Source organism: Electrona antarctica (genome assembly GCF_951216825.1).
Source record: "Electrona antarctica genome assembly, chromosome: 2".
NCBI classification, from domain to species: domain Eukaryota; kingdom Metazoa; phylum Chordata; class Actinopteri; order Myctophiformes; family Myctophidae; genus Electrona; species Electrona antarctica.
In genome coordinates, this window is record NC_136807.1 from 28613576 (window position 1) to 28685664 (window position 72089).

At 43.8% G+C, this 72089-nt stretch overlaps 4 protein-coding genes across 6 annotated transcripts in view; 3 read left to right on the forward strand and 1 right to left on the reverse strand.

Annotated features, from left to right (window-relative positions):
- LOC306936178 (sodium- and chloride-dependent creatine transporter 1-like) overlaps positions 1–5273 on the forward strand; it is a 39052-nt gene extending 33779 nt beyond the window's left edge. The window contains exons 11-15 of one of the 2 annotated variants that reach the window (XM_079519666.1): positions 1327–1429; positions 2033–2133; positions 2741–2911; positions 3687–3759; positions 4275–5273. In XM_079519666.1, the coding sequence (XP_079375792.1) occupies positions 1327–1429; positions 2033–2133; positions 2741–2911; positions 3687–3759; positions 4275–4393 (567 nt within the window). In that variant the 3' untranslated portion in view covers positions 4394–5273. Of the gene's footprint in view, positions 1–1326; positions 1430–2032; positions 2134–2740; positions 2912–3686 lie in introns of both variants that reach the window. The other variant, XM_079519667.1, reaches the window with a different exon arrangement.
- Positions 5274–10808: 5535 nt separating this feature from the next.
- On the reverse strand, positions 10809–43264 carry slc26a6l2 (solute carrier family 26 member 6, like 2; the record flags this gene model as incomplete). The annotated part of the gene is made up of 20 exons (XM_079491376.1): positions 10809–10944; positions 11369–11550; positions 12637–12691; positions 14223–14449; positions 14792–14873; positions 15160–15267; positions 15579–15671; positions 18474–18543; positions 19044–19150; positions 19258–19353; positions 19650–19727; positions 20934–21047; positions 23904–24051; positions 24688–24770; positions 25304–25456; positions 28452–28616; positions 29091–29272; positions 32592–32702; positions 39366–39505; positions 43125–43264. The coding sequence occupies 20 exons, from the start codon at positions 43262–43264 to the stop codon at positions 10918–10920; spliced, it is 2361 nt and encodes a 786-aa protein (XP_079347502.1). The 3' UTR covers positions 10809–10917.
- Positions 43265–53699: 10435 nt separating this feature from the next.
- Positions 53700–66522, forward strand: LOC306914407 (kelch repeat and BTB domain-containing protein 12-like). 2 transcript variants are annotated; one of them, XM_079491406.1, is made up of 10 exons: positions 53700–53840; positions 56174–56378; positions 56979–57160; positions 57800–57932; positions 58875–59108; positions 59477–59841; positions 61388–61658; positions 63351–63498; positions 63932–64129; positions 65981–66522. In XM_079491406.1, exons 2-10 carry the CDS (start codon positions 56208–56210, stop codon positions 66139–66141), a joined length of 1863 nt encoding a protein of 620 aa, XP_079347532.1. In that variant the 5' UTR covers positions 53700–53840; positions 56174–56207; the 3' UTR covers positions 66142–66522. The 2 variants fall into 2 exon arrangements, with proteins under 2 accessions (XP_079347532.1, XP_079347533.1); XM_079491407.1 differs by having other exon boundaries at positions 59477–59835; positions 61388–61664.
- A 137-nt stretch (positions 66523–66659) lies between these two features.
- Positions 66660–72089, forward strand: part of LOC306914370 (NUAK family SNF1-like kinase 1) — a 26481-nt gene continuing 21051 nt past the window's right edge. The window contains exon 1 of the mRNA XM_079491365.1: positions 66660–68342. Coding sequence (XP_079347491.1) covers positions 67857–68342 — 486 coding nt within the window. The 5' untranslated portion in view covers positions 66660–67856. The remainder of the gene's footprint in view (positions 68343–72089) is intronic.

The window sequence follows — 72089 nt, forward strand, 5'->3', positions numbered from 1 at the left end:
TAGATTGAATGTTTAAAAGATGCTAATGGATGGAGATGGAGAATTCTCTTTGATGTGATGGTCAGACTACTTCCAAAACTCATATCATCTGTTGTGCTATTTGACGTTGATGTGCCAGACAAGAATTAATTATCCAGTTGTAACTATAGGGGGCGCTGGCTGCAGGCCTGTTTAGCACAGGCACTTTTCACGACCCGGACTGAAATAACTATTAATACGACGAGGGGTTGAGCAGCTTATAGCACAAAGTCAAAACAGGAAGACCGCAACGGCGTAACCCATCTCTATCAATCTCTTATTTCGCATTCTGATCACTTTTCACATCACTTGAAAACAATGCAGATCGTGCTGACAGAAGCAGGCTTGAGGCCCTCATGGGGCCCGTCCGAGCCAGGCGCTAGCTGAGCGAGTGCCCATTACCCAACGGTGTGATGGCTGCACTGCCCAACTCAGCGCCATTCATTCCGATACGGTGGGAATCCGTTATAATCTACTTCCAAATTGCACATAGTACTTATTATGAGTCGACCCCAACGTCCACGTTATTGAAATGTTTAAATGGAATGTTATTTCTGCTACTGAACATTGTTAACAAAAACATTTAAACTAGCCATTGTAAATGTGAAAGGAATCCATATTGGGCAAGTGCATGGCTTATTTCTCGCCTACAATGTTATCATAAACAAATGTTCTGATAAAGTCAGGGGCAGCAGGGTCGTGAAAACTGCAACGTCTGCAGCCTACCCCTTCTCACTTTGCATATGCATTTTAATACACTGGGCTGTATAGTATGATTATTCAGTATGCAGTTGTGCAATTGTATTTGTATTTATCACCAGCAGGACATGATATATTTGACTTCACATACGACAACATGAACGCAAAATCACAAATAGCAAATCGTCTCTGTCGGTTGGAAACCTCATATGTCCATAACTGTTACTTTTCAGGATTCAAATTGAAAAAAGTCATCAGAAATGTCAGATCGACAAGCTCAAGATGCGCTTCGCGCCACGTTTAGAGCTTGCAGCTCTGCTACTTTTGATGCTTTTGTGTGATGCTGTAATATGATCAAGGAGGGCGTTAATTGACGAAAAAACACAATCTGAATATGGAGATGGTTTCTGCCCGACACCACGTTTTCAGCTTGTTGATCTGATACTTTTGATACATATGTCGTTGAGACATATGTCGTATTTTTGAATTTGAACCCTGAAAAGTAACACTTTTGAACATAATGAGGTCTCCACCCGACAGAGACGTCATGTAAAAGTGGACCTCTGTGACTAACCTGCATCCTCTTTGTTGTGGTCGTGTCATTCCCAGGGAGGGATGTACGTGTTCCATCTATTCGACTACTACTCTGCCAGTGGCATCACTCTGTTGTGGCAGGCCTTCTGGGAGTGTGTGGTGATCGCCTGGGTTTATGGTATGGAGTCAGTCTGAACACTCCCCTCTTCAGACTCCACCTTAGCCCGTAGCACTTGCCCAAGCCTTGACGACCTTGCAGTCTTATGCAAAGGTTTAAAATGTCATTTAGATGGATGCCAGGTTATTTTATTGACCTGGCATCGTATAGTTTATTTACTATACTGTTAGCTTCTTGGTTTACCTATGATTCTAGATTTCTATTTCTATGCATTTGATATTATTATGAAATGCAATCCAGGGCGATTTACAGTAACACGAGGTAATACATTGTATTACCTCGTGTTACTGTAAATCGCCCGGGTTTAAGAGTGTCTGCTAAATGCCTAAATTGTAAATTGTGAGGCACACATACTCGTTGGCCTGGGTTTATGGGGAGACACACACACGCACACGCACACGCACACGCACACGCACACACACACACACACACACACACACACACACACACACACACACACACACACACACACACACACACACACACACTGGTTGGCCTGGGTTTATGGGGAGGCACACACTGGTTGCGGCTCATCCTCCTTCACTGAGAGGGGAGCAGGACCCTCGTGCTGTCATCAAACCACATTTTGTCTCCCTCTGCCAGGCGCTGATCGCTTCATGGATGACGTCGCTCGTATGATTGGCTATCGGCCCTTACCCTACATGAAGTGGTGCTGGTCCTACATCACGCCCCTTGTCTGTGCGGTATGTTTTACGCTGTATGTTTGTGTGTGTGTGTGTGTGTGTGTGTGTGTGTGTGTGTGTGTGTGTGTGTGTGTGTGTGTGTGGTGGACACTGGACAGTAACAAAGTACATTTTACTTGAGTACTGCACTTAAAGGACAACTTCACCCATTTTCAACATATATTCGTATAATTGGTCCTCAGGAATAATATGATAAAGTTTTTGTCTGAGAGGGGGACTGTGGACGGTTCCACTATAATGGAAGCCATCGTTCTCGCGTTAATATAAAATACACAGACAGACAGAGTATGAAAAGAATGGTGCCCTATTATCATCAGCATTAGTGAGGACGACCAATTATATGAACATAGGTTCTTTTGAGTTCTTTGAGTATTTACACTTGAATATTTGTCTTCTTGGAAGCTTTTATTTTTAAAGCATGTACCTTTGAATACTTAAAAGCATGCTACTCCCGTACTTAAGTTCTCCTGAATTCTCCTTCGCTCGTAATTGAGTAATATTTGACCAGGAGTATCTATTGTTTGAAGTGCTGGTGGTTGTCAAGTTCTTTGTGTCCACTGTTGCATGCAAAATAAACTTGACCTTTTGCCGCGGTTGCTTTGCACAGGCAGTGTTCCTGTTCCATGTGATGAACTACAAGCCCCTGACCTACAACACGGTGTACACTTACCCCTGGTGGGGGGAGATGCTGGGCTGGGCTCTGGCCCTGTCCTCCATGCTCTGTATCCCTGTCACCGTCCTCTACAAACTACTGCGCTGCAAAGGCTCTCTGCGGGAGGTCAGTCTGTGTGTGTGTGTGTGTGTGTGTGTGTGTGTGTGTGTGTGTGTGTGTGTGTGTGTGTGTGTGCGTGTGCGTGTGCGTGTGTGTTTCTGTTTTCAGCTGTTGATAGTCAGAAGGAATCCGTCTCCTTGGGTTACGACCCCCAGGACAGTGTAAATTTAACTGGGAGAATGTAAACATTGGAACCCGTACAGACCCACGTTGGGTCCGTTTCAACACCCGTACAGACCCACGTTGGGTCCGTTTCAACCCGTACAGACCCACGTTGGGTCCGTTTCAACACCCGTATAGACCCACGTTGGGTCCGTTTCAACACCCGTACAGACCCACGTTGGGTCCGTTTCAACAGTGAAATATTAATACTGGGGAATTGAGTGCATGTTTTCACATGGTTTTATCATTACTCATTAGAAGAGACTAGAATATGGTGCTGAACTCTCCTTCATTTGTCATTTGGTCTTCAATGGAAGCATGTTTTGCACCGAACATAGACAATCTACAAGCTTGAAAGAAAAAGTGTTTGAAGTTGTCAAACTAGCAATAGAATACATGTTCAGAAGCATCTTCCGTAAAACGGTCTTGTATAATTATTAATAAAAGCAAAGGTTAAAGCCTCAATCTGTGATTTCCTCAACTGGTTGGCTGTATATAGAACAGTATGGACAATATTTAGAACATTAAACAATGTGTGTGTGTGTGTGTGTGTGTGTGTGTGTGTGTGTGTGTGTGTGTGTGTGTGTGTGTGTGTGTGTGTGTGTGTGTGTGTGTCTAGCGGTGGCAGCACCTGACGACCCCGGTGTGGGGCAGACACCACCTGGAGTACCTGGCGCCTGAGTCCGAGGCCAAACTGCTGCCCCCTACAGGAGGCAAGAGCACACTGCTCTTTGAGAGCGTCATCTGAGCGAGCTGAGCTGAGCCGAGCCCCAGAACACAGAGCCAAGGGCCCCCCTTTATCTTACAGTTACACACACACACACACACACACACACACACACACACACACACACACACACACTGGGGATGCATGGTATATGGGTCTGTCTCGGTCATCACATCAGTATTGTACAGTATTACGTGCCAACCACGTTGGTGGGAAAAATTAACACCGCTTTAGATTTGACTTGAATGATGCTGAGCAAAACTCTCCAAAAAGTAAATGGATAGAATAAATGCTAAGAAAAGAATGGCTAGTTCCTATTATACCACTTCCCGGCCTTCCCTTTGAACTCCCAGCTGCAGCACTACTCTTTTTCTTCCACAATATGTTGCTCTGAGCCAATGCCACAATGTCGCTGTCGGGCTGAAACCTCTTATCTCCATATTCAAACATTTTGTGTTTTTTTGGTAAATTAACGCCCTCATACTACAGCGTCACACAAAAGCATCAAAATACCATATCCACAAGCATGGAACGGACATGAGACGACATGTTTTGAGCTTGTAGATCTGCAATTTTTTAATTTGAATCCTGAAACGTAACCGTTTTGGACATATGAGGTTTCTACCCGTCAGCTACAAAATACAGTATTTACTGCACTCTCCAATTTCTCCCACTCCTATTTCATAGTTTTTGACATGCCACTACTACACCAGCCAAATAATATTGTTTATCATTTTTGTTAAATATGACCATGGGCATTATCGCATAAAATGTCAATATCATGCATCCCTAACACACACACACACACACACACACACACACACACACACACACACACACACACACACACACACACACACACACATGAAATACGTATAGCTTTGCACTAGTAGGAGAAGCAAAATATATTTAAAATAATATATATTTAAAAATCCCTGGATGAAATGGACCAAAGATGAGACTCGAAAAGAACTCCCACCAACCACAAACAGTCACAACACACAACTAGGCCTGTGACAAATTTGAGACAATTATGTTTTGCATAATCCTCATACTCCACATAAAAAGTGGAAATAATACCAAGCTATTAAATATGAAAGTATTTATATAATACGCATATCTGCCCTGTGCAACTTTAGCATACGAAGCCTAGAAGCCAAATTTGTATTCATAATACTCCAAATTGTTCGACCACACAAACACAATGAAATCGTTAATCACAAGTATTTGAGCAACTAACTAATCGCGACAGCCCTAAAAACATCACAACAACACATTCCCTCCCTTCGGCTCTGCTTTCTGGACTCTCTACACCCTCCCGCTTCCTGCCTCAGTGCTGTCCTGTCTCTACACCCTCCTGCTTCCTGCCTCAGTGCTGTCCTGTCTCTCTACACCCTCCTGCTTCCTGCCTCAGTGCTGTCCTGTCTCTCTACACCCTCCCGCTTCCTGCCTCAGTGCTGTCCTGTCTCTCTACACTCCGCTTCCTGCCTCAGTGCTGTCCTGTCTCTCTACACCCTCCTGCTTCCTGCCTCAGTGCTGTCCTGTCTCTCTACACTCCGCTTCCTGCCTCAGTGCTGTCCTGTCTCTCTACACCCTCCCGCTTCCTGCCTCAGTGCTGTCCTGTCTCTCTACACTCCGCTTCCTGCCTCAGTGCTGTCCTGTCTCTCTACACCCTCCCGCTTCCTGCCTCAGTGCTGTCCTGTCTCTCTACACCCTCCTGCTTCCTGCCTCAGTGCTGTCCTGTCTCTCTACACCCTCCTGCTTCCTGCCTCAGTGCTGTCCTGTCTCTCTACACCCTCCTGCTTCCTGCCTCAGTGCTGTCCTGTCTCTCTACACCCTCCCGCTTCCTGCCTCAGTGCTGTCCTGTCTCTCTACACCCTCCTGCTTCCTGCCTCAGTGCTGTCCTGTCTCTCTACACCCTCCTGCTTCCTGCCTCAGTGCTGTCCTGTCTCTCTACACCCTCCTGCTTCCTGCCTCAGTGCTGTCCTGTCTCTACACCCTCCTGCTTCCTGCCTCAGTGCTGTCCTGTCTCTCTACACCCTCCTGCTTCCTGCCTCAGTGCTGTCCTGTCTCTCTACACCCTCCTGCTTCCTGCCTCAGTGCTGTCCTGTCTCTACACCCTCCTGCTTCCTGCCTCAGTGCTGTCCTGTCTCTCTACACCCTCCTGCTTCCTGCCTCAGTGCTGTCCTGTCTCTCTACACCCTCCCGCTTCCTGCCTCAGTGCTGTCCTGTCTCTACACCCTCCCGCTTCCTGCCTCAGTGCTGTCCTGTCTCTCTACACCCTCCTGCTTCCTGCCTCAGTGCTGTCCTGTCTCTACACCCTCCTGCTTCCTGCCTCAGTGCTGTCCTGTCTCTCTACACCCTCCTGCTTCCTGCCTCAGTGCTGTCCTGTCTCGTCTTGTCCTGTGAGTGTGATGTGACGTACAGTGTAGCTGCAGTATCCAGTACTTCCCCCCCCCCCCACCACCACTAGAGCCAGACCCATATCCTACATATAATAATCAGCCATTATTTGACTTTTTGGGTCATTGTTATTTCACATGGGTACGGTATGTGCAATTTTGCAGCCGACGTGCCGATTCTCGACCGATAAGAAGGCCGGTTCTACAAATGCCTTCTAAACCAGTATACCGGTAGTTCTTTCAAGATTTTTATTTTATTTTTCTCCACAATATCAGATATACAAGCTGGTAATGCGGGACGAAGTCACGTGCTGGGATCTTGCGTATCTGCTGTTTTTGAAGGCATTTGTAGAATCAGCCTTCTTATTGGTTAAGAATCGGCACAAGTCTGCTAAAATCTAAAATGACAGATGCTTTTCCCAGTTTTATTGGGTTAAAATCTGGTCATTCTAGGCAGGCAATTGTAAAAAAAATAATAATAATCTAAAGAAATGTTGAAAAAAAACGAAACGAAACTTTAATCAAATCGAAGCTTTTTCCCAAAATTGATTAGCATTGATTTTTTTTGCACTTTTCTTTACAAAATATCGTTCAAAAACGTCAACAATCGTTGGTCTATAATTTAGACCTCTCCGGACTCTCCAAAAGCGGGATTGCATTGCGCGAAAAAATGGAGCATCGGTCGGGCTCAACTCTCCCTCCTCCCACTCTGTCTGAGTGTCTTTATCGGCCAGCCTCGTCCATCTCAAACCAACGCCCCGCCCCCACACGTCATTTGGTGCTGAATGAATGTAGAATAAACTGACAGATCTTTTGCAAAGACATCGTTTCTGTTATGAACGTGGGGTTTTTCAGCGCGTGCGTGTGTGTATGTATGAGACTATAGTGTGCGTGAGCGAGTGTACCTGTGTTTACGAGATGGGTTTGCGTTTGTTTGGAGAGCACGGTAGCAAGTGTCTTATACGGTTCATTTCCCATTGACATAACGCAGGGGTGACGGGTCTTCAACAGGGGGTCCGGGACCCCTAGTGCCTAGGGGGGTCCTCAAAGTTTCTACAGGGGGGCCACCAAATCTTTGTGTGAAATTTCTTTTTCTTTTCTTGAACCCTATATAGCATCCTATAGCCCAAAATAGCTGATCTACATAAGCTCACAGAGCGAGGCGTTGTCGTGAGCTTGTAGATCGGTCATTTTCAGCACAGGGTTTTGATGTAGAGGGAAAGGAGTGCATACCAAGTACAGAGTGAATGGTCAAGTTTACGAAGTAGTGTGTATTGTGTGTGTGTGTGGGGGGGGGGGGGGGCTGGCGGACCCTGCTTCATCTCTCTCTCAGCTAATGGGTCCTTGGGCTGAAAAACGTTGAAGACCCCTGACTCATGATGGCCACTGTTTTCTACCAACTGTATACTACCCATTGTATTAACTGTACAAAACTAACTTCCATTTGTAACATGTGCAAACAAGCTAGAAAATACCCACGAACACATCAACAACACTTCCAGGTGTGTGTATTATTATTATCAACTAACTTATGTGTCCAGTGTATCATGTGGGTCTGTGAATCAGTGTCAACACTATTATTGCTGAGGGGATGATAAGCAGTATTTCCACCTTAAAGCAACGTTACACTTTGGTAGAGGTTGTGCGCTTACCTTGCCATGACGTAACTCCTTACCTTGCCATGACGTAACTCCTTACCTTGACATGACGTAACTCCAAATATAAATATCAAAATATCTTGACTTCAATACTTCACCAAATATAGAAGATCGACAACCTTACTCGACAAGCTCACTCCTAGTATTGTAAAAAGATAAATACAAATTAATTAAATGAAAATAAAACGATTCACAGGAGGCAGGCTATTTTCAGTTAAGATTAATGATTACTTGATGTGATCAAATGAGCATTAGAATATATATTCAGAACATGATCTCGGATATTTCATAAAAGCAAAGGTGAAAGCCTCAATCTGCAATTTCTTCGACTTGCTGGCTGTAGAAGAGCAGGAACAAGGTTTAGAAGGATAATACGTAAACATACAGTAGTTATTCTACATATTGTGTTAATTGTTAAGGAAATGGCTCGTTTAATTTCACAGATTAGGACTTGGCCTGACTGGAATGTTTCAATCATGATATTTTATTTTTTTTTCTCCAATACTTGGGAGTTACATCGTCGCAAAGGTAACTACACAACCCAAACCTCCATCAGTGTCATGTTGTTTTACGGAGAGAAGCTTCCTAATGGAAGGTCAATGAGAGGAAGGAGAGAAGAGAGGGATGGGAGGGGAAAGAGACATGATGCCAAGATGTCAAGAAAGACGCAATAAAAGACGATGGAAAACGATGTACTTTTGTTATTATTAAAAACAATGTTGGGGGGTTATACTTTTGACAGATAGAATATACTGCATGTTCATGTATTTGCATTATTTTCTCAATGCAAACATCAATGAAATACATGTAAAAAACAAAAGAATCAAGAATATTTTGGTCAAAGAAATGTAATCAGATTTTTTTATTTTTTTTACAAATATACACTTATACTTGTATACAGATGTTTTGGTTTATTTCAGTAAATGTGCTGCGATAGACAGTACAGTCAAGGAGATGTGCTAGTTCCACACTACAGCGTAGGTACAGTCTCAAAGCAGAGCAGCCAAATCACATGCCAAGTTTAATATCTATTCATGCTTTTATCTTTTACTCAGTGCAATTTAGCAGTGCAAAAAAACACAAACAAAACACAATATTCCAAAGCAACTTCTAGTACAGAAAGTGTTCACAGTTTCAGAGTTAGCTGACAGATAAGTGATGACAACAGATGATTGGACCAGGATCCCTGGCTGAAATAGAAGGCAGGCAGGCAGCCTAGCTAGCAAGACGTCTGAAGCATCAGGTATGTGTGAATAACGCCTATAAATATGCTCATGCTACAGTGAGAGTTTGAAAAATTACCTCCATTACAATATACTGCATATAATCGCTTTCGGAGTGGAAACCTCTCTAATGGCTATTTTTTTGTATTCTTTTTTTTATTTTTATAAAATGTATAAAATTTAAATTTAAATTTATAAAATTTTATAAAATCTACAAGCTTCACTACTTTTGTAGACACTTTGTTAGACACGTATGATGAAGCAGGGCATTCATGCTATTAAACTGGAAGGCTCGACCCCAGCAGTTAAGGTTATTTTTAGTCATGGTTTTACTGAGGTTAAGACTAGGTTTAGGTTCTAGGAATACACGGTAGCGACTGCTCCAGGTCTCCGGATTTGACCCGGTGGCGAGCGTGTTTTGGGCAAGCGATCTTGTATTTGCATTAATCATTAAAAACTATATATATATGGTATATAGAAAAAGTTGAAATATGGAGAGGTTTGTGACAATACTGATATTATACTCGAGTAAATGAGACCAGAGCAGAAAAAATAAGCAGAAAACGTATTAACCACTTACCCCAGTAACCGCAGTAAAAGTAACAGGTTGGCGAACTGCATTCTCTCCAGAACACAACAGAGAGTATAGTTTCATAGACCGACCGTCTTGGCCCATCATCTCAATAACACCTCCTCCCCAATATTAGTCTCAAGGCTGTGTGCGAATTCACTCCCTACTGACTATTATAGTGCACTATAGTGAATATAAATGCACTCCCTACTGACTATTGGTGTCCAAATGTATAGTGTGATCATTATACCCTATGTTATGTTGTAGACTCCATTTATCTCGACAATGCCTCGTGAAAAATAGGCGTCAACAACCGATGGTCACTATTGCAAAAAAGACTACCTACCATGGTGCTTTGTACTGAAAGAAAAATGCAGACATTGTTCAGCACACACTTTAAATGTGCGGCAGCAATGACGACATTATTGGCGACCAGAGTGTTGTCTCTTTAAAAGTGTTGTGTTGTTTCTTTAAAAAAAATCCAATGAGTTCACTATATCATCTTTATCAGCTCAAAACCTCATACCGTATGTCCAAAACTGTTACTTTTCAGGATTACAAAAAAAGGTGGCAGACTGGCAAGCTTCGCGCCACATTTCAAGCTAGCGCATCTGCTACTTTTGATACTTTCACAGTATGTTACGCTGTAGTATGATCAGATAGGGGTGTTAATTTATGGGGGGGGGGAAACAAAACGTTGCAATAAGAGGTTTCTGCCAGACAGCAACGTGATATATCTCTCCTACACAGAACCCCACTGTGTGAGCAGGGAGGGAGAGCAGAGTGAATGAGTGAAGAGATTTCGGACACAGCCTCAAATCTCTCCCCTTACAGTCAACCTCACACTTACTCTCTATTCTGTTCCCACACACTATAAATACAGACTCCTATTATAGTCCGGTGTGACTATAGCCCACCCGCCTGGCTTCATCATTACCCCCACCACCCCACCCTCTCACTCTCTAAAACGGACGGAGGGCTGCAGCAGCAGTGCCTCGCCAGAGTATTTCATTAGGCGATATCATAAAAATAAATAAAAAACCCTGTTGCCAAAGCAACGGCTGCGCTCCCTGCTCCACATGTCTCTATGGCAACCAGTCCGCCGAGGGTGGGGTGGGGGGTGTCGTTCTCCTCGCTCCTTCCTCAGTGACCGGGGGAGGGAGGAGAGGCAATAGCAGGAGCTCTACGGATCAGGCTTGCAGGCAGGAGAGGAGAGGAGGGAGGAGGGAGATGGGCAAGAGGACCGGCAGTCTGACTGACCCCTGTTGGTCAAAGCTTGGTGATGCAGGAGATGTCCTGTGAATGAAGAGAGGATGGGGAACAATATTAGTGGCAGTGGTCCTCCTAGTAGGGTCCTGGGGCACCCCCAAGGGTCCTGGCCTGGGGCGGGGGGGTTCCAGGGGGTCCCCATCAGCAAAATCACAATCACTTTAATTTAATTTATCCATTTATATGTTGGCTATTCAAAAATAGCGGATTTACAAGCTTGTACATCTGCTTATATTTGTGTCATTTATTTTACACAAATCTTCTCTTCTATCAATTTGGGGGTCCTTGACACGAAGAAGTTTGGGAACCACTGAATTAGTGAGTTATTATAATATTGTGACATAAGGACTGAAGAGGCTGTCAACCAACGCCAGAGGGGTTTGGGCATCGGGGTGGAATATATCATTATTATTCATGAGGTGAGAGAGGAGTGATGGGCAACTCGACTCACCACGACGCAGTCACCGCCGTCGCCGGCGTCATGGTGGTGGGCGGTCACGTCATTCGTTAAGCTCCGCCCCCTCCTGCTGCGGACAACGTGAAGCACGGCGTCGTGGATGCTGGCGAAGAGCCTGCTCTTAGAGACGGACTCCGAGAAGAAGGACGCCCGCTCCAGCTGCTCCACCACACAGGCTGCCGTTTCAGTCAGTCAGTCAGTCAGACAGACAGACAGACAGACAGACAGACAGACAGTCAGTCAGTCAGTCAGTCAGTCAGTCAGACAGACAGACAGACAGACAGACAGACAGACAGACAGACAGACAGACAGACAGACAGACAGACAGACAGACAGACAGACAGACAGACAGACAGACAGACAGACAGACAGACAGGCTTACAACTTATGAATGCATGGTTGGGAGACTGAGCTGATTATAGCAACAAATATTAGTGTTTGAGTTATTTTAATGCGAGGCCAGGATCTGCCCTCAGGACCCCGTTATTATCAAAGCTTCAGTTGATACGACTAGACAGCCTTGACTGCATTATCATCACTGATGGCTTCTGGGTACTAACAGTGTTCCATTTCGTTGCTGTCGGGCAGAAATCTCCATAATATACTAACTTTTTGTGGGTTTATTATTTTCTTTTCATAAATTAATTCTCTACTTGATCAGACTACAGCGTCACACAAAAGCATCAAAAGTAGCAGATCCGATCCGCATTTGGAGCTTGTAGATCATCTGCTTATTTTGCTACTTTCATATTTGAATCCTGAAAAGTAACAGTTTTGGACATGAGGTTTCCACCCGACAAAGACGAATGGTGCCCAGTCCCTCTCTGCTTGGCACTCAGCAACAAGGGTTGGACTGGGGTTCATACAATGTCCAGGGTGTGTACTATATATACTTGTAGTCTTGTACATATCATACTAGAGTAATGTCCAGGGGATGTACTGTACTTGAACATCATAGAGTAAAGCCCAGGTATCACGCTGGGAGGAGATAGGCTTTTGACCTACGTATATGATCGGTTGGTTCCCATTGGCTACTTACTTTACATACTCTGCCGTACAACACATACAAATCGTGACAACAGCTGATCTAATAGTGTTAAATATACATCGTTAAATGGTGATATTTTCAAACATAAAATATCAGAGATGGTCTACATTTTCCAAAAGGTAAATGCATTTAATTCAGTCTGACCAGAGGAAGAGATGGGGTGGGGGGGGGGCTACCAGCTACCATGTCTGCAGAGCGTACGTCTGTCACTCACCTTGGCAGGCTGCTAAATAAATGTCCACGTCAATTTCTCCAAAGTCTCTGAATATCTGTGGACAATCCCATGAAAAGAAATAACAATTTAGTGTTTCTGTGTGTGTGTGTGTGTGTGTGTGTGTGTGTGTGTGCGTGCGTGCGTGCGTGCGTGCGTGCGTGCGTGCGTGCGTGTGTGTGATATCCTGTCTTCCACACTCCCTCATTTTGTACAGTATGCCCTCTAACCCTCCCTTCTAAATTACATTTGCGCTGTGAACAGACAGCCATTGTTCGTCCTGCATCACAAGGTCAACTTATTAATAGCACCAACAATCAAATGTTACGTAAATAACATAAAAATAAGCAGGCTGAAAATAATCCATTTATACAAATTTGTGTTTTTTACGTGTGGTGAGCTTTAAAAGGATTGCCATGGGCACACTTCCCAAACATTGCTCCTGCTTTGACGTATAGCAAATGTTGGTTCTCTTACTTTTTAGTTTATTAGCAAATTCCGCTGCTTAGTTTTAATATAGCCTTTATTGGTTGCGTTATTTGACCTTCCTGTTCTGCCTTTGAGTGGGTAGGCCTACTGTATTTATGAGCATGTTTGTCCTGTTATTGTCTTGTATTTATTGTTACTGGCTGTGTCACTTATTTTTCCACTTCTCTTGGCCAGTTCACACTTGTAAAAGAGACTTCAGTCTCAATGTGGTTTTTACTGGTTAAATAAAGGTTAAATAAAATAATAAAATGGTCTCCTCTCCAGTCCTTGGATGCACTCGCTCATTGTTGTTCAGAAGCCGGTCTAAACCGGTCTAAAGTGACAGGAACTGGGTCTGCCACTACAGCTGAAGGCTCCAAAAGCCCAAGCAACCATGATTGCAATTTGATTACCCTTGGCTTTATGATTACGTTCTGACAATCGGAATATTATTACCATGAAGATGCCATGGCACGCCATGCAGGCCTGGCATTTATTGTCTGTGACACAAACTCCCTTTTAATCTGTGTATATATGTCTGTAACCACATTTGTACGCTCTCTAAGAGGGCACTGTTTTGTGCGGTGGTCCTGGGATTATTTATTCATAAGACGCAAAATAGGGCCCTCATAAATGGATAAATTATCCACTTTTTCTGAAAGAAATGAACGTCTCCACTAATCCCTGCCACTGCCACACACATACAGTGTAGACAGATCTACCTGTGGATTATACCGATGTCAGTTACCTTATCTATGTGTATCTGCTGCTATGCTCAAACACCTTTATATCTTACCTCAGGTACTTACTTACCGCACCAGATATATATACGGTACTATGTGTAAATATGGATTATTATTATTTATTTTTTTATCTCTCCCCCCCCCCCCCCCCCCCACACTTGAATTACACCTGTAAATCTGTGATGTGACATTAAAGTTGTATTCTGTACTCAAAATAAATTCAGAAATAAACATCAACAAATAATACAAATCTTATGATATTTAGTCACATTTCAGATGACTAAACTATGACTAAAGTGGAATTATATTCAAAAGACTATTACTACAACAAAATGTAAATTTGCTGCAAAGATTAAGCCTGAGTGCGACAACACGTACATTCTTTAGAGTCTTCACAGTGACTGTGTCCACGAAGCTGGTGGTGGAGAGGTCCAGGATGACGCTGTGTCTGACAGCCCCGTCCCTCTCCCCGTCACCCCCGTCACCTCCGTGGCTGTCCGACTCGGACACGTTTCCGTCGTGATGGAAGGCCAGGTTCACGTGGCCGTTTGCAGGTGTCTCTGTCAGGTCGACGTCACTCATCTGGCTCTGCTCCTCCTTCATGTCTGTGGGAGCGGAACGGTCAAGAATGGAGAGGAGTTGTTTATTGTCACATAGGCTACTCATTCATATACCGTCTCTGTCGGGTGGAAACCTGTATCAACCAGTATCAAAAGTAACAGGTCGATTCGCGCTGCGTTTCCAGCTTGTGGATCTGCTACTTTTGATGCTTTTGTGTCAATTGTGTGACACGTGTACTACTACTGTAGTATGATCAAGTAGGGCATATACAAAACGTTCAAATATGGAGATAAGAGGTTTCTGCCCGATAGCAACGATACATCCATGTACACTGTTTGTACAGTAAAGACAACACTGATGTATCAGTACAATTATCTACATCCCACCATTCACTGGTTCACCATTCTGCTGGTTCCATAACTCCTTTGAAGATAATTTGTCTTTGTTCAGTTCGTCTTTCCCACCACCCTGGAAAAGCAAAATGACCGCTGTGTGAATACGCTAAATGAGTCATAACTACACATTTAGGCATTTGTTAGCCAGACTGTTGCATACCACAATTTTCAGGAGGATAAAGCAGATGTGACGTCGTAATATAAATCAAAATAATCAAAGCCTATTTGCCTATATATTCTGTGGTAGGTATAGTTCCAGCCTCTGTAGGACTACAGTATATAGCATTCTGAGATTGTGGAATAGTTGTCTGGCTACGCGAGACAAGACATGAGTGAACGTGCAGTGGAGGAGATCCTACCTGTTTCTTGGCCTTCTCTTTAGCTTTCTTCTCTTTCTCCTGCTGACGTTTGAGCTTTGTGGCACGCTTCTTCTTCTGCTCCAGCAGCTTCCCGATGTCGATGCCACTCTGCAACACGCAAGCAGCGAGAAGTAACCAGAAAGAGCATGAACGCAAGGGAGTTACAGGCAGAGAAGGCTTGTGTTTATTTTTTTAAAGATTTGTTTGGCATTTTAATGCCTTTATTGATAGTGAACAGTATATAGACAGGAAAGGGAGAAAGAGATGGGGAGTGACACGCGGCAAAGGCCGTCGGGCTCGGGAGTTGAACCCGCGGCACGCCATCCGAATGAAGTCATCACACACACACACACACACACACACACACACACACACACACACACACACACACACACACACACACACACACACACACACACCTTCTCTTGCAGGGTTTCCAGGTACATCTCTGCATTGGTGTAGTAGACAGTAGTGGATGAACGGAAGATGGTGATGCCAGGAATGGGCTTTGCCTGCAGAGACAGTGTTGAGTCACACAGGCCTATTCGGGGGATGTACTGTATGTTAATACACCCCCCACACTCCCCCCTCTCTATTGAAGTGGTTCCCAAACTTTTGCAAAATAAATAATAATGGCCAATCCCAGATGTATCAATAACATAGTTGGCAGCTGCCAAAGTTTGGCTAACTATCCAAGATCCTGTCGGGTGGTCCAAAACTGTTACTTTTCAGGATTCAAATTAAAAACTTGTGACCCATAAAAAATGGGCCCACCACTCAATCGTTGGTCTTGACCCAGTGTTGGGAAACAGTGAGTTTATACTGTAGCAAGTAGCCATCTTGCTGAGTCTCCTCATTGTATGCTGCTGTATATCGATGCTGTCGTTCAGAAACCGCCTATCTCCGTATTCAAAATGTCTTTTCTTCATAAATTAACGCCATACTTGATCATACTACAGTGTCACACAAAAGCATCAAAGGTAGCAGATCCACAAGCTCGAAATGTAGATCTGCTACTTTTGAATTTGAATCTAAATCCTGAAAGCCGTACCGGTCATGTGAGGTTTCCACCCGACAGAGACGATAAGATATAGCAGCAGCGAGGTATTCATGTTTTCTGTCATCATGTCTAACCACTTGAACCCCAGCATCCCTATTCTGGGGGTAGTAAAAAGTCCCGGGGGACTCTCCAGTTCAGGAAATATAACATTTAAGTGGCTAATAAAACAGTGATTTCACGGTTTAAAAACCCCTAACACTTCTGACTCAGGAGAAAGATGGGGCTGCTCTTGCAGTATTGCAGTAGGGGGTCATTTATTTTGGCAAGCTAGAGGACTTCTCCAGGTCCAGTTGTAAATTGCTCTTTTATGGCGGTTTTGAAGGAGGGTAGGGAGACTTTTTGATGGCTGTTTGTAGGGCGTTCCACTAGAATAGTTGGATTACAGCATAGCTGCAGTACATTTGCAGCATTTTGTAAGATAAGCCAGGCACTTCCATAAATGCACCATGGAGCTATCTTGTGTTTCAGGCAATTGTGTAATAATTTAATAAACACTAGAATAGTAAGTCGCATGATGACATTACAAGTGGTAAACTGGGATCCATACAGAGATAGCGGAACTGTGTCTCATGATACCTACATCATAAAATAAGCTGTCGGGTGAGAAATAGCAAAAGTAGCAGATCTACAAGCTCAAAACACATCGATTCACTTCGAGCTTGTAGATCTGTTACTTTTGTGTGGCGCTGTAGTATGATCAAGCGTTTTAATTTACAAAAAAAAAAAAAAAATTATAATATGGAGATAACAGGTTTCTGCACGACAGCGACGATATCGTGCTCACCATTGTGTTTGTATGTGATTCACTGATAGTGAAATGTTTGTATGTGATACACTGATAGTGAAATGTTTGTATGTGATACACTGATAGTGAAATGTTTGTATGTGATACACTGATAGTGAAATGTTTGTATGTGATACACTGATAGTGAAATGTTTGTATGTGATACACTGATAGTGAAATGTTTTATGTTGATGATGCGGCAGCTCAGGAGCATTCGTATAACAACAAATAAACCACGGCTCATGTTTTTGCACTAATAGTATGCCTGAGTCTGTGTTTATTATCTGTGTTGTTTTCTGTAGCTGGATGTATTCTAAATCTAATCTATTAACTGCTGCTTGCAGAGCAGGAAGTTCACAGAGGCATGAACTGAGGGGGCGTGCCCCCTTTGGTTTGGCCTTTTGCCCTTCAAATAATTATATTTATGCATTGAGGTTACAGCCTCTACACACTAGATAATACCGATGACATTTATTGAGATTCAATATCACAACAATAATGCATCCCATTGTGTCTATAATATCGTCCCAGGCCAATGGGGAATTCACTGTTAGGCTAGTGGATAACATGTTGACTTTCCACACGGGAGACCAGGGTTTGAATCCCAGCGTTATAGTGTCACGGATAATTGACCAGCAGGTGTTTCCAATTGTCTAATAATTGTGGTCTCCTCTTAATAATAGAGCTGGATGTGTGCTACGCGTGTGCGCATGCACGCACTCACTCACTATGTGCATGTGAGTGTGATCAATGAAGCACACACAAGCTTTCATTACAAAACAGACTCATCAATTGTGTCTGCAACAACAACAACCACAGTAGGCTATTAGCTATTAGCAGTAGCACTCAGCCTCAGCTTGCAACAGTGACATACAGCAACGTGGCTGTTCTTGTGCATTGTTCTCCTTTGGGGTTGGTCTATTGATCTGAAATTGACTGAAACTGAAGCTTAACTTTTCCCAAATGTATATTGTTTAATTAGCATCTTTGCCACAGGCTAGAAGCTATGGGACCTACAGTACAGTGCCAGTCGCAGACTCAAGTGTGTACATAGTTTGGAACCTTATGGGTCTGTAACTCTGAGAGGTACAAATGGAACCCATTCGTACCCTCGCAGAGTTAACTAAACACTGAGGATGTTACAGCATAGACTGGGATCCGAGGGATAATACATCGTATCAAATTGGGGTCTGTGGCTTGGGGTGGGTCCCCACTCTCCAGCTAAATGTGTTAATATAGCGTCACAATCATTTTAACCACATTTTATACTTTAAAATAGCAGATAGATCTGCTATTTTAGAAAAATCATGATAATTTGTGCAAATCCTATACATCCAGAGGCTGGCTATATATCCTCTGGAGGTCCCTGGTGCTGAGAGTTTGAGAACTACTGGCCTGATGCATTATCAAACTGGTTGTCTGTGAAATGAAAAACGGTTGAGAATCACTGTAAGAGTTCAGTTTTCGCACCTCCTCATATGTGTCTGTGTCCAGGTACAGCTCAGTGCCCGGCACCTGGCCCAGTATAGAGTAATGTGGCCTGGAAAATGGAGAGGGAGAGAGAGAGAGAGAGAGAGAGAGAGAGAGAGAGAGAGAGAGAGAGAGAGAGAGAGACCTCAGTGATTACAGGAAGGAAGTTTTGTTATGTCACTCAAAATTGACATGCCCACTATTTGTTTGCCATCGTGTGTGACGTGCCTTTATTACGTGTCAGTTAATGGTATACTAAAATATATAATCGACTATTAAAAATATAGATTAGTCTATAGCAGATCTACAAACTCACAACAATGTGTCACAATCTGACGCATTGTGAATTTGTGCTTAAGTGGCTAATCAGATTAATTGTTTTAGTCAAATCTAAAGATATACAGGGTCCAATATTTTGTTCAGTGGCCATGGGGCTAAATCGTTCAGAAGCTGTGTTCATGTTCACTCTTCCATCGGAAATAATAGACTTCAACAATTCCAGTCTCCCAAAAAGGCGTCCATGGAGGGAGATGGCATGTCTTTCTTTTTCTCGTCTTGAGCAGTACTTACAGCTGTGTTTTGAAGATAACGGTGAGAATGCTGAAGGCGATGGCCACCGCCAGACCCAAGTCCAAGTTCAACAGGAGGGTAGCTAAGAATGTGACTATCCACACAAGCTGTAGGGGGCAGTGTAAACAACACTGTCAGTACTTAGGCCTTAAAAACTGTATTTGATGTAAAGAATACTAAAAATATAACAATAGGGATTAATATGCAGCCATACCAGATCAACTCTGTTACTCTTCCACAGTGCAGGGATATCCAGGAACTGCCTAAACATGCCTTTCAAATTCACAAACACTATCGTGGCTAGGACAGCCTGGGGGCCACGCACGCACGCACACAGAAACACACAAACACACACACACACACACACACACACACACACACACACACACACACACACACACACACACACACACACACACACACACACACACACACACACACACACACACACACACACACACACACACACACACATTTACATAAACATGATTATGACGAGTAAGAATTTTCTGATGGTGGTCTGTGGCCAAAACATAATAAATTCGTGGGCCCTTAATTGATCTGAAACAAGTTTGAGAAGCAGTGATTTAGACCGAGGAGCGGTACCTTGGGGAGATCTTCAAACAGGGAGCCTATCTTCAGCACGGTGATGAGCACAATGATGGACGACACCACACCTGCCATCTACACACACACACACACACACACACACACACACACACACACACACACACACACACACACACACTATTACCATATACCATTTGTTACGACCCCCTGTCTAGGGTAGGGAGGGGTAACACAAGTAAGACGCGTGAACGCGGGAAGCGAACGCAGCTGTTGTGGCAGTCTGACACACATACACACACAGAGCCTTTTTTTCCTCTTAATTTTATTTTATTTTATTTGTATTTATTATTATTTTTTATTATTTAAAAATAAATGTAATTTTTTTTTGCGTGCGTGCGTGCGTGCGTGCGTGCGTGCGTGCGTGCGTGCGTTCGATGCACGTGCGTGCGATGCACTTGCGTGTGTGTGTGCGTGCATGTGTGTGTGTGTGTTTTTGTGTGGAATGGGAATACATCACATATATAAAAAGCATTTATCATGAAACGTGCGTAAGCTAAGAACGTAACAGTGGAATATCTATATAATGAAACTATACATATAAACTATACATATATACTATACTATGCTACTGTATGTACTATGACGTGCTATGACTACATACAATGCAATTATAGTGCTGTCTACATAACATGCTATAAGTCTGTATCAAATGCTATCTAAGTCTACAAAGATGCTACTGTATCTAAGGGGGTAGGGTAAGTGCTATGGGCCATGATGGAGTCTGAAAAGGTGGGTTTTCAGACTACGGCGGAATATATATATATTATAAAAGTATAGTAGTAGGATATGAGAAATTGACATTGTGTGGAGCATTGTCCTGGTTGTTTTATGGTTTAAGAAATATTTTTAGAGATTTCAATCACAAAAAGATTCAGGTTGGGGTTAGGATTAGGATTAGACAGTTCTAGTTTAGGTTTAGGGATTAGATATAGAGTTATTTTTCATTTACACTTAGACGTACGCTGGTGTCATGCACCGAAACGCAGCCGATCTAATTGAGCACAGAACTGCTATTTTTTAGCTTTAGGCTTATTTGCTTTTGTTATATTTGATTCATATATGCCGTCCTAAAATGTTGACGTCCTCCTCACAAGTACAGTAATACAAACCTGCATGTGTGTGTGTGTGTGTGTGTGTGTGTGTGTGTGTGTGTGTGTGTGTGTGTGTGTGTGTGTGTGTGTGTGTACATGTGTGTGTGTGTGTGTGTGTGTGTGTGTGTGCGCGCTCGTGCATGCATGCGTGCGTGTGTGAGTGCATTACCTGTGTCTTGCCCCCGGTGCTCTCCTGGATGAGGCTGCGTGACAGAGAGGAGGTCACACAGTAACACTGGAAGAACCCTCCGATGGTGTTACTGAGGCCCAGCGCCACCAGCTCCTGAACACAGGAAACACACCATGTGTCACTGTGTGACACACTGTGAAACCCCCCCAAGGACCCCTGGGCGGGTCCCCGGACCCCACTTTGAGAACCACTTATTCAGGACTCTATCCTCAAATGATGTTCCAAAACAGTTACAGTTTCCAGGAAATGGAAAAAAAAGAACTCTGTGTACCAATGGATCCAGTGTAGTTATTATTCACACAAGCTCTTGTTAATACTTTTCATTGGTTAAACATTTATAAAACCACAGAACCACTTAACTACTTTCCACCTCATGCTGTTCCTATTTGAGCATGCCATTTAGGTGAAAGTTTGTTTTCCGTCTTACCAGCACCACAGAGTTTTCAAAATGAGCAAGAATAGCAGCTCACAACACGTTACATTGTGATGAGCGTGAGCTTGAGATTGTAAGTATTACAAGTATTACAATTTATTTGTGGAAAAACATAAAGATATGAAATATGGAAATACTAAAAGGTTTCTGCCCAACAGCGATGATATCCAATTTTAGCCTTTGCTTATCCGATTCAGTTCAATATGGTATATCTAAGCTCAGGGGTTCTCAACATCTTTGGCTGGGATATTCCATCCTTACTAATGGTGATTCTATGGATCGCATGGATCACATTGATGATTGTACATGGGCTTAAGCTCTTGATCTATTCATATGGGGGAGACCACAGTTCTGGCCCAATGCCTCAATGTGTCCATGCAGTGTAATGAGAGAAGCTGCAGCATGAAGGCACACTTCATGCACAATTGTCTGAACATGAAACATTTAGCAGGTCAGCTCTTAACAGCTCTGGATGTTCCTGCACTGTTTCCCTCCATCAGAGCACAACCAGCACAGTCACATGCCTCTGTGTGTGGAACAACTTGTATATTAGTATACTGAATTTGTGAGAGCCAAATATCTAAGTAGAATTGTAAAACTAGACATTGTGATGACAATGTCCTCGGGTTGGGGTTAGTTAGCCTCAGCCTCAGGTTTAGGCATTTAGAGATACGTATAGGTTTAGAGGTTGGGGTTGGAGTTATATGCCTATACTGTGCACAGATGTTGTGCACCATGAATAGCTAGAATAGATGTACAAGCTCAAGAGTCACGACATATATCACACTGCAACGCACTGTGAGGTTGTAGATCTGTGTGTGTGTGTGTGTGTGTGTGTGTGTGTGTGTGTGTGTGTGTGTGTGTGTGTGTGTGTGTGTGTGTGTGTGTGTGTGTGTGTGTTGTGTGTGTGCGTGTGAAACTGTGCGTCTGTCTGTCTGTCTGTCTGTCTATGATGTCATTAGTTTATGGCCTGTCAGACGGTATATTGGCAATTTGGCATACCCATATATGGACATGTTGGTCAGATCGGCAGTTCTGGACCGACTCGGTCAATCCCATATGCACGTGACCACGTATGGGAATAGTGGTCATATCTATGGCTCAAGACAGCTGGATCTCCTTATACAGTATGCCTATATATGGGCGTATGGGGTTTGTTTAAGGTTATGTCTGAGTCATAGTGACATGCCTATATATGGGCATATTGGGTTTGCTTATGGTTAAATCTGAGTTAGAGTGACGTGGCCGTGGTCTGCTCGCCAGCCAGCCGGCCGGCCCTTCCATTAGCAAATTTGAATATAGGACGGTAATGCCAAGAGAACAAATAAAGGAGACAGTCAGTCAGTCAGTGAATAGGCCTTTAGGCTATTTGGAGAGTTGGTGAATGTAGGCCTGTGAATCTATTTGTGTCTATTTCCTGGAATAGAAGCATATTCTTTCCACCAAGGTGACAGCATGACAAGCCCTAATGTGCACAGAGAAGATTACACACTTTCATATTAGGTCAAGGCTTTGGCTGTAGACTGTTTGCCTTGGATCACAGTGAAGGCCTATACCAGTTCTCACGGCCGTTTCTGAATAAACTGCAAGCTGTGTGTAATGTGTCTGCTAATGGCAACCTTATTTATACAGCACCTTTCATACGCCAAGGCAACACAAAGTGCTTTACAGGATAAAAACAAGAGATAGAGAATAAAATAGGTACAATTAGAACTAGAAAAGTCACAATTTTGAAAAATTGCAAAGTGTGGTTGCCGCAGTCGCTTACGTACATAGGCCCCTGCCTAATTTGAAAATTTCTATAACGCTAGTTTGGTCTTCTGCCCCTGCAAGGGAATTTATGTCTTTATAAACGATTGTAAAACATAGATTGGTTACGTAACCAACAACAGCCAATTAGCTACTACAAACGTTATGCAAAGCTCGGCCAATCACAGCGGAAGTTAGGTAGGTTACTCCAGAAAAAGATTAATGAAGTGTGACAATAACTATAGTCTGCAACCACACTAAACTATAAAGCAGCATAATCTATCTATAAATGCACCACATCTGTGTGTGTGTGCAGTGTACGTCTGAAATCCATGTAACTCGAGAACCGTTCGCCCCGCTGACTTCAAATTCCAGAACCGCCACAAAAGGCCTCTGACGATGACTTGACCAGCTCAACAGAATGATAAATTAGCTAATAAATGCAGATCTAGGTCAGTTACAGATCACCTTTGTACAATATGCCCAAAGGTACCTGAGCCTACCGCAACCGGATGTGTGACACACAACACAGCACGAGATGCACGCCTAGCTGCGGAGGGCATGCCTGACAAAGAACTCCATACGTATATGAAAGAGACACATACATAATTAGAAATGCACTGTGTCGAGGTGCCAACTTGCGCCTTGCACACAAGTACTGCTACTAACTAATGTCTATTACAACTGCTGTTCTAAATCCTTTAGACCCGTTATTGACCTTATACCAAGAAGTGCATGTATTTATGTCTGTGTTGACCCAGTCTTACCTGGTTGCTATCCACCTTGTAGCCGTGTTTGAGGGCAAAGGTCTTTCCCAGAGAGATGCTGATGGCGTAGGCCACGATGGCCACCGCGAACGCATCACCTATCACCTCTGAGAACCATGACACATCTGGGACACGCGGGGCCACCAGCCTGAGGAGGGTTGGTAGAGAGACAGAGAGCGATAGCGATAGCGAGAGCAAGAGAGAGCAGGATACACACAGTAAAATCCTGAGTGCTCTTTTGGTTGCTGTCAGGGGAGAAACCTCTTATTTTAACTTTTTGTGGGTTTTTTTTCGTAAAGTATTTAGTGCCCCTACTTGAGCATCAAAAGTAGCCGATCCGCAAGCTCTTTTTGAGTTTGTCGATCTGCTAATTTTGCGGTTTTTGAAAAAGTGTTGGACATATGAGGTTTCCACCCAACAGAGACGATTATTCAATCTAAAGATAATATTACTGTACACTCAGTGTTACAAATGGATATAAATCAACTCTGACGACATTTACTATGTAGATATTTATTGACGATAATAAAATCACATAAAAATAAATATGATTCAACGAGCTCTGAGAACATTTGCTGTGTTGAACTGATTTAGTATCCTAATAATCAAATTAGGCCAATAAAGGTCAAATGACCTAATGACCTAATAATAAATATCAATTGCAGTTAAATCAACAGACCATCATATCTGCAATAATAAACCATCTTTGTCAGAACAGGGGTTCATTGGGTTCTGTACGAGCACGCGTGCGTGCGTGCATGCGTGTGCGTGCGTGAAAACGTACCCGCTGGGGATCGCTCCAACCGCATCGATGTCATAATTGCCAGGAAGGTCAGCAAAGTAGGAGATCATTGTTGCTCCTATGATCTGTCAGAAAGACATAAGGAACGTTGGTGTGTGTGTGGTGGTGTGAGATATATTGTTACTCTAATGATCCCATTGTTGGGAACACCCAAACTGTAAATAAACCATTGTGACTGTCACTTTCACTTTGAGATGTTGAGATTAATCATCATCAATAATTGAGTCCTTTCCTGTCCAGCAGAGTGCAGTGATCAAGCGCCCTCTGCTGGTATATTGAGTCAATGCATATATCATCTCACATACAGTATGTCCAAAGCTGTAACTTTTTGGGATTCAAATTCAAAAATAGCTAAAGTAGCAGATGCACAAGCCCAAAGCGTGTCGCCTTCGCTTCGAGCTTGCGGATCTGCTATTAAAATTATGCTTTTGTGTGGCGCCATAGTATGATGCAAGTACCTAGGCCAGGGCATTAATTTACGAAGAAACACAAGTTCAAATATGGATGACATACAGTGTATGAGAGAAAGGTGATGTGGAACAAGCAGGTGAAGCTATGAATGAAAGGAACTAACGACATAAGCACACCAAGGACTTACAACTATGAGTTCTATAGGGATGGGAAGAGGCAGCTTCTTGCTATAGTAGGCGTTGAGCTCTTTGACCACAATGAGAACAGCCAGAGACACCAGGCTGACCGTCAATTCTGCCACTTTAGTCCCCCCCAGCAGCGAAAAGATTTCCCACAGGGTCTATGGTGAGAGGAATGGAGTAACAGAGGTAGAATAAACATTAAAAAACAAAAAAAAAAGCATCATTCAAAACAGAAGTGTCACTGGGGCCTTTAAGTCATGGGTTCTGTTCTCTGTGTGAGGCATTCCTTCTTAACCAATCTTATTGCAGTTCTGGATTGGAGGGCGGAGCCAGAGGCAATCAGCGGAAGGGGAGACGCCAATGTCCTGGCCAAATACTATAGAAGACCTGCTGTGTTAATGTTCTTTCTCTCCATTCCCCCTCAGGCTCAGGCTCAGCAGTAGCCTGAGCTAATGTGTTAGGTTTCTGGTCTAGAGGGGCGGGTCGCGGCAGAGATTTGCGCACGCCCTGATTGGATCTCACCGATCTGTCCGTCAGCCCCGGCCCCTCCTCTCCCCCCTAGTGCAGCCAAGGGGCCAGTGAGGCTATTCAACGTTGAAGCTCTCCTCCCTAGTGGTAGGAGGAGGGACTACAGGCGGACCCGTGGATTCATGACCGGGAAACCCCGTGCAGCTGGGCTTTAACATTGAGCGCTCGGTTGCACTTCCGCATTTGACCACCAAAATTTGGTGGTCAAATGCGGAAGTAGACGTTCTGAGACGGTACTTCCGGCAGTCTTCCGGGTGCTTCAAAACGCCACTGAGCAACTTCCACTGACATGAATAGCTGGGGGGGCGGAGCTTCGCGCCAGTTCAGTCTCTATCCTTTTATATACTCTATGAGTGCAGCGCTACGTCACATAATTTGGAGCGACGCCCACCCGGAATGGTTGACTCCCACTTTTAGACCAGAGCGGCCAATGCGTTCCTCCAGGCTTTCATTTTTTGCACCGACGAAAATGAAAGCCTGGTACCGAGGCTACCACAGCAGAGCACCTTTGTTTTTGGTTTCCTTTTGTTAGTGGACTTGCGCAGCATGTTCCCTGCCAGTTTGAGTTGGGACTTAAAATGCATTCATTGTCTCCACCAGGCCGAAGGCATGGGGAGAGAGTATGTTTTGCACTCCGTCCGTCCGTCCGTGTGTCCGTCCATCCGTCCGTCCGTCCGTGTGTCCGTGTGTCCGTCCGTGTGTCCGTCTGTGAACAGCTAATCTCTGGCACCGTTGGCTTGATCGCAGCCATACTCTGCACACACACTCCCTGAATGCCAGAGCTGAACCTCTGCCCCAAAGTTTTCACATTGGCCTGTTATAGCGCCACCAGGAGGCCGCTTTGTGCAAAACAAATGTTTTGACAGTACACCTACAGATTTTGTCCAAACATTACGCAAATTGGTACACAGTCTCTCTAGAGCCATTCAACGAAACCGGTCTTTCAGATTTTTCACACTCCATCCTGATTGGCTAAAATTGGCTTCCAAAGTTCGCAGGAGTACTCCGTTTCAAACAAAATGCTGCAAATCATGAACACATGGTGTGATTTCCGTGAAATTGTGCACGCACATTCCCACTAGGTCGAGGAAGAAATGCCACTTGAATATTTTCAACTCAGCCTCATGGTGGCGCTATAACTGGTCGATTTGTGTTTTACCTATAACTGCACCGATCTGTGTAAAACCATGTATGCACACTCCCTAGAGGCCAAGGAAAAACCTTTGCCTGGAATTTTTCACATCTGCTCTTTATAGCGCCACCAGGAGGCCGACATATGTAAAACACATTTTCTAATATTACTCCTTCACATTTTATCCAAATTTCACGCAAATCGGTACACATGCTCTCCATAGTTATGTGATCATGTGATTTGTTTGATTTCTCATAATTATCCATCCTGATTGGCTACGATTGGCTTCTAAAGTTTTCAGGAGTAGCCCGTTTGCTACAAATCGCCACAACTCCTCAATGCAGCGTCCGATTGCGGTGAAACTGTGCATGCCTATTCCCACTACTAGACACTACTAGGTTGAGGAAGAAATGCCACTTGACAGTTTTCAAATCAGCCTCATGGTGGCGCTACAACAGGCCGCGTCTCTCACACACACACACACACACACACACACACACACACACACACACACACACACACACACACACACACTTTATATTACTCCTAAACATTTTGCCAAACATCACACACAATCCTATCCTCCTGGTGGAGACCTGTGCCCAGAAGGGCACTTTTTCTAGTTAATTCTATTACCTTTCATTATTTGTTAATAAAATTTCATTTTCGAGTTAACTCCGGTCTGGTCTCCCCTTTTTAGTGGCGGCCTTAGAGCCAGGCCATAACAGGTTACTTATATTTAAAGCGGCACTATTTAACTTAGTTTTTTTGGTTGTATTCTGTCTCCCTGCTCTTCTATTGAATCATTTAGATTGTGTCAAATGTCATGTCTCACCTATAGATCTGACACACATTTTGACCTGATGGTCAAGATTAAATGGAGGGTATGTACGTGACATCATCATACCTGGAAGTTATGCGGGAATGCTTACTGAGCGGCAAAAAACTACTTTCTGTCCTTGACAGCCCGTACATCCAAACAGAAACGTCGTATCTGATTGTGTTAAATGACGTTAAACTCACTTTGCCACTTGATTTGCCATTCACTTTATGCATGCGCATACCCTCTATTTATCCCCCTGAGCAAGCAGACTATTAGCTCAATGGTAAAAATGTCAGCACTTGCAGCATTTGGGTTCAAATCCTGGGTAGAAGGGGAAAGTTGCATAGTGCAGCTTTAATTAGGCACAAACAGCATATGAGCGCGTTTCGGCAGAGCATTCCTCAGAACAGTGGCCTAATGAAATAAAAGCTACCTATAAAGGACCTTTTTTGTGAGTGTTGGTGATTCTTCTGTTTTTAATGAACTCTACTGAACGGAGCACTGTAGAGAAATTACTTGTTGAAACCTGAGTCTTGCTCGCGTCTTCTAAAAAAAATAAAAAAAGGGGACATGTGTACAAATACTGACACGCTGATACTGTATGTTCATCGTTCTATTAACGTGCGACACAGCATTGCGTTGGGTCGTTGCATTGATATTATACACTCACATAAACTTGAGAGAGGGGTCCGGAAAAGCGTTGGGGCTTGATTCCGAACAGATACTTGACTTGGGAGATGGTCACGTGGCACGCCGCTCCTGTAGTGTAGCCTCGGATCAGAGGCTCGGACAGGTACGTGACCACGAACCCGAACCGTACCAGACCCAACAGGATCTGACAGGATCACACACACACACACACACACACACACACACACACACACACACACACACACACACACATAGTCAATTTGATACAGTAGTAGGCTACAGTGGTTCTCAACCTTTTCAGTCCGTGACCCCGTAAAGTTACCATTACCTTTACTACCGTATTACCCCACCCACCCACATGGACTTCACTTGTGGGAGTTGAGGCATTACATTTAGTTTGACTCGGCTCCACAGATAAATATTGTGAAAATAGCCGATCTACAATTTATATGTACATTGTAGAACATTGCTAGGTTGACTACTTGAAATGCCTTAATCTTAAAATAATAACCAAAAATAGCCGACACATGGAGAGCTTGTAGATAGGCTATTGTCCCTGCGCAACATGCTGCCATAGAAGTCATGGTGGCTTCTATGGAATTCAAATGAGTGAAATCAGTCGTGGCGACTGAGAAGTTGAATCCATGGGGTCACTAACCTGAAACAGTCCTGTCAGTACAGTTAAGGCCACTGCAATCTGTACTCTTCGGGCGTCTCTGTTCTCAATGTCCGGACCCACCGTCCCATTGATATTGGTTCCATTCAGGCTCGGAAAGTCGCTGTCCGGTGCAAGCTTCTCTGTCACACTGCCAATCATGATGCTGATCACAGCAAATGTACCTGGATGCACACATGCACGAAAGACGAGTGCACGCGCGCACGCACGCGCACACACGCACACACACACACACACACACACACACACACACACACACACACACACACACACACACACGCGCAAGAGAGAAGAAGGATGAGTGATTTCATACAGAATCCCATCCTACACTGTAGTATTTCCCCTGATTCCCTCTGTTAGGTGCAGTGGTGGTGGACAAAGCAGTCAACCGCCCCAGTACTACTTAGTCTAACTAGAAAAAGTGCCCTTCTGGGCACAGGTCTCCACCAGGAGGATAGGACTGTGTGAGATGTTTGGCAAAATGTTTAGGAGTAATATAAACATGTTTTTTTGTTTGTTATTTTTTTGCAACAATTTTCTTCATTGTGTTGAGGAAATGCAGAGCCAGATCACTCATAGCATGAGGATAGAATTCTGGATGAGCAGGACATGTGCAGCATTTCGTACAAAACGGGCCACTCCTGAAAACTTTGGAAGGCAATGTTAGCCAATCAGTGTAGAATCTGAGAAATCCAACAGACTCGTCTTGATCACATGACTACAGAGATCATGTGTACCGATTTGCGTGACATTTGGATGAAATCTGTGCGACTAACATAAGCAATGTGTTTTGCAGAAATCGGCCTCATGGTGGCGCTATAACCGGCAGATGTGGAGGGATGCAGGGACAATGTTTTTCCATGGCCTCTAGGGAGTGCGCATACATAAGTTGTATACAGATCGATGCAGTTATAGCTAAAAACAGGAATTGGCCTGTTATAGCGCCACCTTGAGGCTGATTTGGGGAAGAAATGAGTGGCATGTCATCCTCGGCCTAGTGGAAATGTGCGTGTATAATTTCACGGAAATTGCACACTGTGTTTGTGATTTGTGGCATTTTGTTCGAAACGGACCAATCATGTGAGCTTTGGAAGGCAATCTTAGCCAATCAGGATGGAAGATGGGAAATGGTGCAGATCCGTGTTGATCACATGATACACTAGATAGTGTATACCGAATTGTGTGATGTATGGATAAAATGTGTACGAGTAATCTACAGAAATGTGTTTTGCCTAAATGGGCCTCATGGTGGCGCTATAACAGGCCGTTGAGGAATATTTGGGGCAGAGGTTCGTCGTTGGCATCCAGGGAGTGTGTGTGCAAAGTTTGGCATGGATCGGGCCAACGGTGGCAGAGATTAGCTGGTAACAGACGGACGGAAGGAAGGACGGACGCACACACACACACACACACGGACGGAGTGCAAAACATACTCTCTCCCCATGCCTTCGGCCTGGTGGAGACAACTCCTGGTCAAATAAGACTCAACTACTGAGTGAAAGTGAAAGATAGCTGCCCTGAGCGAGACCTGAGTCGTGGGACGAGGAAGTCGGAGGAGGAGGCTACACCTTTTATTGAAGATGACACAAGACACTCTGGAGTTCGTAACAAACAAGACAACTTGACAGCCTACGTTGAGGCATCAGTGACCGTCTCATGGCGTTTCTCGGATAGGAAAAGACCAAAGACCAATATTATGCATCCATTACGACCAATCCTGAGGATGCCAAAGAAGCTTCTATGTAGACCTCGCCAACGTGAGACAAGGTTAGAAAGAAAATATCACACCTGTGTGAAGTGAGGGGCGCTTCGTACATCATCATGATGTAAAATAGACACTATGCCTATTAAAATTATAAATTATAAAATTCTTTATTCATTGTCAATGGGAATTTAATGTTTGTATAAGACAAAAATCACACCTGTGTGAAGTGAGGGGCGCTCTTATCATAATACATCATCATGACGTAACATGTTGATTTGCTCAGACACATCAATTCATTGTCAATGGGAATTTAACAAAAATACAGATTTGTTCAGACACATATGAAGTAAATTATCCATTCATTGTCAATGGGAATTTCATCTTTGTGTAGGACGAAAATAGCCAATTAGCTTGTCTAGATATGACGTAAATTCTCCATTCATTGTCAATGGCATTTAATGTTTGTGTTAGGACAAAAATCTACACTAATAGCTGAATATAGGAGGGGCTAGCGCCCAGACTGGATTTCCAGCCAAGGTGCCTGGACCACTGAGCCATAGCCCAGGCCTGTACATAAATTTTTTGAGTGGTGTAAACCACTCCTACGACTGGCTTTGTTAGTCTGTCTGTCTGTCTGTCTGTGCTCAAAAAATGAGCACGGTTGCTATGGTCACCCAGTTCACACGGGTGTGATTTCATTACGTCAGACCACAGCTGATCAGTCTATATACGACCTTACACCACTCAGTTCACACGGGTGTGATTTTTTTTAATATTAATGTTAAATTGTTATAAAATGGTGGTGGACAGAGGTGACATCACATCACAGGCAGAATGCTGGTCAGACCATCATCTATTCAGGAGAAAGATAAACACCCGACTTGCACAGAAGAGGAAGAGGAACTTTGTAAGGCCCGTGTTGGAACGCTTTATAACGGGACAACAATGCACTAGAAGGAAAAGATCCAGGAAGCACTGCTTTAATCCAAAGAATGGAGAAATGGAAGAGCAGTGGATGATCGTCAAGCTAAGTGTCCATACAGCTGCTGCTGCTGATACGCTTGGCTTCGTATAAAGGAAGACACACAGAGACAGGTATGAGGAGAATGATGCTGATACGCTTGGCTTCGTATAAAGGAAGACACACAGAGACAGGTATGAGGAGAATGATGCTGATACGCTTGGCTTCGTATAAAGGAAGACACACAGAAACAGGTATGAGGAGAATGATGCCTTCGTATAAAGGAAGACACACAGAGACAGGTATGAGGAGACACACAGAGACAGGTATGAGGAGACACACAGAGACAGGTATGAGGAGACACACAGAGACAGGTATGAGGAGACACACAGAGACACACAGAGACTATGGGGCTTAATTAGTTAATTCACAAGGGGAGGTCCCTTCCTGGAAATGCAGTGGGGTAAGTATTTTTACTTTATTGGAGTATTTCCAGTTTTCAATAGTTTCACTTCTACTCCACTACATCTCAGAGGCAAATATTGTACAGATACTGACATTTTACAAAGTAGTACAGGGGGAGGGGGGGTCCCCTGATGACAGTAAAGTGACAGTTTAAGGACTCAAAAGTAATCAACAAACTACACAATACAAACTGGTGAAATATTGGCCAAATTGTCAAATAATATAAGAAACAGGCTAAAATTGTTAAAATAGACTATCTACAGTACAAGCTCACGATTCCTAACGTTGCGAGGCATTGTGAGCTTCGGTCTGAAAAGGTTGAGAACCAGTGAGATAAGGTGTTCTCTCTCACCCACAGAGATGTGTCTGGAGGTTCCGAAGATGCAGTAGACCAGCACAGGGTAGAAGGAGGTGTACAGGCCAAACACTGGTGGCAGGGATGCCAGGAGGGCATACGCCATACCTGGAAGCACAGAACATAAAGGAAACCTTTATAACCCCACAATCTCTGCATTTATGGCCTGATAATATTTGTTGCTGTTGGGCAGAAACTATATTATTGCTGTCGGGCAGAAACCTCCTATCTCTTTTCTCTCTCTTTTTTCATAAATTAATTCCCTATACCTACTTGATCACACTACTCAGTTTTGGACATTTTTTGGACGTTTCCACCCGACAGAGACAATATTTCATTATGGCCTATAAAGGTTACAGGCTTTAATTCCAACACTATTATTGGTCCGACATTAGACCGACAACCTACCTCAAACCCTAACCTAAAGTAACCATAACCGCAACAAGCAGCGCATGTTCGAGCGCTAGTCCGACCGTTGTTCCCGAATGTCGGACTAATGCTCCGTCGGAATTACCATCGGATCCCCCTATGAAAAGCCAATTGGATTTGGTTATGGGAACGTTATGAGAACAAAGGATGTTAAGCAAACTAACTGTGCCTATTATTAACCGTAGTCATAATCAATCAATTGTCAACTTTATTTATAGACATACAAAAGAACATACAGCAATTAATAAGACATGCAGAACACAATAAAACTATGGCCATAAAACATACAGCAATTGTGTCCTCACTGTCCTGTACACAAAGTGTCCAACCCTCATGGGTTTGTAAGACACCATTTTACACACTATAAAATGGACTATAAATCATACTTAGCCTACAATGCCTAAACGTAACTCAAATCTGTGAATTAAACCCCCACACCATTGCCTAAACTTAACCTCTAATGCCTAAACACCATCATTTTAACCTTATATGATGTAAAAACTTGTGTATAGCAAAGGATCCCCTTGTGGGAAACAGACATTGAATAGGCACTCCACAGTAATTGCCCTGTAATGTAGTTGTAACGAAGACTCTGACTAGGACGTTGGGCTATATGATATATGACATGTTTAGTATGACAATCCCTATATTTGGGCCCGAGCCGACCTAGTGCTGATATCGATAGATATGGTAGAACCATATATGGATAGAACCATATATGGATAGATCTAACTGGCTTAGTCATCGTGACAAGCCTGGTCGGAGAATATATAGAGGGTCGGCTTCAGGGAGAAGGCAGAAGTCAAAGCATCCTGGTTTAAGTTCTAACCGGACACCACTGCGGGGGTCCTAACCTAAGTAATCAGCAATACAGCCTTGAGCTATTTTATATGGTCCTTCTTGAGTACGGATTAGGGCTTATCGCAGTAACGGGATGCTGAAGTCTTCCAGACACATACGAACCAAGGTATCTGGCTTTACAACCCACATACCTTGAGTAGCAACCCCTGACTCAGTGGCAAGATTCTAACCAGATGGTAACCCAGTTGCTGCCAGAGTCTGAACACTCTGGCAGTCCTGGCTGCTCCGCAGGTGAGCAGCAGTATCTCGAAGTTGTGAGATACACCCCTGCTGTCAGAGCACGAACGCTCTGACAGTCCTGGCTGACCCTCAGGTGGGCAGCAGCATCTCAAAGTTGTGAGATGCACTCTGTTGCCGCCAGAGCATGAACGCTCTGGCGGTCCTGGCTGCTCCTTAGGTGAGCAGCAGGGTCTCGAAGCTGTGAGACCCACCCTGTTGCCGCCAGAGCATGAACGCTCTGGCGGTCCTGGCTGCTCCCTAGGTGAGCAGCAGCATCTCAAAGTTGTGAGATGCACTCTGTTGCCGCCAGAGCATGAACGCTCTGGCGGTCCTGGCTGCTCCTTAGGTGAGCAGCAGGGTCTCGAAGCTGTGAGACCCACTCTGTTGCCGCCAGAGCATGAACGCTCTGGCGGTCCTGGCTGCTCCTTAGGTGAGCAGCAGGGTCTCGAAGCTGTGAGACCCACCCTGTTGCCGCCAGAGCATGAACGCTCTGGCGGTCCTGGCTGCTCCCTAGGTGAGCAGCAGCGTCTCGAAGCTGTGAGACCCACCCTGTTGCCAGAATCTGGATGCCGCCCTTAGAGTCAGAGAGCACTGGTGATGTGCAGGAAAGAGAGAGCACTGGTGATGTGCAGAGCACTGGTGATGTGCAGGAGAGAGAGCACTGGTGATGTGCAGGAGAGAGAGCACTGGTGATGTGCAGGAGAGAGAGCACTGGTGATGTGCAGAGCACTGGTGATGTGTAGGAGAGAGAGAGCACTGGTGATGTGCAGGAGAGAGAGCACTGGTGATGTGCAGAGCACTGGTGATGTGCAGGAGAGAGAGAGAGAGAGCACTGGACATGATCACCTCCCTGAAAGTGGCCGGGGTTGAAGTGATGGCGTCGTGTTGTAGACGCCAGGGTCGAAGTGGTGGCGTGGTGTTGTAGACGCCAGGGTCGAAGTGGTGGCGTGGTCTTGTAGACGCCAGGGTTGAACTGATGGCGTCGTGTTGTAGACGCCAGGGTCGAAGTGATGGCGTCGTGTTGTAGACGCCAGGGTTGAAGTGATGGCGTCGTGTTGTAGACGCCAGGGTCGAAGTGATGGCGTCGTGTCGTAGACGCCAGGGTTGAAGTGATGGCGTGGTGTTGTAGAAGCCTGGGTCCGAAGCTGTGGACCACCTTTGATACGGTCAAGAGGGCGTTACTTCAAACTGGAATTGCACGGATTGGCTGACTCTGACCCATTGACAGGGAACGCCCTTAATGGGTGGCATGTGATTTGATCTTGAGGTTTTTTATGACCCACCGTAACATCAAAGAAAGAAAGCGGGACGCCTGGACGCCCTCAATGGGGTGGTCTGAATGGCTGACGCTTGATGTTCAAGCCTCCGTATGCTTGTATTGGGGTGGCCTGAGGGGTCTACTGTTCAAGCCTTCTAGATATGGTACAGATTTCCATGGGAAATCTGGGGGTGGCAGAGTGTAACGAAGGCTTTCACCTAGAGCTTAACGAAGGCTTTCACCTAGAGCTTCATGTGTCATCGTGTAACGAAGGCTTTCACCTAGAGCTTTAGATGTCATTAGGGCCAGAAGGCTCTGGTGGATATCATGAGAGCATTGTCTGGACAGCATGATGATGCAAGGGCATCGGAGCTATATCAACCCTCCCATAGATGTTGGAGCAGTCGGAGGACGGCAGAGGCTTCGTTCACCGATAGGATATCGAGATGAAAGTGCAAGCTGACAGACCAGAAGTCCAGGTTCATAGGGACCGAAGTAGTCCAGCAAGGAGGCTGGACGGTCACTCTCGCAGAAATGACCATGAGCATAACCGGAGACGAACAGTCATCATGCATGGTACGGTAGTATGCGGCAGGTTCAAACGACGAAACGAGATTTGATATGACAGATGAAGCTGTGTTATCAGCAATGGACGTCGTCATCAGGCAACAAACTGTTAACTACAGACTAGGAGTGAACTGTGGTGGAAGGCACCCTCTGGCCCTTCACAGTACTAATAGGAGCCGGACCCGGCTGAACCGGAGAGCAGATTAACATTTGCGGAACCCTAGGACACCCAAGATTGAGACGGGACAGGATTTACAAGAGGAATTACCGCAGCCAGCTTTTACAATCTTGACTATAGCAGGAGAGTCCTTGCATGTGGGCTATCCACCGCCCAAAGGGAGAAATGTCATGTTAAAGGTGTGCAAAGTTCTAATTTGCAATTATGGCAAAGTAATGGAAGTATATGCAGTTCTGGATGATGGTTCAGGGCGAACCATTTTGTTACACACAGTTGCCAAGTCTGATTGAGGGGTCAACCTGAAGAGTTGCGTATCAGAATCATGAGAGATCTTCAAGTTTTGCACGGGGTGGCTGTATCTTCCGAGGTATCTCCTGCCGTACAGCCAAACCAAGTCAATAATATTGAGGGAGCATTGATCGCCAAATAGCTTGGATTGTGAGCATACACAGATCATCAGCAGACTAATGGAGAGAGATTAACATCTTCGAGAGCTTCCCTTGCTGGATAACTACCAGGCCTGGCCTGTTAGAACCTAGCCGAAAGAAAGGACAATTGTCTGAGTCTTCTGGATGCGGTATAGATTTCAACGTGAAATCTGGGGTGGCTGTAACGAAGACTCTGACTAGGACGTTGGGCTATATGATATATGACATGTTTAGTATGACAATCCCTATATTTGGGCCCGAGCCGACCTAGTGCTGATATCGATAGATATGGTAGAACCATATATGGATAGAACCATATATGGATAGATCTAACTGGCTTAGTCATCGTGACAAGCCTGGTCGGAGAATATATAGAGGGTCGGCTTCAGGGAGAAGGCAGAAGTCAAAGCATCCTGGTTTAAGTTCTAACCGGACACCACTGCGGGGGTCCTAAGCTAAGTAATCAGCAATACAGCCTTGAGCTATTTTATAGTAGTTCTGCCACCAACACTACACCGCAAAGTCTAATGAACACAGTTTTTCTTCTGACCATACAGGCTTATCTAAACTGAACCATCTGTAACCTGCACTTAGCAACATTTGTTGGCAAGACACCTGATCGAGATGGACAGTGTTGAGTGTTCTTCTGTGAAATGATCTCTACCAGAGAAAGCCCTGATGATACCTCCAGCCAAGTCCTTTTCTTTAAACATTTTTGAGAGAAATGAACCTGAAGTAGGTAAAGAATAGCACAAGCAATATAGAAACAAGGGTTATAATGTACGTTAACCCTTGTGAAACAAAATTAAGGTGTCAGTGGCTGTCCTTAAAAAGAAGAAATGATGGCATTTCAATTACAGTATGTAGCCATATACCAGTCAAAACATCTTAACTGAATGGTACCAGCTGATTAATCAGATTTGAAATTGCATTTATCTCTGCATCAACATCATTCTAAATAGTGCCATATACTGAAATAAATTAGGCTGGTCTAGGTCTAGGAGTGCTGAAGTCCTGACGTCACTCGCTAATCCCCTGGTTCGCGTAAGTAATTTCTCTATGAGAATAACATCTGGTCATCTTAAAATCTTCTCATATAAGAATTGTGGTCCAAAAATATACACTGTCTCAGCGATATTGTCGGGAGGTGTTTGCCGACGCTGTAAGTTGCAGCCGCACACGAGCTTCATTTCCATCCACCAGCTGTTTAAAAACCCGGAAGAGACGCCTGCTCTAAGCTGCAGCTTGCATCTTTGTGAAGCTACTGTCTGGGAGTACGGTACCCTTGGTGATACTAGCAGGTTGATTATCAATTATGGTCATAATCACAAACTATCATGAACAATTTCCCGCCTGACTATGGTGTTGCAGAGTGCCAACATGCATAATACCAGCACCCTGACCGAATGGAACAGAGTCTTTGTGCAGCAAGCAAGGAAGAGGCCCAATTGCTTTCTAATACGGCTGCTCTGCATAGAGCCTATTCCACTGATGTCATCTAGTCACTGGAATGTCGTCTAGTCACAGGTGTTTTGTATTGGCTATCAAGTGATGGCACTGCTCAAACGCTATATTATGTACTGCTGCATTCACTTGTCCTTGTTTGCATGAAGAAGGTCACACAACCCAAAGCTTGCATGAAGATATCTGTGTGCGGCTGCTAATTTGTTCTGTTTCAAGCTGTTTTTAATTCAGCTCCAGCACCTCATCCAAGTTTTTAGTAAATGGATGAGCAGCGGTGGTTGTTTTGTTTAGCAGGTGCTGAGCAAAAATACATAAACTATACATAAAAAATGGATGTCCTCCGGCTCTGCACACTGTTATTAGAAGCTCCCATGCAGGCTATACTTTATTCAGGACGTACTATGACAACGTTTGACAACGGTTGAAATGTTCTCATAGTAAGTACTGAAGAAAGTATAACCTGGGAGCTTCTAATAACAGTGTGCTCTGACATCCCTTAAACACAATTCAAAATACCAATTTGCCACTTAAACCCTATACTTATTACTTGGTCGTTGTTGTTCTCAGGCCCCCCTAGATCTCTTTGCTGAAAATAGCTGATCTACAAGCTCACAACTCAGCAGGGGTTGTGAGCTTGTAGGCTGTAGCAGTTTTTTATGTTTTGCCAACTAGAGATGCTGGGGTTCAAGTTGTTAATAAGAGGTGTCTTAACACTGTGTTCGTCAGTATGTAAATGGTCCCAAACTGGCAAATGATTGTGGGGTCCCAGATGAGTAGCTTAATGTGCAACATTGTTTTCTCAATCAACAGCAAACAAACCAACATACAGTATAATTATATACAGGGTATCTGCATTTTTCTAAGGTGACACTTAAGGACTTTTACAACCTTTTTAAAACCTCTAAAATTAAAAGAAAGAAAATCACTAGTAACCAACAAACGGGCACAAATTGTGAAAATAGGCGATCTACAAGCTCACATGTCAACGGCTCACATTGCGAGGCGTTGTGAGCTTGTAGTTCAGCTATTTTAACATTATTGGAACAGATAGTCAAACTAAATGTAATGCCTCAACGCCTACAAGTGCTTAAGAAAAGGCGCCGATCCAAGCACTCAAAAAAGTTTAAAAAAAAAAGAAAAAAAGAGATGGTGGATATAAAATCAAAGTATTAATAAAGTTAAATCGCCAACATGTTTCGACTCATAAAGGAGTCTTCATCAGGACAAGTATGAAGCATACAAGTGCTTGTCAGGGTGGGGTCCCCAGTTCAAATATGAGTCTTTTGAGGGGTCACGGTCTGGAAAGTTTGGGAACCTGTACAGTTTATTGAAAAATGTTGCTAGTATATGACTATACCTATACGCACCCTGTGGCAGATGCATGATGCCCACGCTGATGCCAGCAATGAGGTCTCCCACGCTGTTCTCTCTGATGGAGTAGTGGGGCAGCCAGGAGAGGACAGGCACACATCCCAGTACCATCTGCTTCAGCCTGGGACCTGAGCATCTATGGCCGAGGAGGAGGGACAGAGACATGGGTGAGAGGAATGTCTCATCAGACGATCAGCAATGGTGGACAAAGTTAGCCTGGAAACCAGACGAATCTGCCACAGCTAAAAAGGAATTGTCCATCTGGCTGTGCCAGGCTAGGACAAAGTACTCAACCCAGTGCTTAAGTCAAAGTACAGATACTCCTGGTCTATAGTATTCTAAAGTACAAATTGCAAAGTAGCTAGGGCTGTCACAACTATACATTTAAGTTGATTAATGATTTCATTGTGATTTTGGCATTGAACATCAGAACATAATATGAATAAAACGTAGTTTCTGTTTGCCCTTTAGGCAGAGCCGGACTTACCGTTGGGCTAGGGTGGGCTGAAGCCCGGGGGCCCCCGGGCTTTACAATTATAAAATTGTAAAGTGAAATCCAATTCAAGTGAAATGTGTGTATTGTTATTGTATTTAGTTGTATTATGGTTAAACCATTGAGAGCTTCTGCCTGCCTGCCTCTCTTTTTAGGGGCCTGGGTACCCCAAAATGAAAACAAAATAGCCCAAAAAAAATTCGGCCTCGCGGCTGCGCCGCTCGGCCAAATCGCAGGACGCGCGGCTCTGCCGCGCGCCCCAAGGGGGGCCCTCAAATTTGCTCCAGCCCGGGGGCCCTCAGCAAGGTAAATCCGGCTCTGCCTTTAGGCTTTGTTCGTAATAAAAACATGCACTTGTAGATCTGCTATTTCTGCTTTTTATTGCAATATTTGAAAATGTATGAAGATGTTTAAATATGGAAATGATTATGCAAATGAATTGCGATAATCTCAAATAATTGTGATTAGACGATTTCCATATGTATGTGACAGGCCTAAAGGAGCCAGTGTGCTGCGGGCTCGACTCCCGATCCCGGCGGTTCGGGACAAACATGTTTAAAGGGTTCACGTGATTGTTCAATGACCTTGATTGGCTTTTATTTGTCTGTGGCTTTTAGTTGCAGGTCTGACGATGTGCGTGGTTTTCTGGGGGATGGTGGTACAGTATAGTCTCTGTAGTTGGAGCGTCGGGAGTCGGGACAGCTGCAGTACGCTGATAAACACATTTATCAGCTGGCCTTGTAGAAGGGTGACGCACTGGCTGCTCCATCAGGCTAACACAAGATAACCTAGTGCCTCTTCTCACGTGCTAGGACAGAATTGTAATACTGCTATGCAGTTTGTGCCATGTCACATGCATATCACAATGTAACAAAGTTAAGGACAAAACAAAAAATAAAAGATGTAAAACACTCTCGGCCTCCAATCCCAGCACTGGTTCTTCCGGGCCAATTGCCTAAGATAGTTGGTGAAGAGGATTCGGCTTGTGATTGGCTGAGAAGGGCATGGGGGTCGCTTCAAGCGACACAATGGTGTTCTGTCAGTCTTTTTGGCAAGATCATGCGTGTGCACATCCGTGCATGATGTGCACGCACATGCACGATTGACCGCTTTCCCCTCGATTCATAAGCCAAGTACCCAACAGGTTTACAGGTGAGTAACCTCGCGTCACCAGGCTTTCCACCTCTGAGGAAAGCCTGGACTGTGTTTCTAAGGCGATGTGTGATCCGGTCTAGACCGGATGGTATTTTTCTTTTTTTAAGTTTGTGGTTTCCGGCTTTTTCGGCGTCGCTTTGTTTTGGTCCACCCTGTTTGTTTTTAGTAATGCCAGTCGCTACCAGTTGGAATAAAATGGATATATCAAACAAACTGTTCCAAGACATACTTGAAGAAGCGTGTCGAATTCATATGCCGCATCAAGGCTTTCATTGGGTAGGCGCTAAAATTATGATGCCATTGATCACGGGGAATTTTGGGTACTTCTGATTCCAGTTTGTGGTTTCCTGCCTGATGACTACAAATCAGTGACTACAACATGACGTAAGTTACCATCCGCTCCCGACCGGATCATAAACCCGAAAAGGAACGCTGGCCAGGCTAACAGGTGAGTGAGTGTGCAAATGCATCCTGACTCCTCAAATTTGACTGGTTTATTTGATTGATTGCTGCCAAGCCAATCAATCGAAGCTATGGGAAAAAAAATCGGACCAGGAAACCTGAGACTACAGTTATATACACAGAGCCGATTATTGTCAACAACTACATTGGGGGGGACGCAAAATAATCAAATAAAACAAAGTTAATGTATAGCTATTGCAATCTTGGGCTTTGTTCTTTGCTTATCTGCATGCATTCCACCTACTAATTGAAGTGGTGACCGACAACTGTCTGCTCTTCAAACTGTGTCCTGACTCCTGAATCATTCTCATCATGAGTTAATGTTTTGTAAAAGATGTCGTACAAATAATACATCGCAAGGTGTTATGACTCAGGGCTCCGACCCTAAGAGCCCTCACTGTGTGACCTTTGCCCGTGTCCCTGCCTGGCTTCTGAGCTTGCTCATGTGAAACAAACAGTCCATCACTCAGCACTTTGTAACCTGCAGCCTGCTGCCTTTGGATGCTGCAGTTGTATAATGGACGGTCTCTCCTTAGAGCCAAATATAAGCATACAAACACCACTCATTAATCGAGCAGTTGAGACGAAAGTCCATACTAATTATCCATAGTCATATATATAAATGGTCAGGACAGATTAGGGCTTTTCGGGGAGGGGTCAGAATATTCGTCTCAAAATGTCAATTAGTGACTGACACACACACACACACACACACACACACACACACACACACACTCATACACACACACACTCACACTATAGGCCCCTACATGTTTTTATGTAGCGCATAGACAGGCCTATGCATTTTGTAAAAAAATAAAATAAAATAAAAAAAATTAGGCCTAATCAACCTACATTTTAATCAAACAATCAATCAGCAACTCACTGTCAGATATAGTTTCAGTGAACAGATATAGTTTCAGTGAGCCTAAATTAGATTCATTTTAAAAGCATACCGTAGGCCTATAGCCATGCACATGCAACACATCACTTTGTTTAGATATATTTGATGAATTCATGTATTCACTGTTCACAAGCACCTTTCAGAATGCAGTCAATCAATCACCATCTTCATCATCTTCCATCCAAAGTAACAACCTGTTAAAAGTGTTAACCCATTCAGTCTAGTCCTCGCTCTGCAGTCTGCAGTGTGCACACAGGGAGAGACGCCAGCAGTGAGCAGCACTCGACTGTAAGTTTTTCTTTGTTCCAACATGATTCTACGTGACGTCCAAATTCATACATGACCCATATAGCCTCTAGGCTATGTTTTGTAACTTTTGTTAGATTGTAAACAGACTTAAATGAGCTAGTAGCCAGCCTACAAGTATAGACTGCAGTAGCCTACAGACCACTTTCTGTTTTTGTTTTAGTTTGGTTGTACTTGCGCACAGTGTGCATGTGGCACACTCTTTGATGATCCTTTGGCACGTGCTCATTACGCACCAAACACTGTGCGGCGTGTGCGCTGGGAGTAATCGAAGTTACCAGAGCACACTATGCCTATTAGGCTATTTTATCATTGTACATTCTGCTCCATTCGTATTTCGTAGACTCAAACGGACCAACAGACGTGCGGCAGCAGGGACCCTCTATCATGTCATAGGGGCACTTGTCATTCTGCCCTCGTTTATTATCTGCTCACCTGAGATAATCTTTGACCCGTTCAGCCACGGACGGTTTGGTGGAGTGGGTCTTTTTGCGGCCCAGTTTGTCCAAGTCCAACTCATCCAGAACATCCCTCTGCACAAAGAACTCTCCCACCGAGCGCTCCCTCAACTCCATGGTTATTTGCGTGAACAAGGACTTAAGCTAATTAAGCATTTCTCTTAAAAGTTGTTTTTCTGCTTGAATGGGTCCACGTTCCTTGCAAAACTGCCCTATAGCCTACTTAAAAATAAATAAACTAAACACAATATAAATGTATATATAAATTTCACAAAGAGTAAAATATAGAGTGAAAGTTGTTTGCCATGAAGACTGGCTGAGCTGTTAATAGGCCTTACCTTTTGGACTGAGGGGAGTGATGTCACTGTCCTGCTCTTAAGAACAACGGCCACACCCCCCACCCTGCCATGTCCCCATATGCATCCATTCACACACCTGGGGAAACCTGTGTGTGACTGTGTGACTGTGTGTGTGTGTGTGTGTGTGTGTGTGTGTGTGTGTGTGTGACTGTGTGTGTGTGTGTGTGTGTGTGTGTGTGTGTGTGTGTGTGTGTGTGTGTGTGTGTGCGTGTGCGTGTGCTTGTGCGTGTGTGTGTGTGTGTGTGTTATGAATGGGAAAACTACAGCTGCTGAGCTGCTACCACATGCGAGTTAAAACAAAAATATAAACTTATGCTTCTTATTAACACAAAATAATACAATGTCCACACACCACATTTTGTAGATATGTATTGAGTGAATAATGTTTCAAGCACTCAGAATGTTTTCCGGCCTCCTTCAGAAGTTTTGAAATGTTATCACTAAATAAATATCTGCAAACGGGAGTTATGTGGCGTGTGGATTTGATTTACATTTTTCTTACATGACGAACCTTTGTTTTTGACCAAGTAGGTATTTTTCTCAACTTAAAACAAAACCTGACACGCCAGTTCTGGGAAGGGTCTCGTGATTAGAGCTTATCTTTGTGGCACGTCTTGTCAGGGTTGCAGTATTGGGGGTTGGAGAGGAGTGTACCCAATCACAGAACACACATGAGGAAGGTTGAGGTGCAGGAAGAACAAGATTTAAGTCAGGGTAGAGGCCTGATTTATGAATGAATTAATGAAAACAAATGAAATGCTGTATTGCTGTAGTAAGTCACAAAACAACAACAAAAAACTATATTTTGATAAACCCAACCCAACTCTACTTATTTTCACTCTCAAGTCATCTATTATTACATTTGGGAGAATGATAGACAGTAGACAGTGACACCTACATATTTGTGCCCATGGATCGCAAGGCATTTGCTGAGTATGCGGAAGACAGAAGTGCTTTGTCACCATGATACGTCACTGTCTTCACCTCTGCGTAATTAATAGTTATCACCATGGGCGGCTGTGGCTCAGGAGGTACAGCAGGTCGTCCAATGATCCCTGGTTCGGCGGTTCGAATCCTGGCTCCTCCTGTCCACATGTCGAAGTGTCCTTGGGCAATACACTGAACCCTACATTGGTGTGTGAATGTGGGAAGTGAGGACGCTGGTGTCGACTGTTTGCCGCTTCACCTCCCAATGTATGAATGAATGAACCATTGTAAAGCACTTTGAGCACTTGGAAAAGCGCTATAAAAATGCAATTCATTATTATGAAACTTCCTCAGTTGACTACTTACACAAAGACAATGATTTATTGTATTACACATTTCTTGAAATTGTACATTTAAATATGCAAATTAAGCATTATGTAGGAAAATATGCAAGAAATGAAAAAACTACTGTGGAAGAGTTATCATATATTAATTTACTTACATTGACAATTTAATATACCGTAGGTATGGTTTTGCCCACTCAATTCATATTTAATGTTCCAATTTTGGAGGTCTGGCTCATGGACTAAAAACTGGTTCTGAACTGAACCGGCCAACTGGTGGAAAAGGGGTCTCTCTCTCGCACGCACACACACTCACTTGAGGACAAGGGGACACTGGGGACATCTGGAGGACAAGTAGGGATGTGCAGAAGGAGACTGGAGGCACCACCACAAGTTAAGAGGCACAGGCTGCTGTGACATGAGTCACATTCCTATAGCAGTACACCTCTTATTGACATTGTTCTGATTAAAACTGCAATGTCTTTGTTGTAGGAACTTATTTTTAATCATAATTAATTAATTTATTCCAGCATTCTGACCATTATGTCCACATGCCTAAATCTTTAAAAGGACTACAGTGTTGTCTTTCAATTTTGACTTTCACAAAATGAAAAAGATCCCTTTCTCTTATTATAGATGAAGCTCAAGCTGAGAAATGAAATGAAATGAAATGAAATCTATATTTACCCAGGGTATCTGGGCTAAGCTCAAGAACTTGTTTCCAGCCAGGCCCTGCTCATAGAACACATTTCATCGTAGTGGTTGGTGCCTTGTTCAAGGGCATTTCAGCGGTGGTAATTTTAACGTGTCGGACGGCTGGTTCGAACTGGGAACCTTCCGGTATCTAGACCGCGCCGCTATCCGTTCGGCCACCGCTGCCACTGAGCTAGAAACCTGAGCTCCTGTGTGTGTGTGCGTGCGTGCGTGCGTGCGTGCGTGCGTGCGTGCGTGCGTGCGTGCGTGCGTGCGTATGAGAGAGACACTGAGGGATTGTACTTCCCCTTTCTCCTTCTTTTGTTAAGATATTTTGTGGGGTTTTCTGTCTTTATTGATAGTACACAGTGGAGAGAGACAGGAAGCAGGATGTGAGAGATGGGGAGTGACACTGGCTCAGGAATCGAACCTGTGACTCACTGTCAGGTTGTATAGAGCACCTTAACCACTATAGATAGCGGCACCCCCCCTTTCACCTTGTGACTCCTTGTCAAGCCATAAATGCCAAATGGAGAGGATAATCTGGATTCCTACTTGATAAAGTTGGCAGCTCCATCCATCATTGAACAATTAATGTTATGTTTGCCTTGCCTTCGGTAGTTTTCCCTGGGCCCGGAAAATGAGGAAACTATAGTCATGGCGCTTCTTGGGAAAGTTAATCTTTATCCTACTTGATCAAATGATTGGCCAGTACTGTTCTTGAGGTCCCTTGTAATGGGAAGCAATGGAAAGAATATTGTGTTATTGAGCCAAAAGGACTACAAGTATATTCTGCCTGTATGTGCATCCATCCATCCATCTGTCTGTCCTCCATCCGTCTCTATTGCCTATACATTGTTCAAGCAGTGATAACAGAAATCTAAGATCCACAGTGTTTCCGCTCCACATTCCTGGAACTGGCACCACAAATTTGGACTCTCCCCCCTCTCTGAATCAGTTTAAGGCCAAGACCAGAGCTTCTCTTTTTTTCCCAAACACTTTCTTTATTTTCTCCACAGAACTCTTCCTCTTGACCTGTTCTGAGTCTAAACCCCTCTCTCCTGCTGATGTTTTTCAAATGGAGAGGTTTTACGCCCCCTTTTTTTAATAGTCGGGTCAAAGTGATGATGGTGCTATATTAACAAATTTAGTTGGGGGGGACCCCAGCTAAACCCCACCTCTGCACAAATGCAGAGGTGATCTGTGGCACTTGTTTTCTTTTGGGGGGAGGGTCCAGCACTACATACATACACGTGCTCATGCTGGTGTGCTGATGTTTTCTCTTTAACTTTAATAGATCACCAGTGGGTGTGACAGGAAGTGTCATCTCTACTGGCACACATTAACTTCAGTTGCTCACTTGGGAATGTGATAACCAATGTTACCATGTCTGTTTATTATAAGCAACGTTTTTCAGTGAAGTCACTTTGTAAATATTGGTTGTGTTTTTTTTGGGCTTGTTTCTTTTTTTTTAATTGTTTATTTTATTTGGAAAGAGCAGTACAGACCAGTATAATATACACATTTCTTAAACAGAAAAATCTTTGTTTTTCCCCCTTTCCCTCCCTCCCCCGTCCCATATGTCATCCTCTCTCCAAGAATACTCCAAGTGACTCCATCTCCCACTTTCTTCAGATGCGTGTTAAGACAACACATAACAGGGGCATCCTCACTCATTACTTCAAAATGAACACTTGAAAGGAGAGAGAAAAAGAAAAAAAAGGCAAAAAGAAAATGAGAGCAAAAATTAGCAAAAAAACTAAAGTATTTCCATTATTGCTGAGGGTAACAAAAACAAGACAGTTTTGGACTGTGATCAAAGGAGGAGGAATGTTGTCTTAAACAATTATTACAAATATCATAAAGCTGGCATTAGGACCATGCAGTAAGATCACACAAAGTCTGCTCTCAGGATAAGCCAGACTGATTCGGTCTGGCTTATTAGCCAGGCTAGCAATATGTACAATCCAGTTGTTCTAGTTCTTCCCAGCAAGCCAAATTACATCATGATAACGTTATGATGACGTCCTCCAGTGACTCCGGTGACGTTCAGGACTATAGGCCAGATCACAGCCCATATGGGGATGATCTTTACGTGATTTCCAGGACGTCTTCACCAGTTTAAATAATATAGCTTATTCTGGGCCAGATCTGACTAGTCTTGGTTTGACTTGATCTGGCCCCAATCGAGACGTCACTGATTCGTCCAGGTCCTGACCGTGCTTGCTGGGTTAGGATGTATGTTAATTTGTCCATTTTGAAAATATCCAGGACTATACCATGCCAGTCGTCCATTGTGGGTGGGATTGGGTTTAGCCATCTTCTAGTAATTTTGCTTGCTGCCAGGAGTACCTGCAGTAGCTTTGTGTCACTCCTCGTCTGGTTCAGACATTCAATGTGACCCAGGTACAAGGTTGTGAAATTTTTGTTTTTGTGCTTGTTTCTAATGTGAAGTTGCTTACTTGGTCTTGCTTCCTAATGTTGTTTTTTCATGTCAAGGAACCCCATGCAGTTTATGTATTTGTCCACGTCAAACCCATCTGAAAAAGTTTTGTGCCAGGGATCCCCATACAAAATGATTATTATGTTAAATGTTTCAAAAATATTGAAAATATGTCACTTTTCCCCCCAATATTCTGGCCGCTTGTTTCTCTTGCAAAATCTGTCAACACTGCCAATAACCTCAGGAAGACTCACACTAGGGCCCAATCCCAATTGCCTCCCTCAAGCCCTGAGCCCTGAACCCTCATTGACTTTAGTGACATCAGCTGTGCTTGAGGGTGAGAGGCTGCAAGGGCTCCAAATTGTTGTGAAAGGAAAAGGAATGGGACAGCACTTTGAAGATGAGTCCGCCATTCATGACACTTTGCATCACTTTATAAAACTGTCCTTATTCACAGCCAGTGCCTACATGCTTGGCCTATTTATACATGTCTATCATGTCTATTTTAGTATTTAAGCTGATCATTTTATTATTAGTTTTATAAATACACTTTCCTGTGTGATAGGGGTTGTATTTTTCATATATAATAATATTCATTATAAATTGCATTTACATATTATTTTAGTTTGCTCATTAGTCATTTCTCATCATGTTTCCATTATTATTATTATTATTATTATTATTATTATTATTGTTATTAAATATATAGCCTATCCTTCCATTCCGTCTCCCTTTGAGAACAGTGAGAAGCACTATTGTGTTTCTAACCGCGATACTAACTAATTTGCATACTTAAATGATTGACGTTCGGAGGATCCCCCTCATTCCCCTGGTAACGCTATGAACTGTGGGTAATTTCTTTGCCAAAGTCAGCCAAAGTCAGCATCGATGCTGACTTTGGCAAAAGGCACATAAAGGGGCGGGGCTGTGCCCTCACTGATTTACCGATTTCAAATGGAACATCCCTCAAGCCCTCGCAGACTTCACATGAACGCGCAGCTAATTCAGTGAGGGCTCATTGAGTCAGCAAGGGAGTGGATTGGGATTGGACCATAGCTGTATTGGAAAGCTTTTTGCTAGGTGCTTGAAAAGCGCCTGGACTACATTCGCACGCACCACTACTGATGACCGTAAAGACGACTGTAATGGACACATTTTCATGACTAGAGCGGTGCCCATTGGGCGCTGGCCTACTTGGAATGATGCAAGACGGAAATTAATGCCCCACCCAGTTTTATGCCAATATATGGAGTTCTTTGTCAAGCATGCCCAAATCTATGCAGATGTCAGAACAACATTGTAATGTCAGAACAGGCCAGCTCCATATATGGAGATATAGCGGTGATCAGGTGTGATCAATTGGCTAATTTGAGCCCAGTCCAGAGCCTGGGCAGGGGCCCTGTCCAGAGCCTGGTTCTGGACAACCGGCTATCCGACGGACTCGACACCTGGCACTGCACTCCCGGCGGTGGTGTGGTGGTGGTATGTCAAATTTGAAGTCGGTGGGGCGAACAGTTCTCGAGTTACATGGATTACAGATGTACACACGTACACACAGAGACGTGGTGAATTTATAGATAGGCTGCCTCTAAGCCAACTGGAGACTTAATAAAACCCATAGTCTGAACGGCATAAAAGCCCATACTCTGCAACGCTATGTAGCTAGAGGAAGGCCATAACAAAACGCGTGTCTTAAGTACCAGGTCTTATTACTTAACTTAAGACCTGGAGGCGTGGTCAATGCTGTTTGGCCACTCAGAATAGCCAAATGGCATTGATCACGCCTCCAGGTCTTAAGTTAAGTAATAAGACCTGGTACTTAAGACACGCATAATACTGCCCTATGAGTGAACAAACTAAAGAACGTAGGAAACGAACAAAAACAGGCACTACAAAGACTTGTTGCACCTTGTTGCACCCTGCAGCTTCAGCTGCAGGGTGCATTGAGTCCTATACCTTTCACCAATAGCTGACTGTTGATGTAGTCATTGGTCCTGAGAGAATATTAATATCAAAAATATAAATTAATTAAGTCTAGGAATTAGTAAACATGGAGGCATATTTTGATTCGTTTTTTTGGTTCAATAACATTGAACCAAAAAAGAACAGCCATTTGAATGATATTTTGTTCTTCCTCAAAAGTGGTCTTAAAAATACCTAAAATGTATATTAGATTTCCCACTTGCTTGCAGCAGGTAGTACAAATGTCAAATACAAATGCTTTGTACTTACACACTCATAGCCATTCAGGCAGAGATCAAAGAGATATAATTTAAGTGATGGTTTGAAATCTTGCACAATGGATGTAATCTACATTTATAAACACAAGATGGATGGCACAAGAAAACAGATAAAGAGAGATAAAAAGGTAATTCATCACATATTCTTATTGCTGTCTGGTGTTCTGTTCGCTACAGTATGTTGCTGTCATAATAAAACAAAATATTGAACCTATAGACCCCGGGGTCTATAGGTTCGCTCCTTTTTATCCCTCGTCTAAACCAAATCTCTTCACCAAAAATATCTAACCTACAAGCTCACAACACGGATTGTGGTACTAACTAGTATTTGGTCACGGTGCCTTTTTGTCGGGGGCGGTAACTTGGACATATAGCAAGCATGAACCTCTTCGCTATATTGACACACTGCATGCTTCAATATATTTTTTGTAGACTGAAATAATCTAGGAAATAAAAGGTTCCTGGTTCGATCCCTGGCTCCCCTAGTTTGGGTCGACGAAGTGTCTTTAAACTATGTTATGGCTTCAATTTTGTTATAGTATGTAATGTTTTATTATGGATACTGTTGACGATGATAGCGGTAGGCCTAACCGAATTAAGTGTCCTTGAGCAAGACACGGAGCGCCTAGCTGTTTGCATGGTTTTCTCTGTCATAATTTGTTAATGTATGTGAATGGGTGAATGTAATGCACATTGTAAAGCGCTTTGGATAAAGATGCTACATGAACGTACCATTTACCATTGACCAAAAAAGCCTCTGTTAGAAAGCAGGACTGACACAGCACTTTACAAACATTTGCGTCACAACCAATGAACATCCCAAAGGACAAGACGCGCCTCCATCCCCTCAGCCTGTAAATGAGCAGCCATGGTCACCAGAGAGTGTGTGTGCGTGCGTGCGTGCGTGCGTGCGTGCGTGCGTGCGTGCGTGCGTGCGTGCGCACGAACGTGCGTGCGCACGAACGTGCGTGTGCACACGCGCACGCACGAGCGAGCTTGTGTGACTTATGTACTTCTGGTGTGTCTTGGCCTAAGTGTCCTGAACAAAGGATTGCCCAATATCAAAGGTGACAATAAAGTTGTTATTGCCACAGCACAGGTTTGTTTTCAGTTGCCCTTGAGTAGACCTGATTGCTGATGTCCACAAAGGTTTACTGTGCAAAAAGCACTTTCCAACAAACTCCAGTAAACTCCCGAATTGTACCATCGCACCTGTATATTACCGTATATTACTGTATATGCCTGCTAAACTTGAGGTTTACGGGCAAATCTAGTGCCCATAATTGCCCGTTAACTCCTCTTTTCACGCAACAAAGCAGGTGAGCTATGATGATGCACTGAAAATAATTATGGAACAATCAAGTGTGACATGTTGAGTGTGACATGTAAATGTTGGTGTGGTATGTTTAATCAGCATCAGAGGCACTTCTAGAACTTGCATAATACTGTTAATAGTAGTATTTATTGTCCCATCAGGGATAATAATCTTCACAGTCTGTTCCAACAGAAAAACACATAATATAGAACACAACATAACACAAAGACAAATACAAATACTGTACATGAAGTCCCCAGTATACATGAACCATCATCAGTGAGGCAGTTTGTTTAGTGCAGCTATGGCTGAAGGGACAAAACTCTTACTAAAACAAACTTTTAGCCATTTTTCTGTATCCTCTTCCAGGTGGCATGAGTCTGAAGTGACGATGTAGGGGATGATCGGTGTCATTTGCTATTTTGAGTACCTAAGGTGTGATGGCTTTATCATTATCTGAAAGTGTGTGTGTGGGCAGTCTGATAATCTAGAGGCAATATACAGGTAGGTAATACTGAAAGGTTTTTGTTTTTGTTAGACATGTAGTGACAATGTACATGTTTCTTCACTACATAAATGTAGTGAAGAAACATGGGGTCTCACGCACAGCTGAGTGCTGGAAGTGCAAGGATCCATCATCGGTGGGCACCCTGGCTCATGCTCTGTGGGACTGTCCTTAGTTATTGGAAACAAATTCATAATTGTATCTTAGAAATGACAACGGTTGATTTTCCCTTCTGCCCTATGCTTTATATACTGGGTGACCCAAAGCAGGTTGCTCACTGTGATTATGTAGATTTCATCCTCACGGCTATCATGATTGGTAGACAGGTGCTGATGAGGGGTTGGAAAGCGTCGGGAGTCCCTCGTTTCATGACTGGTTTGTGGAGATAGGCAAGGTTGCAGCATATGAAGAAATGGCATATAGGAGGTCCGACAGACTGGATAAATATATCCGGAAACGGGGAGGATACATAATGCATATTGCTGTCAGAGATCCCATTGAAACGGGGAGGATACATAATGCATATTGCTGTCAGAGATCCCATTGAAACGGGGAGGATACATAATGCATATTGCTGTCAGAGATCCCATTGAAACGGGGAGGATACATAATGCATATTGCTGTCAGAGATCCCATTGAAACGGGGAGGATACATAATGCATATTGCTGTCAGAGATCCCATTGTGGGGAGGATACATAATGCATATTGCTGTCAGAGATCCCATTGAAACGGGGAGGATACATAATGCATATTGCTGTCAGAGATCCCATTGTGGTGTGAGCGCAACATCCCTTTTTTCTCTCTTTTCTTTTTCCTTGGATACAGTGTAAATTAATATTACCCAGGTTCAATGGCATTGTCTTAATTTATTTTTCCTTTATTTTTTATTTTTTACAATATTTATTTTATTTGGAAAAAGCAGTACAGTATAGACAGCATTTATATTTATACATAGGACACAAGTGCAATTCCCAGGATTTTTTTCACCCCTCCTCCCTCCCTCCCCCCTCATGCCCCCTCCAAGTGACTCCATCTCCAATGTCTCTGTATAATCCTCGCTTTCTTCAGATGGACTACATATGGCATCAAGTCAACACTTAACAGGGGCAACAGGGCAATATCACTTCAGAGTGTACATTTCAGGAGAAAAGGAAGAAAGAGTGGGCAGAAAAAGCAAAATACACACACAATAATAATACCATAAATGGTCAAAAAACATTGTAAACCTGAGTTCCAGCAGTGGAACCCTTCCACTGCCCAACCTCCTAACTAAGGGATAACCTCTATTCACCTGCTTGTGCTAGAGGGCCCTCAACCCTGATGACAGCTATGAAAGAAAGGTCTTGCATAGTAGTATGTCTCGATCGTATCAAAACAAATGCAGCATTGTTGCGTCTAGTAGAATTATTTTTCCTTTTTATTTTGTATTGTATTGTATTGTATTGTATTGTATTGTATTGTATTGTATTGTATTGTATTGTATTGTATTGTATTGTATTGTATTGTATGATTATTTTATGTACATTCTCTCAGTTATTCCTTTGTGCCTAAACTGAAAAAGCAATACAATTTTGAATCATTTTGAGGAAGCACAGTTGTATATAAATATTTGAACGTTTGCTGCATGTGCATGCATGGACAGTGGACACCTCCACAAATGTGGACTGCTGGTCTATTTAAAACCTCTTTACTAGTGAGCATGTGTCACGACGAGTCACAGGCAGAAAATAGCATGGCACACTTAACTACTAACCATAACGCACAGCAGTCCGTGCAATGTTGTTTGAAATACAGAAGGAGGCATAATTGAGATCATCCTGCAAGCCACTGTGAGGTGGCCAAGTCCTGGACAACCTCTCAAAACGGGTATGTCAGTGCTCTGAGTGCACACAAAAAATCCATCCATTCATAATGCTGGGAACTGCTTTGTCTGCCGGGTGTAAGGGTACCTGTACGCAGTAGTAGCCTATATTTAGCACGCTGAGAGTGCCCTTACCTTCTCCATAATTGTATTGTTTTTATGGGGGCAACCACTCAGCTAGTGAGAGTGGTGCACAACGTAACTTCAACAGTCGCTGGCTGCCCTGCTACCATTTCTCTCTAGTACCAGTGTCATTATACTGCAGGCCTATAATAGCCTTGCCGCATTGATGACCTGAACATTTTAGTGACTACTTGTCCCAGGGCTATTTTAAATGTTTTTGGTTTTGTTTTGTTTTTGATGAAAAGAAATACGTTTTATTTTACCACTTAAACACTAGTCTACTTCAGGGGTCTATTGCCCCTGTAAATTTTTCCCCTCCACACACCAATCTCTGCCCCAGTTTAGGCCATCTTTATCTCTTGCATAAAAAGGTCCTTGTTTAAATGTAACCCTGACAGTGTACAAATTGAACCAAATGCACCCATAAAGTATTTGTACACTGTTATAGGTGTTATAGGTCCATTTGTGGTCCCAACCTTGAGAACCAGTGCCCCCTAATCAGTAAATACTGTTCAGATCTGGGAAAGGTAATGTTTGGATAACAGCAAATCTAAAAGTAACTAGTAGTTTTAAAATAATTGTTGTGGAGTAAAAAGTACAATAGGCCTATTTGCCTTTGAGATGTAGTGGATTAGAAGTATTTTATTTATTTATTTGAAAATTGGAAGCACTCCAGTAAAGTAAAAGTACCTCAAAATCGCAGACATCTTCAATCCACCCACTGCTCGACTTCCATCTAGATGACCAATTTGGAAGAACCCCCCACCAGCTGACTTCACCATCCAATCAGCTTGGTAAAGGGAATGGGAGTCCAAGGAGGTCCCAAACAAACATCAGACCCCAACCCCAACAGGTCCCTGGCACCACCCTCCCAAGGAGACAGTGGTCTGGCCCCGCTTGGCCAGCCTTCACAAATGGGGCAGTAGCCCAAGCCCACTGTGTGTGCGCGTGGTGAGGAACAAACTATGGAGCACATAATTGAAGTTTGTCCTCTCCAAATACTGAAAGGGAGATTAGTCCCCTTCCATACAGCAGACCAGGAGGCAACCGTTTGGCCTAAGGACTTTGCATTCGCTAAATTAAAACCTCAAAGTTGTACTTAAAGGAGAATTCTATTTGTAGTTGTAACGTCCCCACCAAAGAGGTCCAGGTGTTATTTTGTGCAAAAGTTAATTATTGGCTATTTCCCCATATATGAGCCGACTGTGGCTCAAGAGGTAGAGCAGGTCGTCCAATGATCCATGGGTCGGCGGTTCGAATCCCGGGTCCTCCTGTCTACATGTCGAAGTGTCCTTGGGCAAGACACTGAACCCCAAAATGCTCCCAATGTGCTGGTTGGTACCTTGCATGGCTTCCGCCGCAATCGGTGTATGAATGTATGTGTGAATGGGTGAATGTAATGCACAATCTATGTAAAGCGCCTTGGATAAAGGCGCTATATAAATGCACCATTTACCATTTACCATTTATGGTAGGGGAAATAGCCAATAATGCGCTTTTGCACAAAATAACACCTGGACCTCTTTGGTGGGTACCTATCCACTTTGTGCCTTGTGGCACATAAGGCCTTCACAGAGCGCTTCCACCCATCACGGTCAGCTGCTGCCATCCTCACTTCAGACCATGACCTCCATCCTGCCTCTTGTCTTTCTTTCTCAACAGTGCGCCTCCAGGTGGTCTTTGGTCTTCCTTTCCTTCGTTTCCCTTCTGGTGCCCATGTCAATGCTATGTTGCAGTCATTGTTGTGGTCCTGTCGTAGTATGTGTCCAATCATCTTCCATCTACGCATCTTCACTTCCTCACTCAGCGGCTTCATCTCAGCGTGGGGACGTAACAACTACAAATAAAGTTAAGGAAGCCTTCTAGCAGTGGACTTGGTGAGACGTAGGAGGGGCCCGGACAGGAGTCAACCCACAGAGCCTAGTCCTTCCATGCGCCAGACCTCCCAGTCCCGGCAGAGTAGTTCCGGAGTGGCGGACTGTGTGATCCTGTCTTTCCCTAATGGGACTGATCGTGGGTAGCTACTGGGACTTAAGTCGGGACTTGATCACCCCAGCTGGGTCACCTGGGTGAGGGGTATGCAATGTTTTTTAGTTCTTCTGAATACATGTAGGCCTAGTTAATTTCCACCACTGCTATATTATACTGTAGTCCTATGCTATATTCTTTCTAAATTGAACAACTAATTGAGAAATGTTGTTCTACTGGCTGACAGTGACAGAGGTGGTGCAGCAGAAGGCTAATAATCAATGGATGCTCCAGTGCTGGAGAGTTCTCAGACTGAGCATGGCCAGACTCTCCTGAGGCAGCTAGACAGAATGAGATCAACTGAAGAGCTCACTGACGTGGTTCTCCTGGCAGAGGGCGTTGCCTTTCCTTGCCACAGGGTGGTGCTGTCTGCCTTCAGTCCTTACTTCCAGGTAATGTTTGACATTGCCATGACAGGACACAGTAAGAGAAGTCTTTCCACTTTCTCTACTTGTCTTAGATATGTCTATGCTTGGAGCTGCTGTACTCTGCATGGTTCAATTTCAAGAAGTAAACAGACGTATCAGGGAGTTATGGTTTTTGAAATATTCATTAGTTATAGTTTTTCAGTTTGGTGTGTGATTTCAGTTTTTAGGCTATGCTATGCTATGTCCTATGTGCATAAGTTGTTTTAGGAATTGACACATTTTAGTTAGTTTTTATTTATTCTGAATTGTGGGTTTTTAGGTATTATGGAGTAATGTTTGATTTGTTGAAACTGAAAAAGGTAGGATCTAGAATGAAAGAATGCATGGTGGGAAAACTAGAACAACGATGATCATTCATATCATGTTTTAGTTAGTTTTGCAATGTTATTTTTGTCTTTTTCTTTTTAGTCTTTAGTTTTTGTTAACCCTGACATTGGTACATGCAATTAGGCCTGCATCTCGGAACTAAACATTAGGCCTAATGTCTATAAATCCATATAAGCCTTTGTTGTGCTATTGTCATAGTGTCTGTTTCTGTGCGTTCTATTGTCTACTGTCTCTCAGGCCATGTTTACATGTGGTCTGAGGGAGACCCGGGGTGGAGAGGTGGCCCTCAGGGACACTCCTGCCCACAGCCTGGAGCTCCTGCTGGACTACATGTACCGCGGAGAGCTGCCCATCTCCAACGACAACATTCAGGGAGCGGCTGCAGCCGCCTTCCTGCTCCACGTAGAGGGAGCCTTCAGGTGAGTGCCGTGGTCAGGTTATATTCAGAATTGACTTTATTGTCACAGCACAGGTTTATCAAAGGTGAAATGTTTGTTATTTCCATGAGATAAAGGGGAGAAGAAGAAGGAGAGGGGGGCAAGGGGGAAGAGAGAGAGATGAATAAAAACAAACAAATTGTCTAAATATTTGGACATATACCGTAGGCCTATAGCTTTCTATCCGGTAACTGAGGTAAGACTTAAAGGTGTGCGAGCATAGCAGCAGATAGATACTGTACAATGTACATAATATGCTGGACGTTATGAGATAAAATAAAAAAATAAAAAATCATGCTGTACATGAGATTAAGTGGCCGTGTGTCGACCACTTGTTATATTAACAAGTAGTTAGTGTTTTGGAACAATTACAAACCTGCTACATTCCAGGGAAGGCCTTCATCAGAGCAAGACTTTACCAAGTGAAATTTCACTTTGGCCAGGCCAACACATATTGGTTTTTAATGGTTCCAAATTCTGAAATTACTTTCAATTTAAACTATCCTAGTTATTGCTATGGGAATGGATTAATAAATCCATCACATATTAACGACAATTACATTGAGCCAAGTGTCACAAAGTAGAGATATCGTCTTCATGTCATCATTCTCACCACTTCAGGTTGTGTCAACGATACATGGAGGCCAGTATGGATGCATCCAACTGCGTAGGCCTGTACCACTGGGCAAAGGACCTGGGCACCACGGATCTGGCTGATTGTGCCCTGAAATACCTGTGCCAGCATTTCACTCAGGTTCTTCAATTTGCTTCGGATCTTCAAAGTTGAATTATGCAAAGTATGAAGTGATCGTATGAACTACAGTAAATATTTGTGGGCCTCGGCCAACAAAAGATGCTCCTGCTCCTTTTGGAACTCTGCCCTACAACTCTCTTTCTCTTAGAACAATTTGGTCTTCGATTAATTGAATACTTTATTAATAGTTTGCAAAAAAAGTAGAGAGGTACAGTTTTACAATAATGCTTAAAGGATAACACAAAATTCCAGAGGGCTTGTTTCCATTCGTCCCATGTGTTCAATTGATCAAGACATATATAAACACATACATACTAGCAAGAAATCATCAATACTAGGAGCAGTAAAAGTATCTATAGAAAGTATCTACTGAAACAAACAAAGTATTTACAGAAAAACAGTGGGGGTCATTTATTTTGGAAAGCTAGGTGACCTGTCCAGTTGCAAATTGTGCTCTTTTATGGCGGTTTTGAAGGAGGGTAGGACTGGGGAGTCACTCCTTTTTATGGCTGGTGGTAGGGCATTCCAGTCCACATTTTGGTGGCATAATAGTAGAATTCATCCCCATGTTTGTACCAAATCTCTGTCTCCTTTTGTACTTTCTCATGACTCATTCAGCATCAAATATGATCAGACTTTGCTGTGATTTAGGGCTCTCTCATCTGCTCTCTCTTAAATGTTTTCTCCTCCATCCAAAAAACACCTACAAATTACATACTGTACATTATGCCATTCTTCCTTCTACTTTTATGTTAAGACCCCCTGTCTAGGGTATATTTATTATATACAACATAATAAAGGAACCTTTAGTTTTTATTATAGCTCTTTTTTTCCAGTAGCAGAGACAATCTTAATTCTTTGTTCTTTTGGTTTCAAAAAGAGAGTATTGGCTTCAGGGTGTACATCTACATCTTCTTCTCCCCTGCTCCTTGTTTCTTGCAGGTGTGTGAGGAGGAGGAGCTTCTCGAGCTGGATTCCCACAGTCTTGGCGCTCTGCTGAGCTCAGACGACCTCAACATCTCCCAGGAGGAGAGAGTGCTGGAGCTGGTGCTGCGCTGGGTGGAGAGGCGCAGGGGGGACTCCCAGAGCGAATCCCAGGCCGTGGAGCTCCTCAGGCGGGTGCGGTTGGAGCTCGTGGAGCCTGGATTCCTCCGCAAAGCCAGGAGGAGAAACCCGGTGAGGAAGGGAGAGTGAGAAAGGGAGTTCAAATTCCGTACACACTCATCTGCAATTTAGAACTGAACACCCTAGACTTCTAGCTTGCCAAATAAATCACGCCCCAATGTTTTTCTATAAATATGCTTATACTTATACTGCCCCTAATACTGATGATCTCTTGTATAGTATTGTACTGTATGTCTTTATATCTTGATGAATTGAATACACAGGACCACAATGGAAACAAGCCCTCAGGGCGTTTTGTGTTATCCTTTTAGCATTATTGTATAACCGTTACCTCTGTACCTTTTGCAAACTGATAATAAGCTATTCAATCAATCAATTAATCAATACCATCATGCATTCACAATCCATGCTGCTCCCAGGTTTTGCTGCGTGATGCTGAGTGCTTTGGCATGATCGATGCCGCTCTGCAGACCTCAGGCCTGTCCAAGATGGCGGCTCCCCCGCGGCCGGCCCTTCGCTATGGCATGGAGACTGCCGGCCTACTGCTCTGCTTGGGAGGGGTGGACGAGTCTGGGGTACCCGCCCGCCGTGGGGGCCGCGCCGACCTCAGCTTTTGCTTTGTGCCCCGAGACAGGCGCACATACTACATACCTTCTCCACTGAGGGGCTCCGGGGGCAAGGGTCAGGTCACGGCGGGAGTGGTGACGCGAGATAACAGCATAGTGGTGGCTGCAGAGGCCGAGGACGAGCACAGGATAAAGAGGCTGGACATTTACAGGTTTGTGTGCTTAGGTGGGGGAGGGGGAGGGAGTTCTGTCTGTTGCACACAGGAACTAACAAGAACAAATGGCATGAATGTTAATTATGACTGTGTTAACAATGTCTGAAAACAGGGCAGTCCCTCGACCTACTCGGGAGGCGGTTTTTGGCACCCAGGCCGGGCCAGGGTTTGACGGGCCGGCCCCCGTCCCGGTACAACCCACCGTTCGGACCATATCGGCGTTTTAAGATCCTGTATCCTCTCTGAGGAGTGGACCACCCCTCCATGCCATTATGATTGTTTTCGCGAAGAAATGCCCTTTTTACATTGGCTAAATATTTTATATTAGTATTTGATCTCAAATATAGTTATTTTCTCCATATTTTCTCCACCAATTGTTTTTTGCTGAGTGAGTGCAATTCAATTCATGCCATCCATCCGCCACCATGAGACACATGTGACAACCATACATTCATTAGCTACTTTCAACCTTGCATCGCTATTTAGGCATTTAATTATGCAAACATTTTCTAAATTTCTGTTTTTGAAATAGGGCTTAAGTTGTCACTTTCTTCTGATGCTACACGATGTGTGGGTGCTCTGTTTATCCTGAGGTCCGGGGGCATAATACACACAGAGATTACCCACTACCCAAAGCTTTGATCTTCTAAATCATTCCACCGTACAATGAAAGGCAGAACTCAGTGTTACCGATTAGCCGTATATTTATTGATTACACGGGGGCATTCCCCTGAAATGAATAAGAACAGCATTTGAATATGAGTAACATATATACGACCTGTTATTTCGCGAATCATATTCGCTCCATATCAGCTCGTCAGTCGGGGCCCCTGGAAGCAGGACAGAAGGCTTGTTCTGTCATGGAGAATTCTGACTTGTCTTCCCTTTCTCAGACACTATATAGAAATCTCTCTGTCCCTCTGTGACCTTGCTTGAGCACAGCAAGGGTGTACACTCTCTTTATTAATGGTTACTGCTTAAAGGTCTACTTTATCCCAACACTTCACACCATCTATTTTTTTTGGTCCCCAAATGATCTCTAAGTTGAAAGAACGAAAATACATCGCATGGATGCACCTGGGACTTATCCTCAGTGATGTATCCCAAGGTCATTGGGGTTTCGTGTCTCGCGAACATCATACCCCTCACTCGGGTGACCCAGCCGGGGTGATCAAGTCCCGACTTACGTCCCAGTAGCTACCCTCGATCAGTCCCACTAGGGAAAGACCAGGGCCACACAATCCGTTGGGACCACTCCGGAAATACTCTGCCGGGGCTGGGAGGTACAATTCTGGCAAGTGGAGGGACTAGGCTCTGTGGGTTGACTCCAGTCCGGGCCCCTCCTACATCTCACCAGGTCCACTCCTGCTCTCACCAGGAGTGCAGCTAGCACCAGACACTTCATTCAGGAGTAGTGGATTCTTGAGCCGCAATGGTTCCGCAGGCTCCACCTGGGCAACAGTGGTACTGCAGGATCCGCTTGCGGCTCGAATGGAATATAATGCAAGGCCCTCCCTTGCATAATAATGGCCCCCATCTGTGTCTCCAGATACGAGCAGGAGGACAGCAGCTGGGTGCAGCTGCTTTCGGCGGGATACAGAGACATGTACGCCCTGGGGTCGCTGGGTGACTCCATCTATGTGGTCGGCGGCCAGATGAAAGTGCGCCACCAGTATGTCATCACGGACAGCGTGGAGAGATGGTCGCTGAAGAGAGGAGGCAGCTGGCTCAGCTTCGCCCCTCTGCCGCTCCCCCTGGCCTGTCACTGTGTGGTCAGCCTGAGGGACCACCTCTACGCGCTCGGGGGCTGGACGCCACAGGTTGAGGTACGGTACGCACTGGCCGGTCAATCAAATAAATAGTCCAAAAAATATTATTAATATTATTATTTAACCACTTAAAACAGTGGTTATTATTTTCGGTCCCCCAAATTGATATATATTTGTCCGCGGACCCCCATCTGAAAATGTTTTGTGCCAGGGAATAAGGACCCTCCAGAAGAGAGGATTTGTTATTAAAACTGCTTTTAATATTTAATATCATGTTGTCTATGTCCCTCAAAGTTATGTCTAATGGTTTGAGCCTCAATCACCACTCTGATATAACCAGGCCTTGTCATTTCTTTCTGGACTTTGAAAGCAGTTTTAGCTGCAGTACTGCCAGTACCACAATGTCCTGAGGTGGTGGGGGTGCTGATATGCAGATTATTTAATATTTGAGTCATTATAATACTGATACTAGATAAAACCAGGCTTGTTTCCATTCCATGCCAGCTTGGAAAATCAACAATGGTGGACATTGTAAACAAAGTGGAAATGCAAAGACTGAAGAAGAGGAGGAATTATACAAAGTAGGGTGACATTGATGACATCATGATGAGGACCAAATCAGTTGAGCTGTTCCTGAGAGCAATTTCCATTAAAGCACCCATATGATATGAAAGCCTGATTGTTCAAAATTGGTTATTTGTGGGGATAGAAAACACATATGGGAGCCCCAAAAACACAAAAGAAATTTAAATTTTTGAATTGTATGTTATAGGTCCTTTAACATAAATCACACTTTCAAGATTTGTTTGTTCAAAAATGTTCCAAAGAAATAGCAGATGTAGAAGCTCACTGTGAGATTGTAGATCTGCTATTTTTAAATAGCCAACGATATAAATGGATAAAGTGGTTAAAATGATTGTGATGCTCTATTTTCCCCCTGGAACCCTGTCAAGGACCTGTGGGGGTCCCCGAACCCCACTTCACACATAAATGTGTTTTTGACAACTTCTCTAAACACCAGAGTAGCTAGGGACTTGTGCACAGACAAAGAAACAGACAGGCAGACCCTCTTCTGGACGTTTTTTGTACTGAACTTAATTTCCTTCTGGGTTCATCACAGTTCACCCTATATTGCATTTGCAGACAGGATGCAGTGTTTCCCGCGCTCTCAGTGCATGCCATTCCTCCCTCCCTCCCTGTGTCTCTCATGGTGTCCCATAGGATGAACCGTTTTAGTATAAATAAATACTACTGTATAACTACTAATGCTAGTACTGTTACTATTGTTGCTATATTATAAGGTTCTCTGCTATAGCGTAAGCATGTTTTTCTACAGCTACACCTACTGTATACCTTATTGTACATTGATATGCCTTTAAGCCTCATTGCTCATTTATATGGTATTACATGTTTAGCTTTTTTTCTCCCTACCCTTATTATGCTATGCTGATTGTGGATACTGCTGAAGACTTATACACAGAATTCTTACAGTTTTTTTTAGTAGCACAGTAGGTACTTTGTGGACTGCACAACATTTGATTTTGCTTCTTGTACTCACTAGTGCATTGATATATAAGATTGTGATTCCTCTCTCCCTCCCTGCATGTCTCATCGTGGTGTCTCATAGGATGAGGTGGAAAGACATTCTCTAGATAGACTGCTGCTGCTGTGTTTGTTTATAATAAACCAGTTCATAAGAAACGAATCAAGTGAGTGCGGATGATTCCTTTCTCTGTCTCATAGGATGAGCCAGATGAGGATCCAGACAGGCTGAGTAACCGTGTGTTCCAGTTTGACCCGGGCACAGACTCATGGACACAGTGTGCCTCCATGAAGCACTGCAGGTATCGCTGTGGCTCGGCTGTCCTCAACGGGGAGATATACGTCCTAGGTCAGACATCATCAATTTCAATGGGGAGTTGCATTCCACAGTTTGGGAGCAAGAAGGGAAACGATTCTTAAAAGTCATTAAATTGTATGATGGTTTATTAACTGTTGAGCGAGAAAACAATGTTGCACATTAAGCTAATCAACTGGGGACACCCACAAAATTATTTGGGGGCCCCCAGTTTGGGACCCACTGGCCTAGACTACGAATTACATTTTTAAAGTCTAAAGAGGTGAGTGCTGGGACGCAAGGTGGAGTCTGAAGAGATGAGTGCTAAGGTGGGAGCTTGTAGATCAGCTATTATTTGCTATTTTTGCGCGATACTGTACTTGTAGCATGACAAAGTAGGGTATTTTATTCATGAAAAAAAAAAACATAATAAGTCAAAATATGTAGGCTACAGTAGATACAAAGGTTTCTGTGTGTTGCTGTTCAGGTGGTATAGGTTGTGAGGGGGAGGACCGTGGCCAGTCTCGTCGCTGCCTGAGCTCGGTGGAGATCTACAACCCGGAGGCAGACGTGTGGCGAGCGGGGCCGTCGCTGCCCATGTCCTTCCTGTCCCTCCGAACCAACGCCTCCAACGTAGGCGTGGTGGACAGCAAGCTCTACCTGTGTGGATACTTCAAGTCTGCAGGTCGGTGCTCGTCAATTAGAAAGTTCTCAGTCAGACTAGATTCCATAGAGGCCTGGCATGGCTTTCTCTTCGCCTAACTCTTAGCTTTCTCTAAAGCAGTGGTTCTCAAACTTTTTCGGGTCCCAAATGTACAGTATATGTATATTTGGCCGCAGACCGCCATCTGAAATGGCTTTGTGCCAGAGAAGAGAGGATTTATGTGTAAAGAAATTCTAAATTATTATAAAGTTTTCGATGGAGATGGTGGAGAAGTTCACATCACCCAAAAAAGTACCTTTTGTGTCATCAACTTACTGGCTTAGGAATGCGACAAAAAATTAGTATATGACTTGGTCAAACTAGCAATAGAATATAAAGATAAAGATATTGATATTGTGCTAATTGATTAGGAAACAGAGAGCTAGTGTGGAGGACATGCACTTTCACACTCAGGCTTGGCCTTCAATGAGTTCAGTCAGACAACTCACGGAATAGATTTAACCAATATTTATTATAGAATGAGAATATAAGTGTGCATATGATATTTATTTTGGCGTTTGGCTCTGCTGCATTTACTCCCTGCTCGGCACGATTAACCTCATAAACATTAAGAGCAGGGAGATAGATATACAATGAACCCCCCATGGGGAACATAAATAACAGAGCCCACCGGTGGTGCTGGGGTGGTGGTGGGAGCAAACATCACATAACAACCGGGAACCATAGCAGAAGGAAGGCAGGAAGAGCATGCAAACTGGTGAGCTTAAGTAGCCTGCCCAATTGGTCAGCTGACTGCCACATCAGCGAATGACGTGTGGGACTTGCACACACTTGTAAGGTGCTGCCACACTATCTAAAGAGCCGCGCACGTTCTCGGCTGCGCGCAGCTTCTTTTTCCGGGTTTTTAGACAGCTGGTGGATGGAAATTAAGCTCCACCTCCGCGGACGACTTGCGCGACGGCCAGATTCCCGGAAACGCTCTCCTCCGCGCAAGACGTCCGCGGAGGTGGAGCTTAATTTCCATCCACCAGCTGTCTAAAAACTCGGAAAATAAGCTGCGGACAGCGTAAGACGTGCGCGGCTGTCGGCCGTTTTGCACTTAGGTGTGGAAACACTGATACACCCACATAGAAATTCAGCATGTTAACCCCTTGAGTATAGAATGCGCCTTTGAGCACGGCACGAACTCCCTCGAGTGTGACTGACTGAACTAACTCTGCAAGCTACGTGTCATTTGTCAACTTGGTGGAGTGTGTGTGTGTGTGTTTGTACTGTATGTGTACAGTGTACTGCTTTATGAATTTAAGTTCCACGCGCTAAAGAGGTGGCATATGTCACACACACATCACAAATGTGGGTCTAAAAACAGATGCTGAATGAAATTAAACACATCCTGTTGTTGTGACAACGCAACAACACGCCCTGGGAAACTGAGTCAGTGAATGAATGGCTGCCAGGGAAATGGTTATGCAGCAGCGTATTGGAAATTAGATTTTGTGGGGCGGTGAATACTTACATTATGTCCTTGTTGCGTGACAAGCACTGGTGTAAAGTAACTAAGTACATGTACTCAAGTACTGTACTTAAGTGCACTTTTGATGTACTTTATATTTACTGGAGTATTTCGAATTTTCTATACTTTTACTAAATATTGTACTTTTTACTCCACTACAATTTTTTGAGCTTGAACTTGAAATGTGACATTCTGCACAATGTACTTTAAGCATACTTCGATGCCAATACTTTTGTGCTCTTTCTTACTCAGGTATATGTTTTGAACACCATACTTTTACGAGTATTTCGTACATTTGCAGTATTATAGATACTTTTACTTGAGTACTTTTTCCCTCTCTGCATTGGTGACAACAACAGACCGTCATGAGATCATTACCAAGGAGATTCTGGAGCTGGACCTGGCGGATGGCGTCTGGACGGTGGTGGAGAGACGAGCGGCCATGCACGACAGCTATGACGTGTGTCTGGTGGCGAGCCTCAACCCGCGGAACCTCATCGCGCCAGTTGAATTGAGTTGAATGTTTCCAGTGGTGGAAAGTAACTACGTACATGTACTTATGTACTGTACACTTAAGTAACATTTTGAGGTATTTATTTTGTACTTTGCTTGCCAATACGTTTGTACATTTACTCAAGTACATTTAGAATTCCAGACTTGTACTTGTATTTCTATATTGCTATTGCAGTAGGATACTTAAGTAAAACAATTGAGTACCTTTTCCAATACATTTGTCTATTGACATTAACAGTAGTCCAGGGGGTCCTCTGGTCCCCAGCAACATGAGGAACAGTTTAACCACTTAAGCCCTATTTCCATTTCTTTTTTTCAGTCCACCAAAACTTCAGACATATGATTTAATATCCAAGCTTTCACTTAGCTGTCGATTTTTTTTGTTTTTGTTTACCAAACTTCAGACATGATTTAACAACTTTCACTGTGTGTTCTACCCAAATTAATACCATAAGGCTTCAGCCTCAAGATACTGCCTTTTGAAGGCTGAAATGAAGGATAATATTCAGCAGCAGTAAGTTATAGCAAAATCTGAAATCTTCAGATTTTACTCGCTTTATCATAAAATCATTTATTATAAAGCAGCATATATTATAAAGCATTTTAGACTTTTCTTAAAGGAAATGTTACTTTTTATTTTAATTCTGACCAGATATATTATATAATATATATTTTTACAGTTTGGCATGTCCAAAGATATGGTTTTCGGTTTGGATTTTGTATTAATTTAACAAATGTGTTACAGGCGTGGTCTGTCCCCCGTGAATATATTTCCCATCACTACTTTTGTTTTGATATTCATAATAAAAAGTCCCTTTCATTTACTCTAGAATTGATCATTTCATATCCACCAACATTTCCAATCAGTGCAGTTTTGTTTTGACTAGTCACTTTCAATGAAAGTCTTTCGTTTCCTAACTTGTGGCAACAATTGGAGCTCAGGATGGTAGCTATTGTCTGTAGGCCTATGCTTTATTAATGTTGCATTATTGCAGTGGCTTAATTTCATATTTGTCTGTATGAATTCAAATCCAGCTGTAGGCTACCTCCAGAGTCGTATAGGCTACCTCCAACTATTTATACCTAATTGTATTTATTTGGCATCATCAACCTTCAACCGTTTTCTCACCAGCTATTATCATCACCCCAGAGGCCCAGACTACGCTGACATTAGTCTTCTAGGGCTATAGGCTAAAAAGTCAACGAGTTCCCGAATTTATTTTCCTGAGCGCGCTCCCTGGTAAAAATGTCAACAAGCAGACGATTGAAGTGGTGATTTAAGCATGTCAGTGTGACCCCGCACTGCATACCAAGCATTCCTTGTTCCCTCTGCCGGTTTAGCCGCTCAAACGTTAAGGCTGTCTGAAAGCCCAGAATGCTCCTAAAAGAGTGCGGCCGGCGCGTCTGCACGTTGCTATGACAGCTGGCGTTGGTATGAGCTGGCTGGCTGGCTCCACCCAGTGACCATGTGGTTTTCTTTGCTCCTGTTGCTGTTTTTTGGGGGGAGCGAGAAGGAGGAGAGACTCAGAGGATAGGAGAGGAGGAGTGAGCAGAGATAACAGCGGCATGGGACGGGAGTTGTTGGATGGATGCGCAAAAACCTCTCCGCTATTCACGGTTCACGGATAATAATGCTGCTCCTACAGTATATAGAACCTCTCGACTCAATTAATCAAAACCGATTCTATCTTTAGCGAAAATACATCACTTGGCGACTTTTGAATGACAGCATTTGAACAGAAATCTAACATTTGTGGGGCCAGTGGGGGTGGTCCGGTCACCACCTCGCTCCCAGTGGTGTGGAGTGTTGTTGACAGGTGGTGCGCGCTGTGCGCAGAGAGGATGGGCAGGAGGGAAGCGGCCACAAGCGACGGTATGACCAGCGGCGCGATGAACTCCGGTGACCGGTCCGACTGTCTGCAAGGCACGGCGGCCACCGGCAACGAGCCCGGCGGCGAGGAACCTCCCGGAGCCGGCGGCAGCCACCGCCACCGTTACTCCTCCCCGAGCGCCGCGGAGAAGAAGCATCGCAACGCGGACGGGCTTGTGTCGGGCGGCCAGGGCCCGACGGCAGCAGCACCGCTGGATGATGTGAAGAAGCACCAGCACAAACACAACCTGAAACACCGCTACGAGGTGATGGAGACGCTGGGGAAAGGCACCTACGGGAAAGTGAAGAAGGCGGTGGAGAGAGCGACCCAGAAGACAGTAAGGCAACAAACATGCTCAGCGTTTAGTTTAGTTTTAGTTTAGTTGACTAGGATAGGTTACTGTATACGCCTCTATAGGCGCTACTTTGTGCAGCACTGCCTATAAAAAGTGTACATAAAACATTTTAGAAGCTTTTAAAGGAATGCAAAATATAGTATGAATCAAAAGCTTTATAGCCCAGGAAATAATGGTGCAAACATTTTATACTATGTATATGTACAGTAACTACACGACGCGTGTGTGTGTGTGTGTGTGTGTGTGTGTGTGTGTGTGTGTGTGTTCTATCTTGCCCTAATGCCCTTGGCCCCTCCAGGAGGTCCCCGCCAGGACATTGTTTTGCACTTAGCTTAGTCTGCTGTCATGTGTGTGTGTGTGTATGTGTGTGTGTGTGTGTGTACGTACGTGTGTACGTGTGTTGTTCCAAGAATCTTGTGCCCAGTGCCAATTAAATATTAATACTGAGTAAGAGGTAAGAACTGAACTGTGTGTGTGTGTGTGTGTGTGTGTGTGTGTGTGTGTGTGTGTGTGTGTGTGTGTGTGTGTGCGCGTGCACGTGTGCATGTGTGCATGTGCGCGCGCGTGTGTGTGTGTTGTGAACATGTGTGTGTTTGTGGGTGATCTCATTGGCTGGTGCTGCGGTGCTGAGCACATCTCTTGTTTCCTGTGCTGCCAGCGTTGAGATGCCGTTGGTCTGACTCATTCATTCAGCAAACTGTAGGGGGGCTGCTTTAATAGGTGTCTGACCCTCTGCTAATTACTCAATGATGAGAGGCATATGGCAACACACACACACACACACACACACACACACACACACACACACACACACACACACACACACACACACACACACACACACACGGTTTGTTTCATTTGGTTCAAATTTTACACTCAATTTTTATTAACTCTGGATTTCATTCAGGATTTCATTCAGGATTCAGCAGGGTATTCGTGGGGGAACATTAGCCAAAAATAGCCGATAAGTTTAGGGATAAGGGGTAAGGGGTGGTGCAAGATATAGGGCTCTGTCTCTGAGAGATTTGACCCGATAGCCTTATGGTAACGATTTAAACCCTTTAGAGTCTAGACCCGATAGTCTTATGGTAACGATTTAAACCCTTTAGAGTCTAGACCCGATAGCCTTATGGTAACGATTTAAACCCTTTAGAGTCTAGACCCGATAGCCTTATGGTAACGATTTAAACCCTTTAGAGTCTAGACCCGATAGTCTTATGGTAACGATTTAAACCCTCTAGAGTCTAGACCCGATAGCCTTATGCATGGTAACGATTTAAACCCTCTAGAGTCTAGACCCGATAGCCTTATGCATGGTAACGATTTAAACCCTAGACAGGGTTTAAGTTGTTACCATTGGGCTATCGGGTCAACATTCGTGTCAGATCCTGTGTCTATGTGAGACATGCCCTTTGACATCTAAATGTCTTAGAAGAGCAGGGAGACAAAATTCAACCACCCCAATTGTACATGTACATGCTCTACCATTCAGATTGGACTAAATTACTTTTTATTCATTAAAAAAATGTGAAATAGTGCCGCTTTAAAGTGCACATGCACAATAAACAACAACCCAAAAAAGCACAATGTTGTCTGTATGTCAGCGACAAAACAACGTTAACTGCTGTAGGTTAATCAACAAAACAAACATCTAGTTTGCTGCCTGATGATTATCTGGTTTATGTCAGGCATTAATGTGATCTGTACACCGATCTCCCACCAGGTCCTAAGTGTCTCTCTTGTTTGTTATCTACTTAAACAAACAGGGTGTAATAAGGATTATCTGGGTACATAATCAGATTATGGAACACATTCTAGATACGGAGAAAGTGGAGGGATAAAGTACAAATTCTTTAGTGTTCATTTAGCTCAGAGGACTATGCGAACGGAACCCCAAAGAGTGTACAAATGGAACCATTTGGTTCCACACTCTTGTGGGGTTAAATTAACACTGATGATTTTTACTGTATAGGTGGGGAAGGGGGGGGGGGGGGGGGGGGGGGGGGTTATTCCTTGAGCTAGTAGCCAACACATACCAAGGATTCCTTGAAACAAAACGGACATTATTTTTGGAAACAAGACCTGGGGCCTGTTGTCTGAGAGAGAGAGAGAGAGAAAGAGAGAAGAACGAGAGAGAGAGAGAAGAACGAGAGAGAGAGAAGAACAAGAAGAACGAGAGAGAGAGAGAGAGAGAGAGAGAGAGAGAGAGAGAGAGAGAGAGAGAGAGAGAGAGAAGGAAGAAGAAGAGAGAGAGAGAAAGTGTGGTGGAGAGAAAAGGTGGAAGGATCAGTAGATGTTGGGGGATTTACCGTACTGGAACACACATTAGTGTTGAGTCTATTCAAACTCACCACAATGCCTAATTCAGGAGTGGGCAACTGTTTTCTACAAGGTGATCTCTAGTACGGCCTTGCACCAGAAAAGGTTGCACACTGGATGGGCTTGGATTATCATTATTTATTTTTGAGGGGTGCCCCTCCTATACACAGGTTTAATGTTTGTCTTTAGTTCAATGTTTGTTTTATAAACGCATTGACAATGAAGGGACAATTTATGTCATATTGTCTCTTTATTGTTAATGGCGTTTAATGTTTGTGTTTGCACCGTTTGTTTTACATCACCATTACATCACCATATCAACATGAGTTAGACTTTAATACACAGTATTAGCACCCCTCACTTCACACAGGTGTGATTTTTACATTGCAAAGTGTACAGTGAAATATTCTGTGCTGCCTTAGTAAGACTGAGTGGTTTTCACTGTTACTGCAGCAAGTGATCTTAGTGAGCTGAAATGGAAAGCTCACCCCTAGTAGAAGTAGGGCTATTTTCAGTGCATGACACAAGCAATAATTCAGCCTTAATGTGACAACAGGAGATAGGACACAGACGTAATGGGACGTTAATACTGCAGTTAGGTCACCAATTTGTGCTACTCTGTCTCTGTATTAAAACTGTATGACAGAGGTTCCCCACCTTTTCTCTGCAGGGCCCATCTCAGAAAAATGTCTACGGCCACACGCTCAGATTACGTTTAGTTTAACGATCAATCAATCGATTGCATTCTGGCTTGGATCAACGGAACTATAGCATAGTACACCTTAAGTGTTTTGCCAATAATTTGGGGGCCCGCAGGCTGGGAATTGCTGCTGTACTGCATGTGGTGTCAGCCTGGGCCACATGCAGGTTACATGGCAAAGTCTGGGTGGTAGAGTTCACCTCCAGACAGTAATAGAGAGAGACAATTTAGTGCTGTGTGTGTGTGTGTGTGTGTGTGTGTGTGTGTGTGTGTGTGTGTGTGTGTGTGTGTGTGTGTGTGTGTGTGTGTGTGTGTGTGTGTGTGTGTGTGTGTGTGTGTGTGTGTGTGTGTGTGTGTGTGTGTGTGTGTGTGTGTGTGCGCAAGCATTGTAAGCTGGATGGTCTACACTGAAGTCCTCAGTGTTCATTTAACTGAGATGATCTGTAAGGGAAGAGTCCATTTGGTTCAATTTGTACTCTCTCTGAACCAAGTTAAATTAACTGAGGATTTAGCTGTGGAATTGGCAAAGATCCTGTATAATCCTGCTGTTAAATCGGCCACAGATGCACTAGAGGCCTGCAGCGATGTTCAGACTCTCATGGGATGTGTGTGTGTGTGTGTGTGGTGTGTGTGTGTGTGTGTGTGTGTGTGTGTGTGTGTGTGTGTGTGTGTGTGTGTGTGTGTGTGTGTGTGTGTGTGTGTGTGTGTGT

Coding starts and splice junctions, on each gene's coding strand:
- LOC306914407 (XM_079491406.1), top strand. CDS start 56,208: ATGGATGCTCCAGTGCTGGAGAGTTCTCAGACTGAGCATGGCCAGACT. Junction 56,379..56,978: donor CCTTCAGTCCTTACTTCCAG/GTAATGTTTGAC, acceptor ACTGTCTCTCAG/GCCATGTTTACATGTGGTCT. Junction 57,161..57,799: donor CACGTAGAGGGAGCCTTCAG/GTGAGTGCCGTG, acceptor TCACCACTTCAG/GTTGTGTCAACGATACATGG.